General features: G+C 39.3%; 1 protein-coding gene across 2 annotated transcripts; it reads right to left on the bottom strand.

The window, feature by feature from the left end:
* Positions 1-16662: 16662 nt before the first annotated feature.
* NDFIP1 (Nedd4 family interacting protein 1) lies at positions 16663-70129 on the bottom strand. Of its 2 annotated transcripts, XM_004452614.4 has the most exons (8): positions 69807-70129; positions 48202-48307; positions 42183-42313; positions 38092-38179; positions 36614-36738; positions 34832-34898; positions 24667-24772; positions 16663-17718 (listed from the first exon to the last, which is right to left on the bottom strand). In XM_004452614.4, the coding sequence occupies exons 1-7, from the start codon at positions 69867-69869 to the stop codon at positions 24669-24671; spliced, it is 684 nt and encodes a 227-aa protein (XP_004452671.1). In that variant the 5' UTR covers positions 69870-70129; the 3' UTR covers positions 16663-17718; positions 24667-24668. The 2 variants fall into 2 exon arrangements, with proteins under 2 accessions (XP_004452671.1, XP_071066449.1); XM_071210348.1 differs by lacking the exons at positions 16663-17718; positions 24667-24772 and adding an exon at positions 33815-34158 and having other exon boundaries at positions 69807-70081.
* Between the last annotated feature and the right edge of the window lie 1960 nt (positions 70130-72089).

Raw genomic sequence — 72089 nt, 5'->3', positions numbered from 1 at the left:
GGGAGCATCCAGAAACCAGATCGGCTGTGGGCCGACAGCGGGTTCCTTTCTGCTGGGGCCGCCGCAGGAAGTTAGGGCACAGGGGGCCAGTCAGGGCAACCTGACCGCCAGCTGCTCCGAAACAGCCTTCCCCGAGCTCTCCCTGATCTCCTCACGCCAAGGAAAGCAGTCAGACCCCAGGAATCCACTTATCCTTTATCTAACTCACCTGTTGGAGGGATCACCAAATCACAAAGTGGCTAAAGGTCCACGGCTGGAAAGTTTAACATGTAAGCTGCAGTTTTCCTGGGGGAAAAATGAGGTGCTCAGTTACGGAGGGTATTGGTGAAATCGGGCATTTTTTTTCTTTAACTACTCACGTTAGAGGAACAGAAATGTAGGTCAAATGAACACGATTTCAGACAATATGACTGCACTTCCCTTTAACTTATGCCTCAGTGGGGATGGGATGCAGGGAGGAACATTCGGTTAGGATGGAAACAGAACAAATGTTGGCGTTTAGAGGCCCCTTTCTTTTGAGGCTGGGACCCTTTACCCCCCAAATCCTGCCCCGGGCAGGGCTATTTCGTCTATCATTTCCCAATGTCCCAGCCATGTCCCTTCTCAAGGGTACACAGCTATCTTCAGATTCTTGCCCCAGTTCCTGGAATCTTTCAAGCCCCTCAAGGCAGGCCAAGTAATTGTCTTTTCCTTAGCCCTGCAGCCTCATTAGAGCAACTAAAACAGGCCCAGGAGGTCAGGGCCCAGGGAGAGGCCGAGGCACGGTCAGCTCGCTCACCCCTGGAGGCGCTCAGCCCACGCTCTGCGGAGCCGCCTGCGCCTGCGCCGGTGCCCGCGAAGGCTGCCGGGGCTGGTGGGGGGAGGGCATTTCAGTTCAACCACAATTCTGCTGTTACGTAGGTGATATGGCACAGAATTATATAGAGCGAAATTCATGAAGCTGCTTCTTAGATGGCAAAAGTTTGGGAAACAGAGTCATCGGTCCCATTCCGAGCCAGTTAGGCAAATTAACCAATATATATGAAAAGCTCTGGCAAGTATATTAAAACAATAGAGCCAGCCTCCCACAGTGCTACGAGCTATGGAATCAGAGAGCCCATGCTCAGATTCTAGTTCCATCATTTACTCAGCTCTGTGACTGTCAGCAAATCACTACTCCTTAAGCCTCAGGTTCTTCATCTGTAATATAGAAATAAAAATCCCTGTAGAGGTTACTAGAATAAAAAAAATTTTTCTTAAATCCATGGACCTGCACAACATGAAGAGTGAATCCTAAGTTAAACCATGTACTATAGTTAGTACAATTATAAAAAATGTGCTTTCATCAATTGTAACTATTGCACCACACCAGTCCAAGGTGGTATTTGGGAATCCTCTATTTCAGGCATGATTTTTCTGTAAATCCACAACTTTTCTTATAAAAAATAAATCCTATCATATAAGATTGTTCTGAGAATTAAATGAGATCATTCTTATAAAGTGCTTAGCATAGTACCTGGTATATAGCAAGTGTTCAGTGAGTAGGAGTGATGGTTACAAATGCAAAGAACTCATTTTTACCACATCTAAAGCAGGCTACCAGTCTACCTGCCCTGAAGATTTCCCTCCAAAAAGAGGCAAACCAAATTTTACAACATTTAGTCCTTTGGGTCATGGATCTGCTACCAGAGAAGTAAGCGGTACATACACACCTGCAAATGCCACAACTGTGCCCCCTCGTCTAACCACATCCCGAGCTGACTACTGACCGGGCAAACTAAGATGGGGAAGCATGGAAACTTGTGTCTCTACCCGCTTCTGCCCAGCGATGGCCTGGACTCTCCCAGGCTCCTGGGTGCATTCCTCAGCACCTCGGCTCTCTGGTTGCCTCGTAATACGCAGCCGGGCCAGCTTTCTCTTCTCTGTGGGCAGAATGCAAATGAGCTCTCGAGAACCCACACACATCCCTACAACTCAGTACTGGCTTGATCTCCCTGCCCTACCTCAGCTCAGCACGGCACAGCCTGGCCCTGCATGTGCAATTTTTAACTCGGTGCGGATGGAGCAGGGTAAACGCAAGTGACTAGCAAATGTACATGGAAAACCGTGGGCCCCGATAAGCTGCTGATACGGTGTGCCTATGCTTCCGCCAGTTCTATTTAAACACTGATAGACCCTTGGGCAAACAAGAAACCCTTTGTGCTCTGAGCATCCACAACTGCCATCTGGAGCCCATTCTGGACATGGCGAGGCTCAGAGTGGGTGGAAGTGGGGGTGGCAGAGGCAAACTTGCTGTGCTTTATCAGATAAATGCATATGGGCAGGGCCAAGCTGATCTTCAGTCCTGGGCCTCCAACTCCTTCTTGCCCCACACCCTGACCCCACAGTGATCTTGGGAGTGAGGTTTAGAAAAAATAAGTTTCACTACAGATCATCCAAGCAAGACATGTGGGCTAGTCCAAGCCATCCCTTCCCCCCACACACACACATCACCCTGGTAAGAGATAAATGGCCCCGTTCACAAACAAGCAAGGAGGGGAGCAGGTGAGTTTATCCTCATCCACTAATGTAACCAACATATCCATGATTATCTTCATGTACTAATGTAACTGCTCATGTAACTGCTACAGAGCCTGAGCACAGGGGTTGATAATTCATAATGGTTTGAGTTTTGGATTATTCGGTGAATAGCTTTTGTAAATCAATAGTTTTGAATTCAAATTTTCTTCCTGAATATTAATAAGGATTACAACCTAGCCATTCAAAGTACAGGTCTCTCATACCAACAGTTTGGGTGTCACATGACAGTTTTAATTCTTGTTAAAAATGCAGAATCTGGAGCCCCAGTCCCGGCCTACTAAACCAGAATCTGCATTTTAACAAGATCCCCCGACGATTTGTACGCATGCTATAGTTTGAGAAGTACTGGATTTGAGTATAGATATGAAAAAGGATAATAAAAGACTATGGATTGTCTCCTCCACAAGTTTGCAACAGATCTTATTCTAAATATAGAGCATAAAAAAATAAAGCTGGATTTAAAAGGATGAGACCAATAACAGTAGGTCTGCTGATATAGGAAATTTTGTTCTCACTGATCAGGAGTTTTCAAATCTACATGAACTATTTCCAATGAATAACTCATTATCTTTTCTATCAACTGGGCAGCTCCAAATACTCTTCTCTGACATACATACAGACAGGATAATTCTTAGCAGTCCAAAGACTGCATGCTCTTTTCCTGAAGATTCACATGTGTACACATTAGAATTTGGTGGCATTTTAAAGGGTTAAAAATAAAATACTCCCAATATAGCATTATTGACAGAAGGAAGATTTTTTTAAAAATCAGAGCTGAAATGTTTCCACAATGAATATGGGCTACCTTTGTGAAAATGAGGAAAAAAGTAACCATTAGTGGTTACTTTTGCCTGGGCTTGGATCTTTGTTCTGTCAGCTGTGTGACCTTACCTAAGTTGCTGGACCTCTCTGGGCCAGCTCCCTCAATGTAAAATGCTGATAATAGCACTATTGTTGTTGAATGATTATTGAGGATTAAAAGAGATTATACATGAAATGGACTATAGCAGCATTTGAACACAGTAAGTGCCAAATAAATATACGCTACTAATAAGAATTTAATATTGAGATTCTTTCTCAAAGTATCATTCCACTTAAGAAAGAGGAGGAGAGAGAGTGAAGTGAGGAGAGAGAGGGGGAAAGGTAAACAGGGAAAGAGGGAAGAAAGGAGTGAGAAAGAGAATATGTATTGGTCGGTGTAGTCCAACGACTGTCACAAACAGAGTGAGGGATGGTCAACTCTCATTTACCCGATCATCCAGGTCCCAGGCCCCCTCTTTATGGATCTGCCATCCCAGGGCCTAACAGTCCTCCACTGACCTCTGCATCTGGCCAGCAGGAGGAGGACTGAACGTGGAGGTTGGCCCAGAAGGTTTATGGGGCCAAGCACAGAAATGACGCACATCACTTCTATTAGGTTGGGCAAAAGTAATTGCAGTTTTGCATTGCTGAAATTTGCCGTTTGATATTGGCATATATTCTTTTTGGAAAAAAAAGATAGATTGATTGCTATCCTCCTTCCCCCTCCCCTCTCCTTCTCCCCACCCTGCTGTTTTTGCTGTCTGTGTCCATTTGCTGTGTGATCTTCTGTATCTATTTCTCTTTCTGGTCTTCTCCTCTTAGTTTTTCTCCTCTATGATTCACGGAGACTCAATCCTGGGGACCTCTGATGAGGAGAGAGGTTCCCTGTCAATTGTGCCACCTCAGTTCCTGGTTTCTGCTGTGCTTCACCGTGACTTTCCCCTTTGTCTCTCTTTTGTTGGGTCATTATCTTGCCACGTGACTTACTTGCGCAGGCACAGGCTCACCGCGCGGGCACTGGCTTGCCACACAGGCACGCTTGCTCTTCTTTTTCACCAGGAGGCCCCAGGGATCAAACCCAGGTCCTCCCATATGGTAGGCGGAGGCCCTATCACTTGAGCAACATCCACTTCCCTGCCAGACTCTTAAATAAATGTGGTTGTGTTATACATCATTTTAATGTGCATTTCTTGCCGTATGTTTTTTTGCTAGTGACATTCCTTGTTGTTTACTTTATATTTATTTTAGACTATAGAAACGATGTTAGACAAAAAGCAAATTCGATTTTCTTATTTGAGTTCAAAATGGGTCATAAAGCAGTGGAGACAACTTGCAACATCCACAATACATTTGACTCAGGAACTGCTAATGAACACACAGTGCAGTGGTGGTTCAAGAAATTTTGCAAAGGAGATGAGAGCCTTGAAGATGAGCAGCATAGTGGCCAGCCATCAGAAGTTGACAACGACCAGTTGAGAGCAATCATTAAAACTGATCCTCTTACAACTACAGGAGAAGTTACTGAAGAACTCAACGTCGACCATTCTACAGTCATTCAGCATTTGAATCAAATTGGAAAGATGAAAAAGCTTGATAAGTGGGTGCCTCATGAGCTGACAAAAAATTTTAAAAATTGTCATTTTGAAGAGTCATCTTCTCTTATTTACGCAATAATAATGAACCATTTCTCGATTGGATTGTGACGTGCGACAAAAAGTGGATTTTATATGACAACTGGCAACAATCAGCTCAGAGGCTGGACCAAGAAGAAGCTCCAAAGTACTTCCCAGAGTCAAACTTGCACCAAAAAAAGGTCATGGTCACTGTTTGGCGGTCCACTGCCTGTCTGATCCACTACAGCTTTCTGAATCCTGGTGGAACCATTACATCTGAGAAGTATGCTCAGTAAATCGATGAGATGCACCAAAAACTGCAACACCTGCAGCCGGCATGTGTCAACAGAAGGTCCCAATTCTCCACAACGCCTGACCACATGTTGTGCAACCAAAACTTCAAAAGTTGAACAAATTGGGCTATGAAGTTTTGAAGTTTTGCCTCCTCCGCCATGTTCACCTGACTTCTTGCCAACTGACTACCACTTGTTCAAGCATCTTGGCAACTTTTTGCAGGGAAAATGCTTCCATAACCAGCAGGATGCAGAAAATGCTTTCCAAGAGTTCATTGGATTCTGAAGCACAGATTTTTATGCTACAAGAATAAGTGAACTATTTCTCATTGGCAACAATGCATGGATTATAGTGGTTCCTATTTTGATTAATAAAGATGTGTTTCAGCCTAGTTATATAGATTTAAAATTCACAATCCAAAACCGCAATTCCTTTTGTGCCAAACTAACCTTCATTTGATTGGTCAGAACTCAGGCACATGGTTGCATAAAGCTGCAAAGCATGCTGGGAAATATGGTCAGCTTCAGAGGGAATCAATGTGGTGAACAAGCAGCCAATCTCTTCTACAGAGAGCAAGGCCCATTTGATTCCAAACTTTTTTCTGCTGAGGAACTCTCTTAGCACCCGAGCACTTGATTACCTGACTGTCAAATACCCCTGCATTCCTTATTCTACCTCACGTTCAGACTTTCTTCATCTTCACAAGAACTTAGACCTCCTCTCCCCACTAGAAATCACAGATGGCTTGTTTCAAAACTCTAAACCTTACCATCCCTAACTTCCTGACTCTTCCAGATCTGACGCACTGGTAACTTGGGTTGATTGTGAATTTGCCTTAGAGATACCTATGGTGACAGTCTCACTGTGTGTTTTCTGACCCCAGAAGGTAGTCTGCGGCACTTCACCATTCAAAACCCTACCGGTAGCTCATGACAGCAGGCCATTAAGCAATATTATAATAGATTATGCCTTTTTGAAAACTAGATTACAAAAATGGCTTCAATTTTGACTAAATAAGATAAAAACAAAATTATTCATCCAAACACAATGAAGTGTTTTGATTCTGCTTATATTAGCATACCTTTATAGAAGGAATTCAGGTCTTGGTGTCAGCAGGCCTGAGTTCAAATCCCTTTTCCAACATGTCTTAGCTATGGTGGAAAACTACATAATCCACCTGTGTCTACTTCCTCATTTGTAAAACAGGGTACCATACCTTCCTTTCAGGGTGGCCATGCAGATTAAATGGTATGCTGAAAATAAAGTCACCTAGTTCAGAAGGCTCATCCATAACTGGGAGCTAATGGTAAATTTCAATTAAATGTGGAGTAAAGATACCCAGGTCTTTTCCTATCTCTACCTAGAGCTAGCTCTAAGAGCCTGCAGAAATAACCTTCATTTGCACCTTAGCTAAAATTGGACTCATATCATCAGCTGTGCCTTCCTCAGGCTTAGAGGGAGGATGAAAAAATCCCGTGGGCCATGCTGGAGAGGCTGAAGCCCAGCGACAAGACAGGAGGGAGGGGCACAGTGATGAAAGAACTGAAAAGACCAGAGAACCTCTCAGGTTGCTGGCAAGGGTGGATAACTGTAGTCCAGAATCCCCCCATTCCCAGCTTGATAAAGGGAAGTTGGCAGGCTGGGAACTCTGGAGTAAGAGACAGAATAAAAGTGTTAAAGAGTGGGAGATTAGGATGGGGGGTGGCAGAAGAAGGTGGGCTCATAGGTGAGACAGGCAGGTGTCTCACCATGCTCTGACAACACAAACCAAATTAAGTCTCAGCATTTACACTTAAGAGCTGTAAGGGGCAAGTCAATTAACCTCTCTGAGCCACCTTTATTTTTTTTAGAATAAAATAGGGATAATATGCACAATCTCTAAAGGCTGACGTAATAAATGAGGTGATGCGTGTGAAGAACCAAGCACAGCATGTGGTAAGTGCTCCATACGCAGCACTCAGTGCTCCAGTTTGACCATCTGCAATGCTATGCATAGGCTGAATCCCTGTGGTCAAGGAACTTGATGTGAATTTCAGACCAGTAGAGACACTGGATCTCTTTTGGACACCCTATAGATGAAAGAGAATCAAGATTATGGTAAATTGATAGCATAATTGTTGCAAAAGTCTAGTCATGTTCCTTAGCAATGAAACAGAGGAAAGAAGAGGTTTTCAAAGTTGGCTTAAAAGGCACCAACATTTAGGATTCATCAAAACTAGCTGAAAAGCAGGAAAAGACAAGATAATCTCCAGGGCAGCAAAAAGATTTTTTTAAAAATTTAAACAAGCTGGATCTCATCTCATTGGACTATACCAGTATGGTAGTACTATTAAAAAATGATAAATTCACAAAAACAAGGCCAACAAAGAACACATGGTTGATTTTGGGAGTAGTGGGATTAGAGATGATTTCTTTAGATTTTTTTTTCTTGCAAAAACAGACTATTTTTTGGAAACCCATGTAATACCTAGGGATAAAAACAAATGACAAGTGATGAATGCACAGCACTGTGATTATATTGAAACCTACTGATTGTACACTTTGGATGGACTCTGTGGTATGTGAATATATCTCAATAAAATTGCTTTTTAAAAAATGATGGTCTAACAGTTTCAGACAGTGACAGAGGAGTTTGGATGTTCACGTAGGGCAGTGGTTTTCAAGCAAAATTACCTTTGCACTGAGGAATCCATTGTGTAAACAAAATCTTAGAGACCCCAAACTATAAAGCAGATAAAATACTGCTTTTATTAAATAAATGTGTATGTTTAATTTTAATACTTGGAAATGAGAACACAAATAATGACACCTGTTCAATACATATTTGCATATAGACATTTTATTATATTTTAAAATGGTTAAAGATATTTTTAGAAGATAAAATTCCAATTAAAAGCTTACAGAGTCATAAACTTTTGTATAAATAGTTCTGAGACCTTGAGGGGATTATGAAAGTGAGGAATAACCAACTACCAGGTGCTTTTCCATATAAACCCAAGGCTTACCATAGCTTCCTGCAGAAGTCATTTGAGTTCACGTATGATGAAGAAAAATGAGAATAGTGACCAAACCAAACTAACATGGCAGGGGCACAAGGGGAGTGGAGGGCGCAAACACTGTATGATAAAGACCAGGTCCACAAAAAGCTTCCCAGACCCCCCAAAAGGGGCCAACAGGTAGGCCACAGCTGGGCAGGCTTGGATGAATGGAGGAGGGGGTGTGGGGCACAGACAGCCAGGCTGGGAACATTTGCCCAGGGACATCAAGGAAAGCTCCCTGGAGTCATAGGAGGGCTTAGGAAGAAAAGGAAAGCATGTGATTTTCTGGTGGGGTGTGGTGAGGTTGTGTAGGATGAAGAAGGAAAATAGGGCAAGAAATGCAGAAAGGAAGGGGCAAGTGACCAGAGAGAAAATGGCCCTAATCTAAAGTTGTGGAAGAGGTATAAGGATTTAGAATGCGAAAAGGCAAAGAGGAGTCGGGTGATCTGGGTGATCTAAGAAGCACTGAAAATACTGCGGGGTGGAGGTGGGGGATTGGTGGAGGCAGAAGGGGTATGTGAAGAGCAAGGAATTTAAGGCAAGTGCAGAAAAGAAACACGACAAAGGATAAGAAGTTCAAAGGACGCTTTGAAGACCTAAATCCACACAAAGATAATGTACGACAAATCTTGTAATATAATACAAATGGCCTCAGAAAAAAGGAGGCCAGAGTTTCAGCCTATAGAACTCAAGAAAGGAAATGAGAATCAGTGTTTATTGGATTTATACAGTGTTTTGATGTGACTGAGTGTTGAAAAATTATTTGCCAGGGGGAGGGAGGCTTTGGTTGCTTGGTGGTAAACGCATAATAATCCCTTTTATAGTAAGCTGTGAGGATCAAATGAACATGTATATAAAGTTCTACATAAACACATGATGGTGTTACCAGAAGAGAAAGAGGAAGTCATATTCTTACCTGGACTGCAGGAATTTAGGAGGAAAAGAAGGAGCAGTCTAATATCAGGGATGGTCTAAATAGTCTTTTGGAAAGAAGGAAAAGCAGAGTTTATGAAATCTACCTGGTCTTGAGAAGGAAATGAATGCCCTTGTTTTAAATTACAGGCTTGGGCACCCACTGTTCTACCCTGGATCCAATGCTATAGCTGCTTGAAGAGCTGCAAAGAGCTGTCTTGTACGTGTGCCAGCCACTTTACCTACATTATTTAGAACTAAAAATGGCCCTGTGAGAAAAATATTCTGATATACAGGTTAGGAAACCAAAGCTTGCTTAGGGCAAGCCCTCGCCTTGATTTGACTGACTCATGCATGCACCTACCCTCTGCAGCTGGTGTTCCAGGTTCCAGGCTTGTGGCACCAGGAGGTAACCCACCCCTCTGTCCTAGGCCCTTTGCAGATGGTTTCCCCAGGTGGCAGTAATCTCTCCCTCCTTTGAATTCTTAAAATATTTTGTTTTATGAAGATCTTCTGGTCCAAAATGAATGAGTGGCAGAAAATCATAACTTGAAAAGTATTGCTTCTTCCCTCACTGTGCAAATAAGCAGAGGAGAAACAGCATAACGTGTTACGATTTCTTGGATAGGAAAGCACTGTCTTATGTCCCACTCCACTCCCTCCTCCAGATTAGAACCTCCTCCTGGCCAGAGACGGTCGTGTACAAATCCTCATACTCCCATAGTCAGCACACACTTCACAGTCAGCTAATGAATATTCATATTTATCACACGAAGGCCTAAAACAACCCTATTCAAGAAACCAGAGCACTCTTATTTATAAAACACAGAGACTGTATTTTCCAAAAGTAGAACTTTATTACTTCTAACACAGGTGACTATGCAAATTTCATCTGTAATTCTTTCCAAGGGGAATAAAACACGAGATGGAGGGTAAGCCGAGGCTAATAGGAATTTGAGGATGGAGGGAACGTTTCCTGGCTTCTCTTCAGCTGCCTGATACCACCAAAGCAGTGCTCTCGAGTCAGCATGGATAAACTTATGGCCTCTGTCTGGCCCTCTGTTCCTAAAAATTTTATGGGATGGTCACTAGTAAACTAGGTGTGTAAATGCTCCACCATCTAGTTAAAAAATAACTGCTACTGGAGCTGATTACATATTTTCTGCAAAACATTTATTTATCTTTCCTTCTAGTAAAATACACTGGGCAATAAATAAAGGGCAGTAAAAGTATTCACGACTTGCTATTAAAGCTTGATATTTTCAATGATAATTTTTAGTATACTGCTTTTTAGATGGATCAGGTACTATTTGAAATAAGCACCCAATGAGGACATGACTGAGATTGGCACTAGGGTACAAAACACAAAACCTGTCCTAAGTACAGTGTCTGTACTCATAGAATTTAAATGTCTTCCCCTCAAAGATCAGATTGCACTTTAAAATGGTTAATATACTTCTAGCAATGAGTCACTTGTGTTAAAACGTCACCATAAAACACATTAGTCTTTTTTTTTCTTCTTGGTTTAAACTACAGTTTAGCGAATTTAGTTCATCATACTTTTATATAAGCGCTGCAATGAAAGGGAAAAACAGTCTTTGGAATTTGAGGGATTATTTTTCTTTCTTTTTTTGTAAAGAAAACTTTTGATCGAGTATCCAATCTCTTCTTGGAGACATAATCAAATGTAAAGAAGTGACCCAAATACAGGAAGAATTTTTAAAAAATCCATAGTTACTCAAATTTATTCTTCAACATAGGCCAATCCTCTTTCATTGGGGGCTCCCAGCAATTAGCTGGCAATCTTGTCCTGTGAGTCTGAAGGATTAAAGCAGGAGCAAAGAACAAAAGGAACCGATTTGCCACACTCCTTCCTCAGTCTTCATTTCTTAACAAATCAGACTTCATTTCCTCCAGTTGCCTCCTTACCCGCCTAATCTTCTTTCTTTCCTCCACCCACAGTCCCCTAGGGGAAGGATTCTTAAAGGTAACTTTAGGGAATGCCACCCCAACAGAATTCCTCCAGAATCTGCAAAGGTTTGAAAGTGGTTTCAGAAACTAGAAGATTTCTTTTTTTTTCTCTCTCATTATTGGAATTCTGAGCAAAGTGCAACTTCTTTTGATCATTGGATTTTAGGGGGAAAATGTAGTAGTAGGTAATAAACCACCCAAATCAGGTTTACCGCAAGTTTAGATAGAGTCCTTTCCCTCCAGCAGACTATTTAGGACAATGCTCCCAGAAGGTCACCACATTAAAAGAAGCAAAGCCTGGGAACGGCAGGCGTGACATCTGTTGAACTTACTGTTCCATCTGTCACTGACATGGGCCACATACAAATCTCTAGAGCTCTTGGGGACTTTATGGGGCCTGCTATCCATTCCTTTTCCTTTACCCTTAAACCATTCCAAACAGGAGCATCTACCCTGTTTTTAAAGACCTCCAAGGAAGACTCCATAATCACTTTTAGCCAACTATTTAGAAATTAATTTCCCTATGGCCTGTTCCAATTGGTCTAGATAGACACATTTCTTCTCATAGTCCTGCCATAAAGAAGTGGAAAATACTGTGGAAAAATTGCCATGAGCTATGAGAAGAAGTACATAAAGACCAAATGATTAATTTTACTCAGCCATCGATACCATGAAAATATTGTAAGGAAAAATGAACACATGATTTATAAAGTATATGTTCTGTAAGTTTATCCCATTCAACCTTCTATAGAAAGTGACAATTCAAAACAAGTGCTTACCTACTATCCTTATTTGGAAGCTCTGTGAAACTGCTACAGAAATTAAGTCTGACAATTTATAAATTCTCAGCATGGATGTTGGGGGAAAAAAAATTTACTTTAAAAATTTACTTTAATACCTCAAATCTAGTCAATTACCAAACCACAGAAGAGCTTAAGGCAAAGAAAGTTGGAGACCTATGTACAGATTAAACCCCATTTCATGGGTATAGTCTCAGGGTCAATAAATGTAACTACCAAAAAACACCCTTTGTCATGGATCCACAGACCCAGCACTTGACAGTCACTGAGTCAGATCTAGAAAAAAAATGGGTTGCTAATTCTGTTTCTTTAGGCCAGCAGTTCCCATGGTTTTTAATATAGTACCAAATCATGCTAGTAATAAAATGAAAGGCTAGTGAAAATGTTGATCCACCCAGTGGCTCGCTCACTAATTTGTCCGCAATTTCAAAACTGGAAATAAATCACGGTTGTAAAATCCTCATTGCTGATAATCAGAGAGGGAAAAAAACAACATACTAAAATGACCACGATAACATCTAACCAGGAAACTGCCAAATATGGCCTGTGAAATGTTCTGTCAAAATAAAGATGTGGAATCAGGAAGCAGATGGCAAAAGTCTTGCTAAAACCTTACTTAAGGGAACACTTTGGCATTTCTGGACTGTCTGCAGATGGAAAGAGGGCTGTTTGATCAAGTACAAATCTAGCTGAGTTACTGATAATAGGCTGCTTCAATCCTTTCCACTTGGCTCAGGAAGTAGCTGCTATATATGGGGGAAAGCAGCTCTCAGTGGGGGGCACAAATGCAAACCCTAACTATGTATGGTGAAACTCATTACAGATTGGCCTATGGGCTGCATTCTGGAAGATTTACAGAAAAGGGACAGGCGGGGATTCATGATCAGAAGGCAGTTTTCTATAGTTTTCTGATAGCGCTTTGGTAGGAAACCACCTTCTCTGAGAGATTTCATTTAGGTTTTTGACCCAGTCTTGTCTCACAGGCCGTGTATACCACTTATGGTGAAACTTCCTGACAAGTGAAGAATAACAATGAATACTGCCTTCTTCTCAGAGCTCCAGCACTAATCTTTGTATGACTTAAATAAAATCACTTTTGTCAGTTTTGGTGGCTATAAACCTGCAATGAAATATGGATGGGGAAAAGTTTATGAAACATTTCATTTCCCACATAAATGATAAAAATTAATCGTTCTTAGAGCAGGATGAACAACATATAAAGTAGGGTTGGAAGATGTCGATTTCACCAACTACTTCTCATTTTCTACCCTAGGTGAAATTCTACATTAATGCAAGAAAATTCTGTGTATTTCATATATTCTGTATTCAGATTTAAGAGATTTGCATTTAATTTACATCTTATTAAGTTTTCAACTGATGAGTTTAAGAATTAAAACATCTCAAAATCAGAAGACAGTGCTTTTTTGTAAAGGAAAATGCAACACCAAAAACAAAAACAAAAACACATGCTTTTAAACAAAAACCTGTATCAAATTAACTCTTGGAGTAATATACTTATTCTCCAAGTAGCAAATTCTGAGAATAACTGGAGGGCTAATGGAATCAAAACGCCCAACAATAGATCGACTACTTCAGATGTTTTAGAAAGGAAAACTGTCTTTAGAAGGATTGCTCTCCACTGATAAATTTTCCATAGCAGTTCTTTTGATAGGCCATAAAGTTGTAGGTAAGAAATGATGAGCTAGGTTATAAAATAGCCTCTTTTTAGAATAGGGATGATATAAAATCAATTTCTGGAAACTTCTTTTACTCTCAACCTAAACTTACTCTCCTCCCTTAGGGAATTCCTGGTGTATTTCTTTAGGATGTGCTCCAGTTTAGCAGGAGAGCTTATAAAGAACCAGTATTCAGAGGCCACCTGTTGAAGAGCACTTTTTTGGTGGGTGGTCTACATGAACATAACTGTACACATTTGCAAAAGTCCATCTGCACGTGGAAAAAATTAAACCAAGAGTATCTCAATATTGGCTTAGCAAGTATGCTCACTCACTTCTCCTTATCAACCTTACAGACTATAATACTATATATGCTTAAAATACGTAAAACACAATTTAAAAAAAATACACAAACCATCTACAGAAACATATTTTGTCATGCCCCTCATCATTGCTTAAATCATGTTCAATAAGTCTGAGAGTGAATGTTAAACATTTCTAAAGAGCTGAAAAACAAGGACTAATTAAACACCAGCACAACCTGAATGTTATTCATCTACATCTTGCATGTGATTTACCTGGATTCACCAGAGAGGTTTCAACAAGACCCAGATAGGAATTAGGAGCAATATCTTCACACATTACAAACACAGTTCTGCATCTATTATTGGCATGTTTGAAGTTAAAACTTGATTACTACTATTTGCAAGAATCAGGGCCAAGTGATTTTTCAATTTATATCTCCATCTACTACATCAAAACTCAAGAAAGGTCAGGACAGTGGGAGGAGGGGTAGGATTGGAGTCAAAGTTGAGGCCAGGGCTCCATTTGTGGGGTACACGTCTGTTGAGTTTCATCCCAGAACCTCACCATTTAAGCTATCACTTTAATACTATTACTATTGGTCCTGATACTCTCTTTCAATAATCATTTCTTGGCTTATTTCTTCTTTTAAATATAGATGATTTGTAAGAACTATATTCCAGTATAAGAATATAGAGAAAGACAAAAGAAATTTCATCTGTGTTACTTGTAGTGACCAACACTTCAACTCAAATGCTTAAATTTAACAAAAAAGCAAAAAAATTAAGAGTATCATCACCTACCCACCAAAAACTCTCAAAAAATTGATCTCATTAGCAAAGATAGTCATTCTTCCTATTTTTAACATGCAAAAATGACCCTACAGAACCCTTAAACACAAGTTTGCGTAATTCCAAATGGCACCAACAGGTCAGAAACTTGCAGGACCTCTGTGGGTGAATCCTACTTGTCCTTAGCTCTGGGTCAAAACCATTTTATTCCATAATCTTCTGCAAACAACAGTAATTTCTCTCTATCCTTTCAAAATAAAGAGCCACCCTTATCTGAAAGGGTTGTTCTTATGTGTGTTATTTTGAACCTTATTTAAAGATCAGGAGAACCCAAGGAAACGTATGACCTGGGGTGGAGGGAGGGACATTCTATGGCACAAATGGGAAGAAAGAGAATCAGAGAACACCCAGATAGAAGAGGAGGAAGCCAGGTGAGGTGTACTAAGTACGTGAATACCTCAGGGAAGGGCGGGCGCTCCAGGTCCACGAGCATCCCTGCAACCATAGGCCACTGGCTTCTGAAAGGGTTATTCTTAATAATGAACCTACCAAAGGGAGAAATAAGAGAGAGAGAAAAATGAAAAAGAACAGTTGTGCACAAACTTTTCTATCTTGAAAAGGACTCTAGGTGACAAATGGTACCAACTTTATTCACCTGAAAAAGACTTTAATTTTCGGGGAATGACAAAACATTTCAAAGAAAAAAAAGAGAAATCATCCTCTCTAGACTAAGTATTTTTAAAGCATACTGAACTGTGGGTTTCCATTTGACAATATCTTATGGACTACCAAATATACAGAAATAGGAATTCCAAATATTTCAGTGCTCTGAATATACAAAACCAAATAAGGCACAAGGACCTAAAGAATAAACATGAACCTACTCTACAATGTTTGAGTTAATGTGATTTAGGGCCCTTCTATTTTGTTCTGCAAGGTTTAAATAGTTCTCTCTCCTGCACGTCCACATTAATGCAGATAGATGTATTCATTTTGGAACTTTGAACATTATAGGCCATAAACTCTAATGTTAGTATAATATAGTACAAAATGGGAAAGGAAAAAAAACAAAACTTGAGATTTTCATAAAACTCTCTGCTTCTCTATTTTAAAATATAACTTTTAAACAGGAAAGTACTATTATTTATATAATCAATAAACTGGTGAGAATGATCACTGAAATGTTGAAATGCCAATCCAAGAGGCTTCAACTTTTCTATTTGGCTTTCAAACAACCTACACTTCTGTGTTTTACATACACCCCTAAACGGCCTTCCTATGCTGACTCCAGACACAGTTCACACGCAGCAAATGAACATTTGCAGCTATCAATACTATGTAGTCATTTTGTGTAGTCATTTGGCCATCATACTGCATTTTTTCTTCGTTTTTCATCTGAGTAAGGGGGCAATGGAAAAATCAAATGGCTGATACTGAAAGAACCCCTGGTCTCTAAATTTAATACAACTGAGGTAGAAATGGAAATCATGAGAACTGGGTGCTCTAAGGACTTAAACAATTTGGCTATGCAACCGAGAAAATGAAAAAGTGGGAAACATGCAGAAACCATTGGAAATAAATTGTCTAAGACCATGTCTAAAAAATGAAGCATAATTGGGAATTCCAGAATGGTTAAGATCTCTACAGCGCCTCCCTGTAAGATATTTTAGTCCGTTACCTTCCATAGAACCTATTTTCACATACATTCAGTAATGTATTGAGAATAATATGAAAGAACAGGACTTCCTCTGTTGGTAACAGGAGTAAAACCTGGTCTCAGACCAAATTTTTTTTTTAATTTACTGAAGATTGTGTAAGATTTTCAAATAAAATTGCCTTAGCAATCAACAAATGCAAACCAAGGAAGTTTATGTTTAAATTAAACACTAGTCTACAGCAAAAGGTGCTACACAAGAGACATTTATTAATGTTCTGTTGTATTTACAGTTTTAACATAGCAAACCAAGGTGAATTACCACTAGGCAGAAAGCACATCATACTACACTTAATATCATCAGTTTCTGCTAACACATTGTAAAAGTGAGTAGTACAGTATGTTAGGGATCATCTGAAAAATCCAAAAGCCAATTCTTTCTTTGCTCCTAGTGCCTAACTCCCTCCTTACCACCAACCCCTGGCCAATACTCAGGAGACAAAAGAAAAAGGGAAAAAAAAGGAAGGGGGGGGGACATAAGGACTCTTATTCATAAAAAAACTTCAAAAATTGCATTTTAGTAATGAAGTCACAATTGTCCTTGTCCTTTCTGTTTATATGGTGACAACACCTTTAGAATCTCTAGGTATGCACCACAGAAGAATTACTGAAAATTCAGAATACAGATGATAAAAAAATTAATGCTTATTATTTACCAATTAAGAACATATTTTTGACCACAACTTAAATGTATTTTGCACTGATTTTGCTTCAAGGTGTTCACACAATACAACAGAAGAAATTTCTAGATTAATTTTAACAGCAAATATGTATTATGTGCAGAAATGCAGTCATAACAAAAATTTAACTTTTGAGAAAACTCATTTAAGATGGCCAGCATTATACATATCTTACACTAAAATATTTAATTCCAAATTTATTTTGAAATGGAGAATGAGTAAAGCAAGATTGCCCCCTACTGACTATAGGGACATGGCTCATGCTATTTAAAATGACTACAAACAATATATAAGGCATTATTAATACATCACAGACTTGATTGCGAGAGCTTTTTCAAACATTAACCACAAATGATTCAATGATTACAGAATTCTGCATTAACTATTAAAATTTTACACCTAGGAACAAATAGAGAGAAATGATCTTCTTCAACAGTACTTTTATTTATTTATTTTAAAGCAGATGATTATTCCTGTGTTCTGCATCTTGATTCACTTCCTGCAGGTGTTCTCTTGCTTCTTGAGAGAGAATTCATAAACGCAGGAAGGCCTTTGCCAGAAAACATCTGCAGAGAAGGATAGTGAATATTGAAACTCTGGTTAGCTTGTTATTTTGGCTGAGAAGGATGTAGTCACAAAAGAAAAGCAGGATGTTTGGAGACAAGTACATTTTAACATAGTTTTCAGATTCCAATACACTGATATCGCTGTATTGAATAAACATTAAAATTTCAGTTAAGGTTCTAAAAGCTTCCAGAACTAGAAAGAATATGAATCCTTTCTCTGAAAACCCATTAGAGTCTGAAAACCCATGAGGATCTCTTTCCAAATCTCCAAGCTAAAGAACAGAATGGAAGCAGCACTTCTTTATTCCACGCCCTCACAGCAATGACTGAAAGAAGGTACAGAGACTGTAGAATCCATGTGCACAAGTCGTTTTTCCAACTACCTGAAGCTATTGTTTATCCTGCTGATTCTGCCAGATCTTACACAAGGAAAATTTCCAACAAGAATGCCAATGATGACACTCTGTACTTGTGTATAGCAAAATGAAAAAAACCCAAATATCTCTAAAATATATAATATATATATATCTCCAAACTAATTTTAAAAAAAGGAAATATAAATGACTGAAATCAAGGTTCTCAAAATAATGTCCACAGATTTTGTTAAATGCAATTTTCATCCAATATTTTGAGGTATTTCTGTACTGGCATAGCAAATTGTTTTAGCTCTCACGGAAATAACCTGGGGAAAACAACAACTCCCTATATTAATGCTAAAAGAAGGAACACCAAAAAGATACATTAACTGCTTAACAAATATTTATTGAGAAACTAATCTGTATTGCCTGGCACCAAGTAAAGGCTGGATGGGCTCATATAAACCATGGCTAATTTTCCTCTCTCCAAATCACTGTAAAAGTCACAAGAAACTCTTCTATATTTTTTCTTACTAGAACACTGTATAAATCTTTAAAAAGCTACTGAAATGCTGAGAAGCCACAACATTGGAAGAAATTAACTTATTCTTTCTCAGCTGTCATCATTTTTTCAAACTCCAAATTCAGTTGTTTTGCTTTAAATTGAAAGACATAAGAGACTGAAAGACCTCCGAATGTGCAGGGACATCAAAGACACACAAAAATAAAGAACTCTAAAAGCCAAACAGAAGCAGAAAGAAAATTGGTAGATTGATGTCAAACAGACATTTTTGCAATGAGCAGACACATTCGAAACCTAGGTGACTTTAGTTGTCTTGGTTTCCATTAATAGATGAAAACTGATGAGATGACTATCTGGAGTTTGCAAGAATATATGATACAGTCCAGGTAACTACCTGGCCTGGAGAGCTTCACTTCCCTTAGTACATGCTACTTCAGGACAGGAAAATTAGCTTTAATAGATCGGATCCCTCAACAAACATCAAAAATCCATTAAGATGACCTAAATAGGTTACCAATGATCTCAATCACCAAACAAACTCCAAATGAAACAGACTTCTATAGAGGCACTGCTCACTGCCCAAGACCTGGAGCTCCTTCAGATCAACTTCATTCAAACGGTTACAGAAACAGTGGTGGCACACAAACTGGAGGACAAGCAGGTCTTAAGGACTGTGGCCATTCATTACTAAACTATAGATGAGAACACTTTGGAAACAAAAGGAATCAAATAGCCTACATATCTTTTCATTTTAAGCAGAAGATAACCCTTTGTTATTGGATGCTGTGTCAATTTTTCAGGAAAAATTCCACTGGTTTGGCCATAAGAAAGAATGAAGTTCTCACACATGCTGCAACATGGATGAACCCTGGAAACATTATAGTCAGTCAATTAATAAAGCAAAGTATATAAGGACAGATTTAGTATAATATCACTTACATTAGAGATGTCTAGAAATAGGAAATTTGCAGAGATAGAAAGTAGATTAGAGATTACCAGGGGATGAAGGAAGGGAGGGGAGGAGGAGTTTTTGCTTGATGGGTATAATGTGTTTGTACTTAAAAATTAAGAATTCGATAAGTAATCCCACTGGAAAACCTTTCTAATGTCTTGCTACTTTAATATAATACATTCTAATAAATCTAACTTTTAACTTGAGATTAATTTCCTTGTATAAAATAGAGATGTATTAGAGAAGAGAGGGAAGATGAACAAAAAGAAAGGGAAGTGTTTGTCATCATAAGGAGAAAGATAAAATATTTGATGCCTAATAGGTAGAGCTCACCAGGTCACAGCAATCAGCTGCTAATTTGAAGGGCCCTAGCTCATTAATGCTAGGTCTTAGAAACTTCTATTTCAGATGGGACTAAAAGAATAAATTTTGAAGTAATTTGTGCTTCATATGGACAAGCATTTTTGGACTAGGGTTAGATATAACCAGTTAACCATGTTACCACCTTATGGCGACTGTAGCTAGTCCTTCATTTACTTGGCAGCATAAAGGACAAGGTATTCCATAAAAACATGTTTACATTTTCAGCCATTTCAGATAAAGATACCCCTAAAAAGTACTGGTGCCTTTTTAAACAATGCACAAACAACATTTAGTTTTTTCTGCTACCTTTGTAGTCACACACTTTTTGTTGATGCACGGCGCCCACCTCTAGCTTCTGGCTGTTGGCTGTGGGTTGGGAAACTGGCTGAGCTTATATAATAACAAAGGATCTTTAAAAATGTGTAAACGGACTCTGAAAGAGAACCTGAGAACTGCCCCTGTGATTGTAGTACATGAGATTTTTAAAAAAGATTTTTAAAATTTTTCCCAACCCCCTTGTTTGCACTTGCTGTGTCTGTTCACCTTCCTTGTTTCTTTAGGAGGCACTGGGAACCAAACCTGGTACACCTCCGATGTAGGAGGGAAACATCTAATCCCTTGAGTCACCTCCATTCCCCGCTTTGCTGTGTTTTTGCTCTTGTGTCTCTTTATGTGTCAGCCTGCCATGTCTGCCTATTGTGTCAGCTCACTGTTTTGCTAGTCCTCTTTAGGTGGCACCGGGAACCTCTACTCCCTGCTTTGTTGAGTCTGCTGTTATGTTTCTCTTCTTCTATGTCTTATAGCATCACCTTGCTGCACATGCCCATCATGCCAGCTCGCTGTCTTCTTTGGGAGGCATTGAGAACTGGACAAGGGACTTCCCATATGGTAGGCGGGAGCTCAATCATTTGAGCCACATCCGCATCCCAGTACATGCACTTTAGTGTTCAGCTTTTGTAGCACTTACTTAGACTGATTAGAAAAAGGCCTTTTGGGGTTATTTCTGGGCTTGTCAGTCTTTACTATATTTTGGGTAGCTGGAATGGAAAAATCACTATTTTATATACCTTTTTCTAGTAAAATGTCAAATCTCAATAGTACATGGAAATTATTTTTGAGTTAAAGCAAAGTTATTTTTTAAATTCTCTGTCTTTTTTGCAAAAAGTAAGCTTTTACCTAGTGACATTTCCATCAAGAAAGAAGCTGATAAATGAAAGGGAAAAAACAAAAAACACCTTCATATTTTACATGATGGTTTTCCAGCACATCTTTATACTAAATTAAACTAAATTTGCTCTTAACTAGAGAAAATAAGCATTCTGTATTTAGATCTGGACGGATGGTTCTCATGCATTTCAATGGACAAAAGAAACTCAGTCCCATGGGAGAATATAGCTTTTCAGTTTCCCTCTAGGAATACCTTGCAAATCAGTAAGGAAGTCATTATAATTCTAAATTCCCAAAGCCTTAATTTGAAGCTCTGAATCTTCTGGGCATATCAGGAATGATTTCGAATCAACCAGGGTTATCAAGGTAGGGCCGAAAAGCAAACAAACTCTACTATGCCCTCTAATGAGGGGCACTCATACCTCTAAGTAGATTTCTGACAATTCTTTAGGCATACTCAGCTCTACCTGGCCTCCTGTCTCCAAAATAGAGAGAGAAACAGGTTTACTATCTTCAGTTTCAAGAGCACTATTACTAGGACTTCCCTCTTCAAATCATAACCCTAGAAATACTCTTTTATATTTAGACTAAAAAAAAAAAAAGAGCATTTCAGAAAGTATATAGAAGATAAAAAGACAAAACACAACAACACCACCAAATTCCCCCTCATGAAAATCTGTAACAATATAGAAAAACTGAGAAGTTCAGGCCTTCCCTCACCCTGACTGCTATTTTTTCTACATTACAAGCAAGATGAGGAAAGTGTACAATCACCTAAAACAGAATCAGTTATTTTAAAAAAGAGAGAAACATGACCCTTGAGGATATTTGGGGCACCAATGAATTAGGGGAAACTTGTAGGTGATTTCAGGCTTCCCACATGAGGTTCTGGGTTCAATCCCCAGCCCTGATACCTAAAAAAAAAAAAGTATATAATACCCTTGAAGAAAACTGACTTTAACCAACATAAGCCTAGCCTCTTTGCCTGTTTTAACTTTTATACAAAACACCTGATGAATATACTCTACCATGCATGTATCTGAGTCTATCACTATAAATGCCCTTCTGTTAGGCTTAGATAAGTTCATTTAATTATACATGTAGTACTTTATACAATATTTCATACATGGAATGCTAGTAAATTATATTATGCATATTACATTTGAGAAGTTCTCATCTTATTATTCTATTGCTTAAAAACTTTCACTGCTGTTCTACCACCTGGCAAATTAAATATGATGGGTACTTTATTTTCTGGAAGCATATATCCTGAAACCACCACACATCTTTAAAACTGAGAACCATACCCTTAGCACATCATTACCTAGATAAAGAGTGATACCCAAAAGTGAATACATAACAGAGGGATGTTCACAAGGGGTTAGCCTTGCACTGAACCAACAGGTCACAGGGTTTAAAAGACAGTTCTGGGAACCGGATGTGGCTCAACCAAATGGGCTCCGGTCTACCATACAGGAGGCCCAGGGTTCAATGCCCAGGGTCTCCTGGTGATGGCAAGCTGGCCCACACGGAGTGCCGGCCCATGCGGGAATAAGGCCCCACGAAGGAGAGCCACCCTGCGTGGGAACGCCGCCTCGCACAGGAAAAGCTGTGTCATTCAGGAGTGCCGGCTGACATGGAGAGTTGGCACAGCAAGATGATGCAACAAGAGACACAGAGGAGAGAAAATAAGAAGACATAGCAGAACACGGGAGCTGAGGTGGTACAAGACAGTAACTGCCTCTTTCCTACTCCAGAAGGTCCCAGGATTGGTTCCTGGAGTCACCTAATGAAAATACAAGCAGACAAAAAGAAGAACATACAGTGGATGGCCACGAGAGCAGACGATGGGGGGAATGACGGGGGCAGGGGGAAGGGGAATGGGAGTGGGTGGGTGGGGGGAACAAATAAAATAAATCTTTAAAAAATGAAAAAGACAGTTCTATGAATTCTATGGTTCTACTGTAAATGGGATTAATACTCACGATTCTTGAGAAGGCTGTTTCAACCTGGCTTTCTAGCCTTAACCCTCACCATTCTAAACTAAAACCAAACTGCTGTCTTTAAACAAGCTCTGTCCTTCCTTGCCTCTATTTCTGCTTACCACTCTTCAGGTGATTCTGAAACTCTTCTCCACCCTATCCAGTTTCCACAAGATGAAATTCTACTTATCATTTAAGGTTTGTCCCAAATGCTCCATCCTTTAACAAAGCTTTGCCTGAGGTCCTCACCTGGACGGGCCTCTACGTAGAGCTCAAAGTTCCACTCTAGGACCCATTCCGTCCCCAATTAAATCCCAAGGAATGAAGAGCAAAGTCCAAAAAAGCCTACTAGATACAGTTATCGGAGAAAGCCTCTCTCTGGTACACTTTTTCTCAAGATTCCTTCTCTCTTTTCTCTTTGAAGTTACTGACATTAAATGGAGTCAACTTCTGGGGGAACCCATGTGTGCTGTGGCAGAATTTAGGCCTCTAAGAAGGGCAAAAGACCCCTTTCTCAGTTACTTTCTTTGGGTTTGATCCTCTTCCCTATCAAAGTGGCAACATCGTCATTCGAATCTGAAGGTACCAGGAAAGGCTCCCTGCCTGTTTTTAAGAGCTAGACATCTCAGTTTTATTGCAGACAAAAGTAGGGTACCCTACTCCCTAGCTCTGGGGTTTAGAGGCCCTACATAATTAGCCCAGAAGGGTTGCTTCTGAATTTTGACCTCTGGAACTAGTCCAACAATGAGCAGAGGCTTTGGGATTCAAGATTCAAAGATCTCAGTACACCAAGTCCCAAGAGCTAGAACTCTGAGTCTCACTCAAATATTCTACTTCCCTAACGACTACTAAGAGCCCTGCCTCTTCTGCATTATCAGAATATGAGATTTTTTTCTCTCCTATGGCAGTTTTCCTAATTGGCCTTTATCAACTTGGTTTTTTGTTCTGTTTTGTTTTTAGAAATACCTCTTACTAAAGTAGAAACTACTTAAAGGCAGGGCCAGTGACTAACTTAACTCTATATCCCCTACCACGGATCCTTGCTCTTAGTGGATGCCCAGTAATCATTTGACTGGAGTAAATGCTAGTTTGAGAAAACTCAGTATAAAGCCCTGTCCAGGATGCAGGGAAGAGGATATGCTCCTCAGAGTAGTTTTCTTTGTTATTGTTGTTTTTTTAAGGAGGTACTGGGGTATATACCCAGGACCTAGTATACGGGAAGCAGGTGCTCAATCACAGAGCTACATCGCTCCCCAGTGAGAGCTGGTTTTTTCATTTGTTTGCTTTTTAGGAGGAAATGGGGAACGAACCTGGGACCTTATATATGGGAAACAGACAACCACTTGAGCTACTGTCGATCCTGTTTTGTTTTTTAAAGAACTTCACTCTTGGGTGACAACATCAAACTGCATGCTGCCCTTGCAAAGTCTTAAAATTTAAAAACATACTTTATGAGATCCAAGAAACTAAAATTATTTTAAGCAACTTGCCTACATTAAAATAAAACAGTAAGAAAGTTTAAAAAAAAAAATGGATGGAAATCTAAAGTACACCACGTGATTGATTACACTGGGACTAGAATAAAGTGTTTCCCCCCTTTCATACCTTTAATAAATAAAGAGAACTCTGGTCCTGGGTAGATTTGAGAACGTTTCTGGCATCTTCCGGACTTTTGCATAATTGATAAATCCTCTGAGAAACAGGAGAAAGCCTAATTTAAAAAAGAAAACGTCAAGAATGAATTTATAATTTCTGTATTAAGGCCCCTTCCCAGAAATATCTCTCTTGAATAGCAATATACTTGGTCATTTTCCACTGCTAAAAGCAATCAAAACATAAGCAGTTTCCCTCAGAATTTCCAAAGGATATTCTATACACATTTTCCATTCCTCAATGAGAAGACATATTCAAAACCTATTGGTCTAAAAACTGAATAAAAAGATGGGGCCAACAATTTTAAAAACATTGACAAAGCTACAGTAATCAGAAGAGCATGGTGGGGAGAGGATGTAGCTCAAGTTATGTGTCTGACTCCCAAGTATGAGGTCCCACACATCCTAAAAAAAAAAAACATGGTACTGGCACAAGGACAGACAGAGACCAATGGGATCAAATTGAGAGTTCAGAAATAATCCCTCCCCGCCATGGCCAATTCAATTTTTTTTTTTTTACAAAGGTGCCAAGTCCACTTAATAGGGAAAGAATAGTCTCTTCAAAGACTTAAATATAAGAATCAAAACAATAAAACTACCAGAAGAATACATAGAGAAGCACATTAAAAAACTTACATTATGCAATGGTTTCTTAGCCTTTACACTATAAGCCTGAGCAACAACAACAAAAATAGATAAATGTGGGGACGATCAGCAAGATGGCGGCAGAGTAAGGAGCTCTCAGAGTCAGCTTGTGCTACAGGGCAGTCACTAGTTACCCAGAGCTATCTAAAGCACCTGGTTTGGGGGCTCCAGGAGACCAGAAGAGCAACCTGTACCATCCTTGAAAGAATGGAAGGAAGAGACTGCCCATCTGCGGAGAAGATTTAAAAGTAGATTTAAAAGTAGAGCACTCCACACCCCCAGAGGCCAGTGCCCATCCTCCACTGGTGGCACAAGCCGCCTCGGGAGCAATTCTGCGGCCAGAATTGGAAACTCCACTTCCCAAAAATGGGGGAGGAAGAGACAGTTGGGCACCAACTTCAGCTACTCATTAGTAAACTCAGCGGGGTAAAGCATAATCCTAAGAACAGCTAAAGTGTGAACCTGTCCAAGTCAGAAAGAGGCGAGGAGCTGCCATTTTAACTCCACCCCTGGCACGAGGGGAAGCAGGGCAAACTGAAAATCACAGTACTGGGAGGGACCAGCTTCTTTCTCTCCAGATCAGGCTGCAGCTCTAGCATGAGCCCCAGCACAACCTCTGGCAGGGAAGAAACTGGGGGACCCATGCCAGCACCTCTGGGAAAATACACGCACCACAGAGGCTGGTGCTCATCCTACTATGGCGGCACAAGCCACCTCAGGAGCTATTCTGTGGCTTGAAGTGAAAGCTCCACTTTCCAAAAACAAGGGAGGAAGAGACAGTTGGCCACCAATTTCAGCTACTGATTAATAAATTCGGCTGGTTAAAGTATAACCCTAAGAATAACTGAGGTTTGAGCTTGTCCAAGACGGATAGAGGCCGGTAGCCGCCATTTTAATTCCACCCCCGGCAAGCTGGTCTGACTGAAAATCACAGTGATAATAGAGACCAGTTTCTTTCACCCAGATCCGCATGCAGCCCTAGCCTATGTTTCAGGCCCACCTCTAATAGGGAGGAAGCTGGCAGGCCCTGCACCAACCTCTCTGGGTAATTCAGGTACATTCAGCTGACACAGACTGAATAGATGCAAGTCTACTGGGGCAACTGTGGTCATTTTGGACCTGCACAGCGTAGACTGCTGCTGACACCTGCAGATCCATCCCCAACCCAGGCAGGAGAGAAAGGAGCATGATGCTTCATTAGTCTCTCTGGGCAACTAGAGTCTAGACCTGTATGACTTGGAATATTACACATGGCTATGGCTCTGTCCCTACCCCTGAAAAAGGAGAAAATTGGGAAAAGCTTCCTTGGTCCCTGGGGCAATGAGGGCAGACTGGGCCTCCACAGCTTAGTACCAACTACATCCTCGGCTCCTACTATACAACCAGAAGGGAGAAAGCACAAGAAAGTCATAAACTAAAGAGAGAAACTCCACCCAGAATAAATATATCTAGTAAGCCAGATGCCAAGACACCAACAAAAAATTACAATCCATAAACAGGAAGATACGGCCCAGTTAAAGGAATAAGGTAAGCCTCTAGCTGACATAAAGGAATTGAGACAACTAATCATTGACGATCAAACAAATCTCCTTAATAAATTCAATGAGATAGCTAAAGAGATTACAGATATTAAGACGACACTGGATGAGCACAAAGAAGAATCTTAAAGCATACATAGAAAATTAGCAGATCTTAAGGGAATGAAATGTGCAATAAATGAAATTAAAAATACACTGGGGCGGCGGACTTGGCCCAGTGGTTAGGGCGTCCGTCTACCACATGGGAGGTCCGCGGTTCAAACCCGGGCCTCCTTGACCCGTGTGGGGCTGGCTCATGCGCAGTGCTGATGCACACAAGGAATGCTGTGCCACGCAGGGGTGCCCCCGTGTAGGGGAGCCACATGCACAAGGAGTGCGCCCCATAAGGAGAGCTGCCCAGGGCGAAAGAAAGTGTACCCTGCCCAGGAATGGTGCCACACACACGGAGAGCTGACACAACAAGATAACGCAACAAAAAGAAACACAGATTCCTGTGCCGCTGACAACAACAGAAGTGGACAAAGAAAAAGATGCAGCAAATAGACACAGAGAATAGACAACCAGGGTGGGGGGGGGAAGGGGAGAGAAATAAATAAATAAATCTTAAAAAAAAATACATTGGTATCATATAATAGCAGATTTGAGGAGGCAGAAGAAAGGATTGGTAAAGTTGAAGAAATTTTTTCTGAAAGCAAACATAACAAAAGAACAGATGAAAAATGGAAAAAATTGAACAAGGTCTCAGAGAACTAAACAGCAAGAGATGTGCAAACATACGTGTCATGGGTGTCCCAGAAGGAGCCGAAAAGGGGAAAGAGGCAGAAGGAATATCTGAAGAAATAATGGTAGAAAATTTCCCAACCTTATTGAAGGACATAGATATCCATGTTCAAGAAGCACAATGTACTTCCATCAGAATAAATCCAAATAGATCAACTTCAAGACACATACTAATCAGAGTGTTAAATGCCAAAGACAAAAGAGAATTCTGAGAGCAGCAAAAGAAAAGCATAACATATAAGGGTTTCCCAGCAAGTTTAAGTGCTGGGAAGTGGACTCGGCCCAGTGGTTAGGGCGTCCATCTACCACATGGGAGGTCCGTGGTTCAAACCCCAGGCCTCCTTGACCCATGTGGAGCAGGCCCATGCTCAGTGCTGATGTGTGCAAGGAGTGCCCTGCCACGCAGGGGTGTCCCCCGCGTAGGGGAGCCCCACACACAAGGAGTGCACCCTGTAAGGAAAGTCGCCCAGTGCAAAAAAAGTGCAGCCTGCCCAAGAATGGCGCCGCACACACGGAGAGCTGACACAACCAGATGACACAACAAAAAGAAACACAGATTCCTGGTGCCGCTGATAAGGATGGAAGCGGTCACAGAGAAACATGCAGCAAATGGACACAGAGAGCAGACAACAGGGGGGGAGGGGGGAGAAGGAGAGAGAAATAAATTAAAAAAATAAATCTTTAAAAAAAAAAAGTGCTGATTTCTCAACAGAAACCATGGAGGCAAGAAGACAATGGTATGAAATATTTAAGATACTGCAAGAGAAAAACTTCTAGCCAAGAATCTTATATCAGCAAGATTGTCTTTCAAAAATGAGGGTGAGTTCAGAATATTCACAAATAAATACTGAGAGAGTTTGTAATCAAGAGACTGGCTTTGCAGGAGATACTAAAGGGTGTGCTACTGCCTAAAAAGCAGACAGGAGAGAGAGGCCTAGAAGAGAATCTAGAAATCAATAAAAATAACTAACAGTGTCAAAAGAGTGGTGAAAATAAAATATGACACATAAAACCCAAATATTTTAAGAATAAACTTAACCAATGATATAAAGTACTTATATTCAGAAAACGACAGCTCATTGTTAAAAGAAATTTAAAAAGACCTAAATAATTAGAAGAACATTCCATGCTCATGGACTGGAAGACAAAAAATCATTAAGGATGTCAACTGTACTCAAATTGATATACAGATTTAATGCAATCCTAATAAAAATTCTATCAACATTTTAAAAATAAATGCAAAACACAAATATCAAATTTATTTGGAAGAGTAAGGAGTACTAAATAGCCAGAAACATATTAAAAAGGAAAAGCAAAGTTAGAGGACTCTCACTTCTAGACTTTAAATCATATTATCTAGCTACAGTGGTAGAAACAGCACAGTACTGGCAAAAACACAGATACATAGACCAATGGAACCAAACTGACAGTTCAGAAACAGACACTTGCATCTATGGTCAAGAGATATTTGACTAGTCTGTCAAACCCACCCAGCTTAGGCAGAACAGTCCGTTCAACAAATGCTGCTAAGAGAACCGGATATTCATAGCCAAAAGAAGGAAAGAGGACCCCTATCTCACATCTCATACAAAAATTAACTCAAAATAGATCAAAAACCTAAATATAAAAGCAAGAACCATAAAGCTTCTAGAAGAAAATGTAGGAAAATATCATCAAGACCTGGTAGTAGGTGGTGTATTCTTAAAGGAGATAAGAGGAGGACTGAGATAGACTACTGATATGTTTAATGTATGTAGCAGTTCTAATTAACTTTATTGTGAAAGTGTAGAAATGTATAGAGTTGATGATAACAAATTATATTGAGTAACAGATGGGAATGTAGCTGAAAAGAGTAGTCTAGGGATGTAAATGGCAACTGACAGAAAGCCAGAGATTAATCTTTGGACTGAATAACACAGTAAACCCAGAGGTGGATGGGAATTGTGTTTGATGGTACAGATCCAAAGTGTCCTTTGTGAGCTAGAGCAGACATACATCACTACTGCAGGGAGGTGGGAATGTGGAGACATAGGAAAAATACAACTGGAATGACCTATGGACTGTGGTTAACAGTAATAACGTAATATTCATGCATCTATGTCAAAGATGTACTGAGTTGATAATGGGCGAGTATGGGAAAAGTGTGACAAATGTACACAATGGACCACGGTTGCTGGTAATGGTCTGATCATATATTATAATCTGTAACAAATGTTCCATCATGGTGTAGTATACTGATAGAGGGGTGTTGTACGGGAATTCTGTACATGTGCATGATTGTTTTCTAAGTTTACGACTTCTGTCATAAAAAAGTATTTAAAAAATAGTAATAGGATGGGTTGGGGGAAAAAACACCAAATGTAAGATAAGGACTATAGTTAGTAGTGAGATTTTGACAATATTCTCTGTAATTTGTAACAAACGTCTCACAACAAGGTGTTGGTGGTGGGTTGATGTGTGGAACCCCTGTATGATGTTATACATGTTTGCTTTCTAAATTCACAACTTTTACTATACACTTATTGTTTATGTATGTTCATGTATAAATGATATAAAAAATAATAACAATAGGGTGTGTTGGGGGAAAATACTTTGGTTAGTTGTAGTATTTTGAGGATACTCTTTAATCATTAGTTAAAAATGTTTCACAATAATGCAAGGTATTGGTGGTAGGGTGAGGATTAAGAGCTCTGTATGATGTTATATATGTTTGTTTTGTAAGTTCACAACCATTACTATATACTTATTGCATATGTATGCTTATATATTAGTGACATATTTAAATAAATTTTTAAAAATGCAAAAAAAATTAGATAAATGGGACTTCATCATGAAAATTTTAAAAAAATAATCTACAGAATGGAAGAAAATATTTCAGAACTACATATCTGATAAGGGTTTAAATAGCCAGAAGATATATAAAGAAATCCTACAACTCAACAATAAAGACAAACAACCCAATTAAAGAATGGACAAAAGATTTGAATAGACATTTCTGTAAAGACAGACAAATGGCCAATGAACACATGAAAAGATGCTCAACATCATTTATTAGTCATTAGGGAAATGCAAATCAAAACCACAATGAAATACCATTTCACACTCATTAGAATGGTTACTATTTTTAAAAAAAAAAACAGAAAATGGCAAGTATTGGAGAGGATATGGAGAAATAGGAACAATTGGTCATTGTTGGTGGGGATATAAAATGATAGAGCTGCTGTGGAAAACAGTTTGACAGTTTCTCAGAAAGTTAAGTATAGAATTACCATTTGACCTGGCAATCTCATATCTATGTACTCAAAAGAATTGAAAGCAGGGACTTGAACAGACATTTGTACAGTGATGTTCACAGTGGCATTATTCACAATGGTGAAAAGGTGGAAGTAACCTGTGTTCACCAACAGATGAATAGATAAACAAAATGTGGTACATATATACACAATGAAATATTATTCAGCTATAAAAAGGGATTAAATTCTGATACATGCAACAACGTGGATGAACCTTAAACACATTATGTTGAGTGAAATAAAGCCAGACATAAAAGGACAAATATTTTATGATCTCACTTATATGAAATAACTGGAATAAGCAAATTTATAGAATCAGAAACTAGGATACAGGTTTTAAGGGGTTGGAGTGAGAGTAGGAAAAGAGGAGTTAATGTTCAATTGGTACAGAGTTTCTGTTTGGGATGATGGAAAAATTTTGGTAATGATAATGGATGGTGGTGATGGTAGCACAACATTGTGAATGTAATTAACAGCAGTGAATCATATATTTAATTATGGTTAAAAGGAGAAATTTTGGATTACATATATTACTAGAATAAAATTTAAAGGAAAAAAAAACCCATAATGTAAACTATGGTTAATAGTATAATTTTAGTAGTATTGTTTCATCAGTAGTATCAAAGGTACCACATTAATGAACAGTGTTAATAGGAAAAACTGTGTGTGCGTGTAGGGTATATGGGAACTCTATTTTCCACATGATTATTCTGTAAACCTATCATTTCTCTTAAAAAAAAATAAGATGGGGACAAACATTTACATTTGAAGCTCATTGAGAAGAATATCAAAATTTACCTTCTAAATTCCAGAAAAAGTATTCCAACATAATTAACTCCTAAAAAGCAGGGGTGGGGGTGATTATAATTGTGTATTTCTCAAGTAAAAAATAATAATTACCCTTATGGTCTTTTAAAAATTCTACGAACTGCCTACAGTACATAATGTTGTCCACTAGATGTCAGGACTCCCTTACCAACTACAGCAACTGTCGGTCTCAATTTAAACTCCATTTTTCTTTTTTTTTTTTTAACATACACAAATAGAGTGCTTTGCTGTTTATTCACCAGGTAGTAAAGCAATAAGGATAATTTTATATGACTACATGAGAATCTATGCATTCACAGAAGTTTGCATCTCTTAGAAACAGAGAGAGAGGCAACGTGCCTGTCCCCTATGAGGTAGCTCAGATACTCTGGGCCCCCCTCCTCCATAGATGCTCCCTGAGTCTAAGACACATAACAGCTTTATTGATAAAAGTTACATGTTATAAAGTCACCTGTTTAGTGTGTACAATTCACTGCATTTTAGTATACTTCTAAATTGTACCATAATCTAATAACATTTTTATTATTCGAAAAAGAAACCTGTACCCATTAGCAGTCATTCTCCATTCCCCTTCTTTCCACTTCCCTGTTCTAGGTAACCACTAATCTATTTTCAGTTGCACACATTTTAAAATATATTCAAAAGTGAAAAGGTCTTTGTACTCAAGAGAGACTGATATTTGGCAATAATCAGGGGTTGTCAAAGCTGAGCTTGGTGAACACTGTTCTGTTTAGCACCAACAACAACAAGTGACCATAGTGCAAGAGTTGCCCCCTCAAAACCTGGGTGGTGAATCCTAATGCAATGGAGGGCAGAGGGCACATGATCTGTGTGGAAGAGCAGCAACGACTCAGCTCTAATCAAAGAGGACCACGTGGTAATTAGCCACCCCCCCCCCCTTTGAAAGAAAAGTAAAAATCCAGAAGTTTTATGTGAAAACTCTTGATTTCTAAATGTTGGTAGCAACCGATTAAAAATATTTGACCTGGAAGGAAAAACTAAAAAACTGGTTCTCTTTGAAAGAGAAATTCCCCAAATGACCCAAACACTGGGTTCAAATGCACAGTAAGTGCATTCAAAGTCTCGCCCTCTTTGCCTGTAAGTAAGTAAGAAATAATAAGAATCATCACTAATTATTTTAAATTCATCTCCCATGAAACCTTAATATAGAAATCAAATCACTGAATTTCTTTTAAACTACTTAACTGTAACCAATCAACCAGAAAATATACTTAATGGTTTGTCTTCAGGCCATTCGGGGTTAGATTTAATTTTAGGAATGGACAGAGAAGATGGTCAGCCTTTCTCTTAAAGGTACAGTTTAGAGAATAAGAAGCAAAGAAACTATTCTTAAGTTAACTCCTGTAGGTCACTTTTATTATTAAACTTCTCAATAATCAAGGGAGAAAAAAATCACTATTTCTCTTCTTTTGGAATTCCAATGACAAATAATACAGTAGATGTTGCAATTGGGAAGTGGGAAGGAGATAGCATGATGGATGCTTTGTATTTTCTAAGTAAATACATAGCTGTCCAGCCTAGGCAAAGCAGGTCCTGAATCTATTAAACATCTGCTGGGCATGGGTGCTAGCCAGATCCTTTAGCAGCACTGGAGCCAAGGATCTTAAGGAGATAGGTAACAAGAAGGCCCAAAGCAGAGATATGAGAAAGTGATGTCACAGAAGCAGGGAGGGGCAATCACACCCCTTTAACTGCTATAAGATAACCCTGCTAAAGTTTTGTAGAAATGACAGCAGTGGTGGTGGTCCCTCCACATCTTCTTTAAAGAATGAAGATGTCAAAATTAAAATAATTAACTTACAAAGTTCATTTCTTTATTTTAGTGTCTTGAAAGAAAGACTAAAATATATATAATTATATATATATAATTTCATGACTGACAACCTGAAATATCTGATAGGTATTAAAAGCAAAAACAAAAACCTGTTCCCCATCACAAAATAATTCTTATCTCACCAATAATAAATGAACTGTGGGGAAGGAGATTTGGCCCAATGGATAGGGCATTCACCTACCAAATGGGAGGTCCAAGGTTCAAACCCAGGGCCTCCTGATCCGTGTGATGAGCTGGCCCACGCGCAGTGCTGATGTGCACAAGGAGTGTCGCGCCATGCAGGGTGTCCCCTGTGTAGGGGAGGCCCACGCTCAAGGAAATGCACCCCATATGGAGAGCCGCCCAGCACGTAAAAAGTACAGCCTGCCCAGGAATGGCGCCGTACACACGGAGAGCTGATGCAGCAGGACAACGCAACAAAAAGAGACACGGATTCTGGGTGCTGCTGACAAGAATACAGGCGGACACAGAAGAACACGCAGAGAATGGACACAGAGAGCAGAAAACTGGGGGGGTGGGGGAGAAGATAAGAGAAATAAATAAAAAATAAATCTTAAGGAAAAAAAAATGAACTGTGGAATTCTGGACATCCAATAATGGTTCTTCCAGATGTCTAGCAGGGCTATACATTTTCTGTTTTCTCCTAATAGATCTAACCAAAAATGGGCCACATACCCTTACGGGTTAGGTCAATGAGCTATAGCATGCCTGTAATCAATTTAGGGTTAAGTTTGTGAAGTCTTTACAGCAGTAACTCACAAAATCCACAGACTATATATAGAGTCATCTTATCATTACACCCCACGCATAGGGGACCCAAGAAGTGTATATGAGTGGTTAGGAAAACCTACAATCACTAAGAGATTTTTAATAATGTACATGATACACTCAGGATAACAACAGTCTAATCATTAAGATCTTTTTTTTTTTTAGTTTGCACATTGTTTTTTTTTTTTTGTCTTTTTTTTTTTAATGTTACATTCAAAAAATATGAGGTCCCCATATACCCCCCACCCCCCTAAGATCTTAAGTATTCAAAGAGAGAAACATTTTTAAAATTATACTTACTGCTAATTTGGTATATTACTGTACATTAAGCAAAATGAGGGCTTACTAAAAGTAATTTTACTTCTAGAATTTAACAACATTTTCTCCCCTTTCAATGTTAAAAGCACTTACCTAATACCAGGAACACCCACCAGAGCCAGTACTGACCATCAAAGTATCCAGGGAAATAGGTGGAAAACTGAAAAATAAAGCAAAGCATTTTATAGCAGCTTAACAGACACAATTTAACTTAAGGACAAAGAAAATACAAGACTTTACTGAAATATCATAGCTTTCAGATGCATGGACTCCTTGTTTATGAAAGCATACAAAATTTGTTTGTATGACAGGTTTGAAAGAAAAATAAAATAAATAAAAACAAAAAATTTGGTTTCTTCAATGTCCTTTTTTTTTGTCTACATAGTATTAAACTTTCTGGAAATCTGTTTTGATAACAGTTTTACTTTGCTTACCCAGTGCCAAAAGTGAATGCCCACTATTATTGCCTACTTTCTAATGTGCCCTGTTTTGGTTCCCATACCTCCTGCCTTGCCATGACCTTGGAAGTTTTGCCATGTACACCTTGATAATCCCATTCCATTGCCAGTGACTGATTTAGGAATTGGCATAAAATGTTATTTTGGTCATTGGGAATTAAGGGCTTCTGAGAAGGTCTCCTTGCTTTTAAAGAAAAATGGAAGAAAAGGAATCATTCCCATTCTTCTATTCAGCACTGTGCAGTTTCCATATGATGCCTGAAGCTGCCATAGCCACCTTCTGACCCTGGGAGGAGAGGGACCTAAACCAACAGACTGATGATGGGAAAGCAGGAATGTCAGATGACCCTGAAGACAATACTGAACCGCCTATTTAATTAATGCCAATGCCGTACAACCCTCCACACCAGTTTGTTAAAATACAAATTTTCCTCATGGTTTTCTAAGTCATTTTGAGTAAGTATTTCTTTTACTTGGATTCTTAACCTAAGATTCATGTTATAGATGTGTATATAGGTTCTTTTGTCTAAGGAAATAGCTCTCCCAATAATGTCATCAGATTCTCAAAGCAGTCCGAAACCTTAAAAATGTAAATAATTACAATAGAATAAACGAAATGGAACTATTTTGAAAACACCAAAGGTCTATCAACATTCACTAATGAGTTAATACCAAGTGATGATAAATAAATTAGCATTGTCTACAAAGATAACAATAGCAATAAACATCCAAAATCAGCACTTTAGGAGACTATATCTTTACAACTTTAAATTCTTTCATCTAACTTTGACTAAGTGATAACTTCCAAATCACTGCAGACATCTCTCTAACTTACTTCACTGGTAAGGCCCCTAATGAAGTACTAGGGGTTAAATAGTCTTACCTCCCCAAACAGTTTGGCATAACCACAGATGCTACTGATAACTAATCCAGGGTGAAGAAAGGAAAAGATCAAGGAAGAGAGGGAGAACAGGGAAGAAGAGAGGGAAGGAAGAGAGGAAGATTATCTAGACTAAAACTTAAGTAGGATTAATGAAAGGAATATCTGCTTCTGATGAGACACAAAAGAGGCGATAGCCTTCTTTTTATTACAAAAACAACTAATTTCAGAACAAACATATATTATCATATAATAAGCATTAAAAACAGAGAGGGTAAAAACCTGTAGGGAAGATGTTCTAGAACCATCAATATTCCCCAGATTTGACTACAAAATTCGTGTGCATGAATCAGATAACTCAACTGCAACTGATTCTGGTGTAACTTCATCATGACCAAAGACAAACCAAATAGTATATTTAAAATGTTCATATAACTTTAAAAATGCAAAAATGCAAAAATGCAAATGAAAAATGAGTCAAAATCATTCTAATGATTATCTCTCTGCAGAATCTATCTTTTCTGTTGTACCACTTACCCTGACAATCAGGATCCACTTAATTAGAGAGAGACCAAATCCTGAAATGGCCCCATACCTTCCTGCAGCTGAGGTGGTCAGGCAAAAAGACAGGAAAAATCCAATCCAGTTAAAGAGGAATGCCACTGCAAGAGAAGAGAGGGAAAACAAAAACAAAAAAATCAAACATGTCCTGTTACCCAGGAGCAAGAATACTCTTTCCACTCTCCACTACTTAAATGGTTTTCCCATGGATAAAAACACTACCCACCCTCCACAACCTGCAAACCACCTCACTTGAGATATCCACATTCTCCTGCGCCCTCCCCCAAACAAGCAAGAAAATATCCTCTCTGAATATCAGGATCACACTATTAAGTCTACTCCTATTCACTCTTTCAAAAATGCCTTAATATTCATTAAACTGTATACTTATGACATTTGCTCTTTACTGTGTTACATGTCACCAATAAAACAAATGCCTTGATCATTAACTTAGTGCCCCTAAATAATCTGATATTCAAAGTCATTCATCCTCCTGCTCCTACAAATTTTGATAGTGCCATAGCTTCACTATAACTTCTTAATATAGCAAATAAAAGAAATGGTTGCTCAATTCTAAGTAAGACATATGGAAAGACAAAGGCAAAATAACAATAAGGGAGAAAATATCAGATTGACATTGACCTGCTGGAAAACAGAAGCTTGCAGAACAAAATTTAGACAAAGCTATTTAATTCCTTTTCTACTGGCTAGGTATGGCTAGAAGTAATAAAAAGAAGCCTTGTAGGGAAGTGGATTTGGCTCAACGGATAGAGTGTCCGCTTACCACATGGGAGTTCCTGGGTTCAAACCCAGGGCCTCCTGACCCATGTGATGAGCTGGCCCATGAGCAGTGCTGATGTGTGCACGGAGTGCCATGCCATGCAGGGGTGTCCCCCACATAGGGGAGACCCACACGCAAGGAGTGCACCCCATAAAGAGAGCCACCCAGCGTGAAAAAAGGGCAGCCTGCCCAGGAGTGGTGCTGTACACACGGAGAGCTGATGCAGCAAAATTACACAACAAAAAGAGACAAAGATTCCAGTGCCACTGACAAGAATATAAGTGGACCAAGAAGAACACATGGCGAATGGACACAAAGAACAGACAACTTGGGGGGGGGGGCGGGGAAGGGGAGAGAAATAAAAAATAATAAAATCTTGAAAAAGAAAAAAACAGTCTTGTAGACTTGGAAGATGAGACTTAACTCACATAAAAAAGCAGCAACCCCTATAGGTGCTTTAATTTTATCTTCTATAGATAGTCACAGAAATAGAAGATGAAGAGAGAAGATAGTAAGATAAATATGTGCTAAACTACCCCAGAAAAAGGCAACAAATAAATACAATACACTAACATATCAGCTCAACTACTTATTTTAATTTAGTCAAATTTACCCATAATTCACAGCTCTCTAGTCTGTGGGAAGTAGGTCTCTGTTATGTGTACATACTTACTGAAAAAAGTTAACATGAAAATCCCATCATTTCCTATCCTCAGCTGGTCAGCATCGTCAAAATCATCCCGGCCCACAAAATCCTCATCCTAAATGAAGAGAAAAAGATTAAGTAAATTCATAACTATTTATTTCTAGAAAAATAAAGAAGGCAAAAATGAGTGTCACTGCAACTCAACAACAACAAAGACGAACAACCCAATTAAACAGACCTTTCTCCAAGGCTGATAGACAAATGGCCAATAAGCATATGAAAACATGTTCAACATCATTAGCCATTAGGGAAATGCAAACCAAAGCCATAGTGAGATGCCACCTTATACCCACTAGAATGGCTAATACTTAAAAAACAAAACAAATAAGTGCTGGCAAAGATGCAGAGATACAGGAACTCTCATATACTGGCAGTGGGACTATAAAGTGGTGAAGCCCTTGTGGAAAACAGTCTGGCAGTCCCTCAGAGTTAAATTTAAAATTACCACATGTCCCAGCAAAACCACTTCTAGGTATATACCCATTGAAAGCAGGTGGTATATACCCACTGAAAGCAGGTACTCAAACAGATGTTTGTACATCAATATAGCATCAATATAGCAGCATTATTCACAAAAGCCAAAAGGTGGAAGCAACCCAAGTGTGCATCAATAGATTAATGGAAAACAAAACATGATCTATACATACAATTTATTATTCAGCTTAAAAAGAAAAAAAGTTCTGATATATACTAGAAGTCAGATGAACATTGAACCCATCATGTTAAGTGAAGTAAAGCACACATGAAAGGACAGATACTGTATGATTCCACTTATATGAAACAACTAGAAGTTGCAAATTTATGGAGACAGAAAGTAGATTACAGGTTACAAGAGAAGGGTGGTTGTGGTGAATGGGGAATTAATGTCAAAAGGGTACAGAGTTTCTGTTTGGGGTGATGAAAAAGTTCTGGTAATGGATGGTGGTGATGGTAGTACAATATTGTGAATGTAATTAATGGCACTGAATTACATATGCTTGAAGCTTGTTTAAATGGGAAATAATATGTTGTATATATGTTATCACACACACATACACAGTTTCCATAGCATATGATTCCATTTTTATAACATTCTAAAGAAGACAGAATTGTAGAGATGGAAAACAGATTAGTGGTTGTCAGAGCTTTAGGGATGGTAGGGAGAGTAGAAGCATGACAGTGTGCCTTGGTGGTGGATGGAACAGTTCTCTATCTTATGTGGTGGTTACAGAAACACACACGTGAAAAGAATACACACAGACACATGAATACATGTAAAAATTGGATGATACATGAGTGTTTAAAGTAAAAAGTGAATGTCAATGAGAAAAGTTATGTTGGCTCAATTCAAACATATGAGCATGAAGGCTCAGTATGTGCTAAAAATTTCATTTGGTCCTGTAAGCAAAAGATATAATTAGAGAAGAAACAAATCTTTCTTCTATCTCCATATTTTTCTATATGAAAGGGATTTTCAGTTTATTACCCCCAATTTTTTTTAACAGACTTCAAAAATGAAAAAGTGGGAAGTGGTTGTGGCTCGACTGACAGAGCGTCCGCCTACCATATGGAGGGTCCAGGGTTCAATAACCAGGGCCTCCTGACCCGTGTGGTGAGCTGGCCCATGCACAGTGCTGCTGTGTACAAGGAGTGCCGTGCCACGTAGGTGTGCCCCCGTGGAGGGGAGTCCCACGTGCAAGGAGTGCACCCTGCAAGGAGAGCAGCTCCGTGTGAAGAAAGCACAGCCTGTGGGAGTAGCGCCGCACACGTACAGCTGAGGCAGCAAGATGACGCAACAACAAAAAAAAGCGACACAGTTTCCCAGTGCCACATGACAAGAATACAAGAGGACATAGAAGAACACACAGCGAATGGACAGAGAGTAGACAATGAAGGGGAAGGGGAAATAAATTAATTAAATAAATCTTAAGAAAAAAAAGAAAAAGTTTATGAAGAGCTATTCACTCTTCCTTTTTTTTAATCTCTAAAGAAAAGAAAAAAAGAAAATTTTTAGAATGTTATTTGGCTTAAACTCTAGAATACTAGCGATTCTGGACTTGTATGAAGGAGATAAAATTAACTAATTCAAGAAAATAATGAGGCTGACACAGGGAGAAAAGGACAGCACGAGCATACATGAAGAGTCTACAGGGCTGCTCAACACTCAACTCCATATCTATCTATTTGCATCTGCATACAGGACCGAAATAATTTCATCCCCAATCTTACTGGTAGATAGGATAGCTTCCATTCTAGCTTGAAAACATAATATTACAAGTCTGGGAGGAATACGATCCTGAACAACGTTGACACCAACATACACAGAATACTTTTTCAATTGATATTATAAAAACTGAGATCTTGAAAAATAACTTTATATACACTCAAAAATAAAAGTAACAGATTTGTACATTATCTTATGAGTGTTTCTCAGATGAAAACTATTATTTTACAGACTATCAAAAACCACTTCAAGTCACATTTTCTCCATGATGACCCAGTAAAAAAGTCACAGCTCTTAAGGCCCACTTTTCTTTTACTGCTCATATATGGGCATTTGTGGGCCTCTTACCCATAGACAGATTTTAAGCTCTCACATGGCAGGAAGACTGCCTTAGAAAAAGCCTTCTATGATTCCACTCAAAATATACAGCACCTTATATTAAAAGGTGCTCTATACATGTCTGTTGAATAATAGAGCCCTATAAGAACTCTTAAATATGTACCTGCCAATTGAAAATATTCTGAAGAGTTCTGCTATTAATCAGAGATCATCTCCATAATGATCTTCAGGGCAGAGTGAAACACATAAGGACATGGAGTCTCTGAGATCTGGATTTGACACTCACTTCTGCTACTTATTAGCTATGTGACTTAGGGAAAATTAAGTAATCTCTCTAAACCTCAATGTTTGCATCTGTAAAATGGGGATAATCTCTACTTTTAGAGATTATTATGAGGATTAGAAACAATATATAAGAACACTGAGCACAGTATAAAACATGTCTCGTCTGCTTTCCAAACACGGTAGCTATACTATGGCTGTTTTGCTCTTAGACAATAAACTCCATGAGCTTTCTTAGTCCCTCGCTGGCATCCACAAGAACTAAATGCACATCACCCTACAGGATTAGCCTCAAATGGCTCATAAACCAGTATATCTGCCAGGCAGTGGTTTTAGGAGCTCCACCCCTATTAAGATGTGTACTATTAACAGTCCACTACTCTTAATCAGGGGAACCTCAGAGGCCTATGCCATCATATTGCCCAGGCTACCTAATTGGGCTCTGATCTTAGTTATTATCTTCCATGTTAGCTTCTTGCTGGGACTAGAAACTGGAGCTCTCTTCTCACATTCCTGGGGACTGGCTCCTGCTCCCCATTCTCCCAATATCTGGTTTAAGGCCCTACCTGCATCAACTTCAAATCTGGATGAGTATTTACAAAACTACATCTGCATCACAGGTTAAGTCTGACATCAAAAACCAAGTGTGTCCAAAACATCCAGCTGTCTCATGTCACACCCAATCCGCATCCCTATGAATCAACATTAGGCCAGATGGGACCTGAATTCACTACACCCCCACAGATGGTGTAATCTGGATCGCTGTTTAGCAAGGGGTTCCTCTTGAGGATTTTAAAGGTCCCTTTTATGAACTTTTAATTCTATGGAGTTGCATTTACTTATTCTTCTCTGCATAGATCTCTCTAGCAGTTATCCACCTAACTAAAATATTAAGTGTGCAAACTCCAGGTAAAGGCAGTATATTTCCTAAATCAGTTCCTACTCAAAGACATTTTAGCCATTTCAGGAGGCTTGAGAAAACGGTGGTAGTAGGAGAGTTACAGAGAAAATAAGCCATCTTTCCTGTGATGTTCTCAATGTCTGTACTTCTTTACCTCATAATTTTCAGGAAGACCTAGGAGTTTATAATTCCAAAAGAAAACGTACTCACTTTTTAAAATTAGCTGTATTTTCATTAACTGATGCAATCATAAGCAATTAATCAAAACTGGGTAATGGAAATAACTTAATTCCTATAAATCAGCCATCAACTAACATGACATACTATACTTACTCTTCCAGGAACCAAAGGAATAGTAGCTTCAGCCTTGGTTCTCTCAGCTTCATCGTAACTGGGCAGTGTTGTAGCCACATTGTAAGATGGGGGCTTTGGAAACCCAGACTCATCTTTGTAGTCAAAATATGCTGCAGAATAAAAATAAGTCACAATTACCTGATGATCAGCTGAACTGAGGAATAAAAGGATTTCCATTAATTCTGGTGAACAAAAACCAACCATTTTCCTAAAAGTACATACAGAATGAATCAAAACATGGTCATAGGTGAATTTGAGAGACTGGGAATTATTTTTAAATGTATTCACTTTTCAATTATTTAAATTCCACACTCACTTTGCATCCTTCCCTTCCAACTGCTCTTGAGACATTTTTTTTTCAATGATCATGTATTATGTTCTCAAAGGTATTTACTATTAATAGCATTATAAGGAAACCATTTAAGAAGTTAAAAAGCCTTTGTGTGTTCCTGTAAATGTGTAGCATAATTATTTCCTTCCATTTTTAGAAATTAAAACTGACTGAAAAAAAGTTAAAACTCATTTCTCACCATTTTCTTAGTACTTTGGTTCCTCCACATTATTTCACCATGTATTATTTTTTCTGATATGCCTAAGGTAACTGATTCAGTTACAGAACCATTACTTATCCATATAAAATATTTCAGTTCCTCTGTAACACTGCATCTTTTTTTTTTTTTTTTTTAAAGATTTATTTTTATTTATTTAATTCCCCTCCCCTCCCCCGGTTGTCTGTTCTCTGTGTCTTTTTGCTGCGTCTTGTTTCTTTGTCCGCTTCTGTTGTCGTCAGCGGCACGGGAAGTGTGGGCGGCGCCATTCCTGGGCAGGCTGTACTTTCTTTCGCACTGGGCGGCTCTCCTTATGGGGTGCACTCCTTGCGCGTGGGGCTCCCCTACGCAGGGGACACCCCTGTGTGGCACGGCACTCCTTGTGCGCATCAGCACTGCGCATGGGCCAGCTCCACACGGGTCAAGGAGGCCCGGGGCTTGAACCACGGGCCTCCCATGTGGTAGACGGACGCCCTAACCACTGGGCCAAAGTCCGTTTCCCCAACACTGCATCTTTATTTTCACTGGTACCTTTTCAAAAGTATTCAATATTTAATTATTAGAAAAGATCTATTGGGAAGCGGACTTGGCCCAATGGATAGGGCATCTGCCTACCACTTGGGAGGTCCCCGGTTCAAACCCCGGGCCTCCTTGACCGTGTGGAGCTGGCCCACGCACAGTACTGATATGCACAAGGGGTGATGTACCATGCAGGGGTGTCCCCTGCATAGGGGAGCCCCATGCGCAAGGAGTGCGCCCCGTAAGAAGAGCCACCCAGTATGAAAGTGCAGCCTGCCCAGGAATGGCACCACACACACGGAGAGCTGACACAACAAGATGACGCAACAAAAAGAAACACAGATTCCCTGTGCCACTGATAAGGATAGAAGCAGTCACAGAAGAATACACAGCAAATGGACACAGAGAGCAGACAACTGGGGGAGGGGAAGGGAAAGAAAAAAAAAGATCTATTTACAAATGTATTAATATTCTATACAATTAAAAAAAGGAATTATGAAAAATTCTTACAGCTTGAAAGATTAACATTTTTCTTTCTTTTTTCCCTCTGGTTAATTATGGTAAAATTCCAAAATTTTTACTGTTAATAGAAATTATCAACCAACATAATTTACCTCATAAACAGAAAAAGGGATAAAATTTTATCATTTTGACATAGGAAAAGCATTTGATAAAACTCAACACCCACTAAAAATAAAAACACTTAGCAAATTAGGAATAAAAAAACCCTTCCTTAATCTGATAATGAATCTCTCTGAAAACCTGACAGTAAACAAAAAAATTTTCTCTCCTGAGATTAGAGAATGAGCTAAAGATGTTCATTATCACCACTTATCAAAATTATCTCTGAGACTCTAGTTGGTGAAACATGGAAAGAAAAAGACATAAAAGGCATTAGGGGGAAACGGACTTTGGCCCAGTGGTTAGGGCGTCCGTCTACCACATGGGAGGTCCGCGGTTCAAGCCCCGGGCCTCCTTGACCCGTGTGGAGCTAGCCCATGCGCAGTGCTGATGCGCGCAAGGAGTGCTGTGCCACACAGGGGTGTCCCCCGCGTAGGGGAGCCCCACGCACAAGGAGTGCACCCATAAGGAGAGCCGCCCAGCGCGAAGGAGGGAGCAGCCTGCCGAGGAATGGCGCTGCCCACACTTCCTGTGCCGCTGACGACAACAGAAGCGGACAAAGAAACAAGACGCAGCAAATAGACACAGAGAGCAGACAACCGGGGGACGGGAGGAGAAATAAATAAATAAAAATAAATCTTAAAAAAAATAAAAATAAAAATAAATAAATAAATAAAAGGCATTAGGATTAAAAAGGAAAAAAATGAAACTTTCATAAGTCACAGATGACATGATTGTGTATGTAGAATACCCAAGAGAATCTACAGACAAGCTATTAGAATAATACATGAATTTAGCAGCTTCTGGATACAGTTAATATAAACCATCAATTGTATTTCCACATACTAGTAACAAATAGAAAATGAAATTATACAGAAACCATCTACAATACCAAAAATTTATACCTAAGAATAAATCCAATAAAAGATATACACGACTTCTAGATTGAAAACTACGAAATACTGAAAAACTTAGGGCCTCAATAAATGGAAGGTATATCATACTTATAGATTAGAAATTTTCATATTAGAAAGCCACTAATTCTCTGCAAACTGATTCATAGATTCAGTTCAATGTCACACAAAATTTCAGTAAGGTGTTTTTTCTTTTGTTTTGATGGTGAAAACTGACAAGCTGAATCTAAAATTTATATGGAAATGGACAACCAAGAAGAGCCAACGCAATTTTACAGAATGAAACAGCTGGAGGACTTATACTACCCAGAGAATGATTATACAAAATAATGATTTGTGCTTTTCCCTCTAACAATGTTTGTGCCATTCTAATAATTTTTCTCATAAATGGACTAACAGATAAACAGACATTTATCGAACAAGATAAGCAACAAAGGGAGGAAAGATGATTTTAGAAGTTTCCTTAAAAAAGGAAGAAAATTTTAAAAAGGAAAATCCCAATTCATAAAGATTCAAAGATTAACATTCTTGGGGAGTGGATGTAGCTCAAGTGGTTGAGCGCCTGCTTCCCATGTACGTGGTTGAGGTCCTGGGTTAAGTTCCCAGTACCTCCTGAAAGAAAAAAACAACTTTATGTTTTTGAGTAACCTACAAACTCTAAAAACATATTTCCCTGACACTTCACTTTGTTGGGACGCAACCAAGGAGAGACCCAGAAAATTTTCTCGTTTTTCCCTAAGGTCTCTGAGTAGTTAGAAGAAATGCCTCAAAAACCCCAAGACTTTTTTCAAGAAAGAGGTCTTTAATCCCCAACTCCAGAAATGATTTACTTTATACTTTATACCTATCTTAAGAAGCTTTATTACTTGCTGTTCAAGCCTATAGCAGATTAACAGAAACAAGTAAGAAGGAAGTAAAGCTACCTTATGGTGACAGTAAAGAAGGAATATGTAGGACCTACTCTTTAATCAAAAAGTTCTACAAATCTCAATGAATAAGGCCATCACTGTATTACAGATCAGTGAATGTTTCTGACTATAATCCCTGAGTCATAAAACAAAAAAATTAAATAATATGAGACATTAGTGACCAAGGCAGAGATGTATTTGAGATGTGCTTCAGAAAGATTTCTATCTAAAAATGATTAAAAGTTTTTACAATTAAAGAAGGGAGAAACTCATATATTCAGGAAAAAATTACCTTTGAATGATTTTGGGTAAATAATGTAATGGACTTTTTTTTTTTTTAAAGATTTATTTATTTATTTCTCTCCCCTTCCCCCCCCCCCCACCCCGGTTGTCTGTTCTCTGTGTCTGTTTGCTGCATTTTCTTTGTCCACTTCTGTTGTTGTCAGTGGCATGGGAATCTGTGTCTCTTTTTGTTGCGTCATCTTGTGTCAGCTCTCCGTGTGTGTGGTGCCATACCTGGGCCGGCTGCACTTTCTTTTGCACTGGGCGGCTCTCCTTATGGGGGGCACCCCTGCGTGGCATGGCACTCTCTGTGCCCATCAGGACTGCGCATGGGCCAGCCCCACACGGGTCAAGGAGGCCCCGGGTTTGGACCTCCCATGTGGAAGACGGACGCCCTAACTACTGGGCCAAGTCCTCCACCTGTAATGGACTTTAATCATTAATAAAACAGGAATCCAATTTCTTATTAATCACTTGGGGTTTTCACTGGAGATATCTGATGGAAGATCAGTACTTACAGACTGAGCAGAAAGGAGTTAAGAGGGCATGGCATTCTGTAATCTCTTCTAAATCTTGGTATTCTACTCTTTATTTGATTCTATGAGATACCCTAGAATTCCTCCAAAACTTTAAGTAAGCAGAGTTAGTTTCAGCTGCTTACAAATAAAAGAATCTCAATAATACAGAGAGGGCAGGATTCGAACACAGAAGTAAAGGTTCAGAAATTGAGGTAGAGCGGGGAAGCTGACCAGTGTTCCTCCTCATTATAATGGCAGCTTCAGGATCATAGAGATTATCAATAGACTTAATCTCACATCAACTGAAAATAGCTGCCCCAAGTGCTGTGTTGAAAAGGATTCTGAAGGCAGGAAGAGATGAGAGGTGGAGGCGTCTTCGGGACATGGAGCTGCCCTGGATGGTGCTTCAGAGGTAATCACCGGACATTGTAAATCCTCACAGGGCCTACATGATGGAATAGAGGAGAGTATGGGCCATGATGTGAACCAATGTATATGAGGTGCAGAGGTGCCCAAAGATGTACTTACCAAATCCAATGGATGTGTCATGATGATGGGAACGAGTGTTGTTGGGGGGGGGGAGAGGGGGGGTGGGGGGGTGGGGTTGAATGGGACCTCACATATATATTTTTAATGTAATATTATTACAAAGTCAATAAAAAATTTAAAAATTAAAAAAAAAAAAAAAAAAAAAAAAAGAAAAGGATTCTGAAACTGTGATTGGGCTTAATAGGGATGCATTCTGTCTCCAAATTGTATAATTATCTACCTTGGGAGTAAACTAGGTTCAATGGCAGCTCATTGGGCCATGTATTGCACCTGGCCACACCCCCGTTTTAGAGAATATGGAGAATATTGGTCAACTTTCAGGAATTACAACAGAACTGATTATGACAAACTCCAGTTACCAAAAGTCCTTAACCAATGATATTTCTTTCTTTTCCCCATTCCTTCCACACATACACATGAAAACCAAAGAGATAATTATGAATAAGATAAGAAGACTGCAGGTTAAATAAGAGTCCAGGGTAATTTAAACTATGAGGAACAGGCTGAAAGAGTTGGGAGACAGTTTTTTCACTAAGAATTTACTAGTATAAAAGACATCCAACATACTACATTCCAGATTGTAAGTAGTAGAATTACGAAGAGCCTACAGCAAATGAGAAGACTACAAAAAGAATAAAAATCAGATGATACAGAGTCCTTGAATTGGTACTTCCTTTACATTAATTAAGAGTCCAGGGAGGGGAGTAGATGTGATTCAAGCAGTTGAGCACCTGCTTCTCACATGGGAGGTCCCAGGTTCGATCTCTGGTGCCTCCTAAAAACAAGGGCAAACAACAAGCAAACAAGCTAAAATGCCAACTCTGGGGAGCCGATGTGTCCCAGTGGTTGAGTGCCAGCTTCCCACATAAGAGCGCCTGGGTTCAATCCCCAGCCCTGGCATCTCAAAAAAAGTCCTTGGAAATAAAATTCAGCTCCAAAAAAAGCCACACTGAAATGAGGCTTTATCTGTTTTTTAGAACACCGTGAGTTTTTTTTTTAAACCAGGGCTATAAACAAACAACACTGAAGACATCTTAAGGATAACTAAAGCAAAGGTAGACGCCAATAGACATATGCTAGAAAAGTCTATGGATAAGTGCATTTAAGGAGTTCAGTAATCCGCTCTCTCCATGACTTACCTGCACTCTCAGCAGAGATGCTGCCCTCTGCAGAGATGCTGCTATAGGGTGGAGGAGCATCGCTGCCCGCCTGTTCAGGTTCTCCTGGCTCTTCCTCATTCTGCAACTAAATAAAAATGCCATATTTTAATGCAAATATAAAGCCAACTAAACAAATCAGAATCTGAAAAATGATACAGCCTTTCTAAAAAGCTATCTAGCAATGTGTTTCAAAAGCCTTAAAAAATGTGCAAATCCTTTAACAAAGTATTCTCATCCAAGGAATTTATTCTAAGGAAATAATCAGAGGCAAAAAAAAAAAAAGATATTAAAAAAGTAGATATTAATGCTACTGCAGCAAAAATTAGAAACAAGCTAAATTCCAATGATAGGGAACTTGTTAAATAAACAACAGTATATTTCACAAAAGACTACTAAGAAGCCATTTTTAAAAATGAAAAATATTTGATGACATGAAGATAAATCATTCATGGTGAACTGTTACATGAAAAAAGCTAGTTACCAAAGAGTACACATCATATAATTATATTTTTGTTTTGAAAAAGACACATATGATAGAAAAGTCTGTAACGACAGACATCTGGAATTTAACACTAACTAGGCAATAAGATTACAGGGGAATTTTTCCTTTTTATTCTTTATATGTATGTTCTCATGTTTTGTAATGAATTTTTATCACATAATTTTTTGAGTTAGAAATACATCTGTTAAGACAAAGACAAAATCACAGGCAAACCAAGGTTTACCATAACACTGCTTATACACAGAAATTAAATCTTAAATAACTGAGACATTTTTAAAAACTTAAAAATTTTTTACCTAAATCTAAATAAAACCCCTCTTTAAATGCGTCCCCTTCTTCCCTGTCTTGGCAACCTTTTCACTGACCGAATCTTCAGGTTTTTTTGTTTTGCTTTGTTTTGTTTTTTGCAGTACTAGGGCCGGGGATTGAACCCCAGACCTCATATGTGGGAAGCCAGCACTCAACCACTGAGTCACATCGGCTCCCCTGAGTTGGTTTTTTCATTTGTTTGCTTTTTTGTTTTTAGGAGGCACCAGAAACTAAACCCGGGACCTCCCACATGGGAAGCAGGGGCTCAACCCACTTGGGTCATATCCCCTCCCCCTTCAGTTACTTTACACTTGATCTTAGCCAAAAGTCCAAGAAGCAATGCTTCAGTTATTTTAAATAACTCACACTGAAAGTGTGTCTTCCTGCCATGTGTAGTCTGAATAGTCAATCCAAGTTACCCTTATAGAATAAAGACACTTGGTTTAATTTTTCCAGTGTGACAGTAGACTACATCCATTTACAGGATGAGTTGGCTGAGAGTGGGAGTCAGTCTGTTAAAGCAATAACAGACTATTTCTGGATGTAACTGATTTGGGGGATCAGCAGCATCATGACAGAGAGAGCCAACTGAACCACATGTAAAACACACACCTCTAAACCATACTGCTACAAAGAACTCCACCTTGAATCAAGACAGAAAAACCACACAGCAAGCCTAGGGGTCATAACATAGAGTCCCTAAACCTATTACATCTTAACTAACCATCTCAGTCTCCAATTTCTTTGTGCTTCAAAATCAGAGGCCAACAAAAATTTTCTGATTAATACTGAAAAGCTTTCAATTGCAAATTCATGAATTCTTGTGAAAAATTCTCATCAGTATCTACCACCTGGGCACATTTTTTAAAGAACCCCAATAATGTAATGTTAAACTTAAGGCATTCCCAAAATAATTGTATTGTAATCTAAGATGAAATTTTCTTTTACACAAGGGTGTACTGGTAAAATAGCTACAGTAAAGTCAAAATTTTCTGGAACACTGTGGCTATTTGGGCTTATTTTATGAATCCCAAAAAGAGAAATATTGTTTGTAAACTAATCTATTCCTCTGGGTGTGATAACCTTTAATCGCATTAAATTCCACTGAGGGGTCTGATTAGATTACCTGTTAAGATTGCCATGGGCTTTTTACTGCACTACATCAGTGAGGCGGGACACAGGTTGAGTCCCCACCCCCTTGCTGGTCTGATATAAAAGGACACTCAGACAGACATAAGAGAGAGCGCTATCATTTTTGATCCTGCCATGTGATAAGGCTGAGGCCCTAGGGAGAGAGATAAGCCATTTGAGCTTGGGAAGAGAGCAGAACAGCCAAGATTGACATAGGAGGCCCGGAAAGTGACAAGCCCTATGCCAGCTTGCAGCTGAAATTAGGAAGAAGGCAGAGCAGCTGAGCCTGAGAGAGGACGCCTGAAGAGAAAGAAGAGACCTGGCAGAGATCACCCACCATCCTGCTTCAACACATGGCGGCTGACTTTGGTGAGAAAGCACCTCTTATGGTGACCTGGGTTTGCTTTTCACGACCTTGGAACTATAAACATTTACCCCAAGTAAATACCCATTATAAGAGCCAAAAAACTTCTGGTACTTTGCATCAGCAGCCCTTTGGCAAACTAAAACAGAGCCAAATCAGTTGAATTATTTAAAGAGCGCTTCAGAGACAATGTGGTTCACCTGGATTACAGGTTTTAACATTATCTCAAACTCTAGACAGGGCGTTCTTAGCCTCCTTGCACCTAAGCACTCTTGTGCCTGGGAAGCTCACACAACGCAGCTAACAGTCAACAAGAAAAAGAAAGACAAATGTGAAATTTTCAAGAATGTTACCTTAATATATTGTAACCAGTAATGACCTTTACTTAAACCTAGCTTGATATTACTAACCGGTTTCATATTTCCTGAGCTTGGTCAAAGTAATCATGTTACCCCTGAATAATTTAGGTTTCAGAAAGGAAGTATGACAATTCTAAGAAATACAGAAGCCTACAGAATAAAGAGGTCTTACATTCTAGTATCTACAAGACACATTGCCTATCTCCTAGCAACCTGTAAATGTGAAATTTAATCATCCCACACAGTAACAACAGAGCAGAGAAATTCCAACCTTCTCAGAAACCCCATTTTTTTCTGTGGGGAGGAAAATGACAAATTTCTAGGTGAAGGTTTTTCCTCCATTAAAATTCACCACTTTAAAATCATGTACTAACATTATTTCCAACTAAAAAACAAATAACATCCATTATGACTGGGGGGGCTCCCATACTGGTATGATCCCAAAGACCTTAGGGTCATACCAAACAACTGTGACAAAGTCCACAGGTCTCACACTCTGGCTTGTTTCTATAATGCTGGTCATAAGACTAGGGTCCAAAAAGAAAGCTGTTTAAAATAAAACGCTACAAGGATGGAGTGGGTAGGGAGGGAAGGCCATCACCTTCATAGAGGTGTTTAGTAGTGCCCACCATCTGTGTGAATAATCACTTGCCAAGCAACGGAATCTCTAAAGATACATCTATATATGCTTTGTGGGCATCTACGGTCACTCATTTGGCTCTCACAGCCAAACAAGTCAGGTACTCCCAACAAGGCTGGAACACATGCACTAGAACTAGATTGGACCCATCTCTAAGGCATCAATTGATTACATCAAAAATGTATTTTTACTGTATGACTGCATTACTATGAACCAAATATACTGTGTATCACAGTGCATGATTTTAAAAAATTTTTATGTATCCAGTACATTTAATTGAAAAAATGTACGTTTTTATTCAACTGTGTTCTCGTTTTATTTTTTAAATTATTGTTTATATTTTCAATTACTGAATGTACAAAATAAAGTTTAAACTTTTTTAAAAAATGTATTAAGATTCCCCTTACTTTCCCTTGGGAATCTTTCCTGTGCAGCCCTCCCTACCACATCCCTGGGGCCCAGGGATCTTCAGGCTCTCTCAGAGAATAAATGCCACTGTCACTTTGGGGGCTAGAACTGGAAAGAAACCAAGTCTCTTCTACCAAATGGGTCAGTGAGAGTCAATTTACAGGTCACATCTGGTCATAAGGGCTACTCTGAAAGGCAGGTCTGAAAAGTGGTGGGACCTTCCACTCTCTCAGTGCACTGTGCTTTTCTGTATGTTGTGTATGTGAGTGCACACACGTGCATGACTGTGACAGAAAGAGTTGTTGGGACTGGATATTTTCTGTCATATAATTATTTTTAAAATATCAGATCAGTTTACCATCTCTATTTAAGATTTAAATGGCATTTTTTCCAAACAGAATTATACAATTACCTACATATGCCATTTAAAGTTCTGTATGGTTTTAGTCATACAGAACTACATACATCTCTATCACTGAGCTAGGAATAATCTAATCATCTGAAATTCAGATTGCCTTTCTCTTTTGCCATACCCCAGATTGTGCCCTCATTCTCACCTTCCTAATTACCCATACTTGTCTTTATACTCTGAGCAGACTCTGTCATGGCTCCCCAGAAGAACCCTAAAACTCTTGCATGTTTTCTCTCTTTAGATACATCACAACCTGCCATAGTGCCTTTTGGACTTTATCACCCTCAATTAAAAAAAAATATTTACCTCCAAATGCTGCTACTAATATTTTGTTTTCTAGATTTGGCCTATACAACATAGCAAATCTAAATAAACATTTTTTCCCCTTCATATCGCCTTCTTCCATATCTACAGTCTATTGCTATTAGAAAGATATGAGGGAAGAGGTGGTGGCTCAACTGATAAGAGAGTCAGCCTACCATTTGGAGGGTCCAGAGTTCAACCCCTAGGGCCTCCTGACCCGTGTGGTGAGCTGGCCCATGCACAGTGCTGCCGTGCAGAAGGAATGCCGTGCCATGCAGGGGCGTCCCCCGTGTAGGGGTGACCCACGCACAATGAGTGTGCCCCACGCACAATGAGTGTGCCCCGCAAGGAGAGCTGCCCCACGCAAAAAAAGCACAGCCTGCCCAGGAGTGATGTCACACACATGGAGAGCTGATGCAGCAAGATGACATAACAAAAAAAAGTGATACAGTTTGTAAGTGCCACATGACAAGAATGCCAGTAGAAACAGAACACACAGCAAATGGACACAGAGAGCAGACAACGGGGGGGGGGGGGGGGGGGGGGGAGAATAAATAAAATAAATCTTTTAAAAAAAAGATGACATCTTAATTAAGCAATATTTTGAAGTATCCCCAGTATAGAAATCATACATAATTCTAGTTCTAATAGAAACAAATTTTAACAAGTTTAAAGATACTTTTTCTGCCTATAGGCTTAAAATTGTTACTGTGTTTCCACAACAGGAGGAAGACTTCATCACTACTACCCTCCCCTAAGTAGTTCTAAAGATGGTCTCCAATTTAGAAATGGCTATTTTTGAGTAATAGCAGAGCCAGGGCTAGAATTAGGGTTAAGTGAGGGGCAACATTTGCAACTGTACTGGATGGCAATATCTAAAGTCACCTAAAAGGTATTTTTGGATTTTCTCTATTTACTAAGAGTGGGAGAAGAAACAAGTATTTTTTTTTAAGATTTATTTTTTATTTATTTCTCTCCCCTTCCCATCCCCCCATTCACTGTGTGTTCTTCTGTGACCGCTTCTATCCTTAGCAGCAGCACCAGGAATCTGTGTTTCTTTTTGTTGTGTCATCTTGTTGTGTCAGCTCTCCGTGTGTTCAGTGCCATTTTCTGGGCAAGCTGCACTTTCTTTCGTGCTGGGCGGTTCTCCTTACGGGGTGCACTCCTTGCATGTGGGGCTCCCTTATGCGAGGGACACCCTTGCGTGGCATAGCACTCCTTGTGTGTATCAGCACTGTGCATGGGCCAGCTCCACATGGGTCAAGGAGGCCCGGGGTTTGAACCAGGGACCTCCCATGTGGTAGGTGGACGCCCTATCCACTGGGCCAAGTCCACTTCCTAAAACAAGTATTTTTAAAAACAAACCAAAATAACCCCCACCAAACAACAAAAAGAGAGACAGAAAGAAAAAAAACAACAACCCATAAAACCTTGTATATGAGAGGCATCAACATATTTCATAATTTATACAAACACAAAAAACATATGAGAAATAATGCTTCATTGCTGAACTACCAAAACAATCATAAAGTTGCTAGCATAATCTGTACCACTGAAAAAATTTTTTTTCTTAGATGGGTCCTATTCAAACAGCCAAGGAAGTGCTTGAACATTTTAAGTTCCTTCTTTTAAATTTCTAACACTAAGTCTCAGAAAGTCCTGGATGAATGCCTAAACTCTAGCTTTAAATGGTACTTACCACTTCTAATTTTAGAGTTAATTTCTAAAACTTTCACCTTAAAATGCAATATTTAAACCTCTCATTACCATGAACCCAATATTTCTGCACATTCTTTACAACCTACCAAATTAGATAATATAATTACCGAATTACCAAAAAGTAAACAAGTACATTTCTTTAGGTAAACAACTGAGAATGCTTTTTACTCAGAAAGGTTGTGAGGGCTATGAAATTTAATTGTATATAATGTAACTGCATTATTCTAAAATCACCAAATTCTTTAGATTCAAGCACAGTTCTCTATTAAATTGATAACTAATTAGGGAATTATATTTACCATAAGATAAATAATTCTGCCAATTTTACCTTAAAAGTAAGAGAACCTCAACAACAAAAAGACAAATAGCTCAATTTAAAAGTGGACAAGGACTTAATAGATATTTTTCCAAAGAAAATACACAAATGGCCAATCAGCACATGAGCAGATGCTTAGCATCACTGGTCATTAGGGAAATGCTAATCAAAACTACTAGATCCACTTCACAACCACTAGAATGACTATAAAAAAATAAGGAGAATAAGTTTTGGCGAGGATATGGAAAAAGTAGAATCCTCATACATTGCTGGTGGGAATATAAAACAGTGCAGCTGTGGCTGAAGTTTGGTGGTTCCTAAGAGTTAAACACAGAATTACCTTATGATGCAGCACTTTTGCTCCTAGGTATATAGCCAACAGAACTGAAAACATACATTCATGCAAAAACTTGAACATGAATGTTCATCACAGAATTGTTCATAATAGCCAAAATGTCCAGCAACTGATGAATGAACAAAACATACAATGGAATATCAAGCCCTAAAAAGGAATGAGGTACTATATGCTGCAACACAGATGAAATTTGAGAACATTAAGCTAAGCAAAAGAAGCTAGTCACAAAAAACCATATATTCATATTTTATTATTCCACTGATATGAAATGTCCAGAATAAGCAAATCCTTAGAGACAGAAAATAATTAGCAGTTGCCACAGGCTGTGGAAAGGGGGAAATAGGGAGTGACTGCTAATAGGTAGGGCAACGAAAATGATATGATGGTATACAACATTGTGAATATACTAAACCATTGAACTGTATACTTTAAAAGAGTGGCTTTTATGGTGTGTGCAAAAGATGAGTATTTTCTAGTTTTAAAAAAGCAAACCTGGCAGATGGCTCTGGAGTTCTGTGCCTTGCCAGTGGGTTCTACATTGCAATTTGTGCTCCCGAGTATGATGGAGATGGACTCAGATGTGACTTCTCTACACATGCCTCTTCTGTCACTTTTACTGAACCTGTGGTTGGTGCTGGGGTTGGTGTGTGCCCAGGAGACATGAATCTCTGGACTGTCCATGTGCCAACTGGGCCCTGAGCCTCAGCAGAGTTGCAATACCTACTGTCCAATTTGTTAAGACTTACCCAGGTCAACTAACAAGGAGGTGAGGATGGTCAACCACACCAAGGAACTGAAAGCGTCTACAACTGCAAGCAGGAGAATCCCATCCATCATCATGTGGTATCTAAGCCCCCTCTCAATTTAGAGGTAGAGTGGGCATCGCCATCCAAGGGTCCTCAGGATGGAGGAATAAAATATGGATTAGAGGAAACTTACTGGTATTCTACTCTAGAATTATTGTGACTCTAGCAATGGAAGAAATTATAACACTGATGTGGAGAGAATTATAACATGATGTGCCATGGGAGTTGCGAAGGCAAGGAGAGGGAAAATGAGGTGTGATATGGGGCATTTTCAGGATTGGAGTTGCCCTGGATGATACTGCAGAGACAGATGCAGGACATTACATATCCTGCCATAACCCACTGAATGGACTGGGAGAGAGTATGAACTACAACGTAAACTATAATCCATGCTGTGTAGCAGTGTCATCAAATGCAATGAATCTACCACACTAATGAAAGAATTTGTTTATATGGGAGGAGTGGGGGGTATGGGCAGTGGGGTATATGGGAACCTGTTATATTTTGTAATGTAACATTTTCTGTGCTTTATGTATTGTCTAAAAATATAATAATTTAAAAAAAATTTTTTAAAAGCAAACCTCTAAAATGTAAATTTAATTTAAAGTAAAACCAAAAATGTATTACACCAAATCATTACTCTCTTGCTGAATCAATGTCAGTCCTCCAACATGGAGGGAATGGATTCTGATTGCATCAATATTTCCATATTTAACAGAGTGTAATTTGTGAATGGATGAAATGACAAAGAAAAATAACAGTGAACTGGAAACTAATCATAGTAAAAAATTCCTTAATATTCTCCTTTCCTGAAGAGAAAAAGACGAATGTTAGAAAGAAGAGATAAATGCAAGTTCTCTTAATTTCAAAATGAGGCAGTAGACTTGGCCCAGTGGTTAGGGTGTCCGTCTACCACATGGGAGGTCCGCGGTTCAAACTCCGGGCCTCCTTGACCCGTGTGGAGCTGGCCCATGTGCAGCGCTGATGCGTGCAAGGAGTGCCCTGCCACACAGAGGTGCCACGCAGCGGTGTCCCCCGCGTAGGGGAGCCCCACGTGCAAGGAGTGCTCCCCGTAAGGAGAGCCGCCCAGCGCGAAAGTGCAGCCTGCCCAGGAATGGTGCTGCACACACGGAGAGCTGACACAAGATGATGCAACAAAAAGAAACACAGATTCCCGAGCCGCTGACAACAACAGAAGCGGACAAAGAAGACACAGCAAACAGACAGAGAACAGACAACCGGGGTGGGAGTGGGGGTGGGGGGGAGGGGAGAGAAATTTAAATAAATAAATCTATCTTTAAAAAAAAGAAAAAAAATTCCAAAATGAAAATACAATAAAAAATCAAAATTCACCAAAGCAAAGTAATTACAACAATGCTTTAAAAAGTCAGTGCCTAACAGATTACTAGGAAGAAAATAATCATTAGAGTATTAGAGTATTCTGAAGTATTAACTCCAGAAAATGTCCCTAGAAAAACTGTCAGTCTGTAAAGCTTTCTATTTAAAGAATCTTGTGGTTATCACTGTTAACATGTATAAATACAACTTGGTTTGGATGAAGAGAAAACACTCAATATTTATGTTAGTCCTTAGAAATGAGAGCAAATACTAGGAAATTTCTTCACAAATTGATGAAGAATAGCTCCACCAAGACACCATCAAGCAAATGGTCTTGTGTGTTGTGGCACACAGTTTCAGCAAAACCTACCACTGAAAGCCTTCCAGGTTAAGGGTGAGTCCAGAAGCTTCATGAGTTAATATAGACTGGAGAAGTAAGGGATGACTATTGCTCAACATTTTCAAATGGTTAACAGTAAGTCTTACTGTCCCTGAATAGTATCTTCAAAAAGTAGCATCCCTCCCAAAAGCTTGGCAGCATCCATACTCTCAATTACACACGCTCTCAATTACCACTTCTTGTTCACTTCTGGTTCCCATAAGAAAACCCAAGCTTAGTTTGTAGCTTCAGGGCCTATTTGGAGAAGGAACTAAAAGTCTTAAGCAAAGACAAGTAAAATGGACACTGAGCAGCTGGCCTGTTCCCTTTGACTTTAACAGGATAGAAGCAACCATTCTTTTGTTTATAAAGTAAATAATAGAAAAATATTGGCTACACCAGACTCATTAAAATATAATTTATATTTAACCTATTTCATAATTTAAATGTGAAGATAGTAAATGCATTTTGTGTACGTACTTTCTTGTTTGAATCCTGTATATAGTTTTTTTAAACAATTCAAGTTTATTGCACCTATTAATAAAGCATACAATTCATCCAAACTGTACAACCAACGGTATTTGGTATAGCCACATAGTTGTTATTCATCATTTCAATCATTATTAGAGCATTTTCATTATTTCAATAATAATAATAATAGACAAACAAGAAAATTCTTCAAATCTCAATCTCTCTATGCTTCCCCTTCTGTACATTGTTGCTATTTCTGGTTATTCTTGCAATTATTTATTTACTTATTAAGCAGTTTTATTGAGGTATATTCATACACCATACAATCTATCCAAAGTGTATAATCAATGGCTTTTAGTATACTCACAATGTTGTGCATTCATTGCCACAAAAAATTTTAGAACAAAAAGAAAAACTCCACATCCTTTAGCAGTCCTTCCCCAGTCATATATAACCACTAATCTAACTTCATCTTTATAAATTGACTTTATTTACATTTTATATAAATGGAGTCATACAATATGTAGCACTTTGTGTCTGGTTTCTGAATCCTACATAGGTTTTTGTTGTTGTTGTTTTAGGAGGTACCAGGGATTAAACCCAGGACCTTGTACATGGGAAGCAGGTGCTCAACCACTGAGCTACATCTGCTCCTGAATAAGAATTGTCTTTTCTTCATTCTTTTGTTTGTTTTTAGGAGGTAACAGGGACTGAACCCAGAACCTTGTACATGGGAAGCAGGTGCCCAACCACTTAAGCCACATCCACTCTCCTGTATACAGTTTTAATCTAAAATATGCTAAAGCTTTAAAATATCAACATGGAAGTGGAAGTGAGCTGTTTAAAACGATATGTTGGGGGAAGTGGATGTGGCTTGAGTGACAGGGCTTCCACCTACCACATGGGAGGTCTGCAGTTCAGGGTGCCTACTAAAGAGCACAAGCTGGCACGACAGGCAACCGCGGCAAGCTGATGCAACAAGAAGACATAACAAGAGAAACAATAAGAAAAAACATAATAAGAGACACAACAAAGCAGGGAGCAGAGGTTTCCAGGGCTTCCTAAAAGAGGATGAGCAGGACAGCAAGCTGGCACAACGGGCAGGCATGGCTAGCTGATGCAACAAGATGATGCAACAAGAAACACAAGAGGAAAAACATAAAAGATACAACAAAGCAGGGAATGGAGGTGGCTTAAGCAATTAGGCACCTCCCTCCCACATCAGAGGTCCTGGGTTTGGTTTCTGGTGCCTCCTAAAGAAACAAAGAAGACACAGCAAATGCAAACAGTAAGGGGGTAGGGAGAAATAAATAAAATAAATCTTTGAAAAGAAAAAAAAAACAGTATGTTGGGGAGCAGAGGTAGCTCAATGGTTGAGTGCCTGCTTCCCATGTACAAGGTCCTGGGTTCAATCCCCAGTACTTCCTAAATAATTAAAAAATGGGAAGTGGACGTGGCTCAACTGATAGAGCATCCGTCTACCATATGGAGGGTCAGGGTTCGAACCCCAGGGTCTCCTGACTCATGTGGTAAGCTGGCCCACGCGCAGTGCTGCCGCGCACAAGGAATGCCATGCCATGCAAGGGCGCCCCCACATAGGGGTGTCCCACGCACAAGGAGTGCGCCCTGCAAGGATAGCCACCCCACATGAAAAAAGCGCAGCCCACCCAGGAGTGGCACCACACACACAAGGAGCTGAGGCAGCAAGATGATGCAACAAAAAAAAAAGAGACGCAGTTTCCCAGGGCGGCCAGATAATGCAAGCAGATGCAAGAAGAACACACAGTGAATGGACACAGAGAGCAGACAACAGGGTTGCCACAACAGAACATGGACTACAAGGGCACCTATTAAAAAATTATTTTAGATGTTGAAAAGGGTTTAAAACATATTTTTTTCTATGTATAAACTCTCAATAGAGCTGAAAGGACTCTGGACTTGGTAGAGAGAATATATGCGGCTCTATTAAGATTTCATATACATATATACACATAAATGTTGAGAAATAAAAGCTTAACCTTGCAGAAAAATATCTAACGGGCCATTCCTGCCCCCACTTTTGTAAATCAGCCTGTGAAAACATGGCCTTGCAGAAAAAAATCAAACAAAGAACTCCTGCCCCCTCTCCCCCACTTCTGTAATCTAACAAACCACTCTGGCTACCCCCCACCACCCACTTTTGTAAATCAGCCTGCAACCTTCCACCTGCATTCTGCTTCTATAATCCGGCTTGCAAAATTGTGCCTAGGAACATGTTAGCCAATAAGCAAAAGTCATACTGATCCCACATAAAATCCTACATAAACCTATGAAAACTGAAAAACAGGGCTCAGAATTTGGAAACTGACTCTCCTCTGAGCCCATGCATAATAAATCTGTTCCTCCACATCTCCGTGTCGTTTTGGGTTTCTCTGTCATTCAGAACTCCTGGCTTTGCTGCAACATAAACACGTACAAATATATATTAAGACCTCTATACATTATGATATATAAACACAGATATACATACATATCCTAAAATCCTAACTGTACAACAAATTACATACTGTAATATTAAAATTACAAAATGAGTTAAACCTTTTAAATCAGTTCAATGCAAAATTATTTTGTTAAACTACAAGCCCATCTAGTAATATATTAAATTAGACTGATATATACAAATTTTCTAAAATACACCCATACTGGGAAAAGAGTACTAAAACTGTAAATGCTATTAATGTAGATATGTAACTTACAGGAGGAGAAACAAATGTGAAATGTTATTGTTCAAGCTTTCCATTCTCTCCATTGCCTTTTCTTCTGCCAAAAGCATATGAAGACCTTCTTCTTCCATAGTCAGAAGTTTGAATATTTCATTCAATGCCAAATTTTATCAGGCACTAGTACATATCAGGATCATTAATTTTTTTTACTATTTTGCCTTTCTTCCTTCTCATGTTCCTAAAACACTTATAATTTTCATTAATGTACTAAAAAGTCTGGTTATTATTTTAAGCCATCACATACTATTTAGGCTGATAATTTTGGGAGTTAAAAGAGTTCCTCAAAAGATGCTGACTGTGTGAAGTAGAGATGGGAATTCTGTCTCTGAATGCAAAAATTACTTCTCCTTTTAAGGCTTTCAACTGATTGGATGAAACATCATTCATTGCTGAGTCAATCTGCTCAGTTGATTATAGATATAATGAGCCATAGATGGAACCAACTCACTGATGAGTAAAGGCCATGAAATGCCTTTGTATTACAATTAGCCTAGTACTTGCTTCATTAGCATAACCAATACACTGGTCTTCAAAACAGACCATCAATTTCTTCCTTTATGGTTTGCTTTTTTGTGTCCAAGGACATGAAGATGTTCACTCTTGTATGCTTCTCAAACTACAAACTGGTATTCATTCAAAATACACCACTGAGACTGATAAGATGACCCAAAGAATGGGAAAAAGAAACACTTTTTCAGACAAAGGACCCACATCCAGAAAAATGGGCAAAAGACTTAAATAGACATTTGACAAATGGCTAGTAAACTTGAAAAAGACACTCCACTTCATTAGTCATCAGGGAAATTTAAAGAAAACCACAGATGATAGTTAAAATGAAAAAGGAGAAAATATGAAATCCTACCAAGGAACAAGGAACTTCTTTTTTAATAGCACAACTGAGTTTGTTTGTTTATTTAAATTAATAGATCACAAGAAATGTTACATTAAAAAACATTCAAAAAACTTTAAGTTCCCATATAACCCACTCCCCACTTCCCACATCATTTTTGTAAATTGTACATTTTTAAAGATACATACATCACACAAAAAATGTTACACTAAAAAATATAAGAGGTTCCTATATACCCCCCACCCCCCACCCCACTCCTCCCACACCAACAACCTCCCTCCTCATCATTGTGGCACCCTCATCGTATTCAGTGAACACATTTTTGGGCACTGCTGAATTACACAGATAATAGTTTACCCTGTAGTTCACACTCTCCCCCAGTACATTCAATGGGTTATGGCAGGATATATAAAGGCCAGCATCTAACCCTGGAATATCATTAAGGCAACTCAAAATCCCAAAAATGCCCCGACATCACATCTCTTCTACCCTCTTCCTGCCCTCAGCACCTACTGTGGCCACTTTCTCCACCTTGATGCTAAAATTTCTTCTATTACTCGTCACAATAGTTCTATAGTAGAATATCAGTAAGTCTACTCTAGTCCATTTTTTATTCCTCCATTCTGTGGACTCTTAAACTCTGCTCATGGGAGTGTAAATTTTTATAACCAATTAGAAAACTGTGTGATTCTATCTACTAAGCTGAACATATACATATCCTATGACCCATGTGACACATGTGCACCAAAAGATGTACAAGGATGTTCAAAACACTATTTATAATAGCCCCAAACTGGATACTACCTGAATGCCCATCAACAGTAGAATGGATAACTAAATGATGATATACATACACAGTAGAATACTATATAGCCAGATGAACAAATAAACTATAATACACAACCTGTGTGAATCTCACAAACATAATGTTGAACAAAAGTCAGACACAAAAATACTTATTCTATGGATTACAATTATATAAAGATCAAAAACTGCCAAACCTAATATTTTACTGGAAGCCAGAAAGCGTAACCACTTACCCCGGGGTAGGAGGACTGGAAGGGCACTTGAAAGGAACTTTTGGAGTGCTGGCAATTCTCTATTTCTTTACCTGGGTACTAGCTTATAAATGTGCATGTTCAGTTTGTGGAAATCCATTGAGCTGTGCCTTTATGATGTGTGCATGTTTCTACATGTAAATCAGACTTCACAGCAAGTTCAGAAAGGTGAGAAAAGGAGACTGTCAGAGAATTGATTAGTAATCTAAACTGTGAAGCTCTCTGTGAACTGGCAACATGCATAGTTTACTGCCCATTCACCCTGGTACTCAACACAGTGAGTGCCACATCATGGAGTGATGCATGTAGACTAAAAAGCAGGCATGGAAGAATAGCTCTAACAAAAACCTACCTGAAGAAATGGCAGCTAATCTCAATGCCATCTCATTTCACAGTACACATTTACCTAAAGTATTCATGTTACTCCACATCATCGTATAAATTTACAGGCTGGTCATGTAGCCACACACAGATGGCTGTGGTGACTGCAAAAGGGACAGTGATGTTGGCTCCTTGAGTGATCAGCAGCAGGTGGCATCTCCATCACTATCTGGCATGAGAAGCCCACTAAACATAGACAGAACTAAGGAGAAACAGCTTTACAAAGCAACTGAGGCAAAAACAGCTAACTCTCTCTTACTGACTGGTCTAAAAGCAAAGATTGTATGAGAAACAGAAAAAGGATTTTCAAAATAGATTGATTTATTATCATGTGGCATGTTATACATTATATATTCTTTTTATATGTATCTTTCATAATAAAGATGAAAAGAAACTTATGGTTCTATACATACAAATTTTAAAAGGAAATTGTAGCTTAAACACTTCCTGCCTCAAAGTAGTGTTCCATAAATGTATGCTATTATACTAAACACAGAGTACTTTTTTATTACTAAAAAAATGTAGGAATCACAGAGGGAAACAGGTATCTCCAACCTTTAGGTCTTTAAAAATAAGAAAATTTTAACATTTACTTTTTGGCATACAACTCTGAGCATAGTGTATTGGGTACAAACAGGTGTCCAATAAATGTCTGTGATACATAGGAAGAAAAATTAGTATTTTGATCACAGTTACTTCTGGAGTATCTTATCTTCTAAAAACAACTGGCATATCTGGAAAATTGAATATTCTACATTAAAAAGACAGTAGAACTAATGTACAGACATTGAAAGACAGTCACACAGCCATGCCAGAACCCAGGGATGCACACTGACTGCAGGCTGCTCAGCCCTGTTAATCCTGTGTACTCTCTCCCTCAGGGTGAGATAGGACACAAAAGCTTATATGCTTGCTTGTTAGGCTTTGGGTAGAGTACACTCCTATATGGTAGACGGGAGCCCAACTGCTGGAGCCACACCCGCTTCCCAATGTGGAGATTCTTTTAAACACAACTACAGATTCTCACTTAAGTGTTTATCGGTGAAATCTGAAACCTAAAATGGCATTTGGATTACATTAATCCACTCTGAAACATAGAAAATAAAATAAAAGATATTTAACCGTCCAAACAAGAGTAGATAATATTATAATAAGCCAATGATTTCCTTCTATGACCATTTGTCTTTTTCTCCCCTCTGCCAGAAATTAAGGCAGTTCTTTAAAAAATAAAAATTTAAAAAACCCATAATGATGAAAGTATGTCAAGTGTTCACCAGGGTCAACTGAAAGTGCTCCTATGCAGAAAAATTGCAAATAATTTACTCAGATGTCCTTCCTCAACAAAACAGGGCACAACTCTCAACCCTTAAGTGTGGGCTGTGCATAGTATCTTCCTTCCAAATACTACAGAATGAAAAGAGGGAAAGAGGGAAAAGCAACTTTAAAGTGGAGAAACCTAACAATACTTGAGCCAGGTGATCAAGGTCAGGATTAACAATAAGTCATGCTGATACCATGTATACTTGGATAATGTTATGAAAATGGCACTTTATCTCTGTGGTTGTCCTACCAAAAACCTACAACCCCAGCCATCACAGTTTGGTAGTTTCTCACAGAGTTAAACAGAATTACCATATGACCTAGCCATCTCACTTCTAGGTATATACACAAAATAATTGGAAGTAGGAATTTGTACCCTGCTGTTTACAGCAACATAATTCACAATAACCCAGAATCAGAAACAAGCCAAATGGCCATCAACAGATGAATGGATAAACAAAATGTGCTGTGTGTACACATGTGTATGTTGATATATATACACAAGTACACACACACGATGGAATATTATTCAATTATTTAGCCATAAAAAGACATGAGGTTTTGATACATGCTACAACATATACGAACCTTGAAGACATCATGTTGAATAAAGTCAGTCAGACATAAAGGGATAGGTATTGTACAACTCCACTTTGACAAAATGCCTAGAACATACAAATTCACAGACCCAGGAAGAACATTATAGGCCAAGAGGGGGACGGTTAGGATGTTAATTTACAAGGTTGTTTGGGGTGATGGGAAAGATCTGGTAATGGGTTGTGGTGAGGGTAGCACAATACTGTGAATGGGATTATTCCCACTGAATTGTATGCTTGGAAGTAGGTGAGATGGGCAATTTTATGTTGTATATATATTTCCACAATTTTAAAAAGCTAGCATAGAGACAATGACAATTAAATGCAAAGCATGTTCCTGGACTGGATCTGGAAATGGAGGAGGAAATACATACCCAAAAGGACATTATTGGGACATATGAAAAAACTGCCCTATTGTATAGGGCATAACTATAATTTTAACTTTATCTCAATGTTAATATTTCTTGAACCACAACTGTACTCAAGGTAGTTACATAAGTGAATATTCTTGTGCTCTCATGATTTATTCCCCACGTGATATATCTGCTTAAAATATTATCTTTTAGAGGTACACACAGAAATAGTTACAGATGAAATGATATGATTTGCAGCAAAATGATGGCAGAGAACATAAATGAAAGAAGACTGGCCATTTGTTGATAAGTGCTAACGCTGGCTGATGTGTGTTTACTATTCTGTTCTATTTTTGTATGTGACTGAAATTCCCATAGCCAAAAGCTAAATATGTAAATAAGTGAAATATCATTAAGAAAAAAATACTACCCATCTTCTCAATATTTTTACAGATCACTGACAATATGGGCCACAAATACAGAAAAATAAGCTAAAAATCTTGACATTTTAAGGGGCATTCCATGATATAATTATGAATTCTCAAACTAAAAAACAAGAAATAAACAAAAATACCCATATGAGCACTTCCTCCATGATCATGGCTTCATCTGACACTTAAATATCATGAATGTTGTTTGGCCTGCCAGAAATGAAATTCTTTCCCTGATCAAAATGTTCTTCCACAATTCTGAGAAAACTTACCCAAGAAGGTATCTATCATTCCCAAGAGTTGCCCAACAATGTCAACAGGCTACAACACAAACCTACTGGTGACTCTCACAAAAGGATAACTTCTTTAGCAGGCAGAATGAAGTCAAAACTAAAAATTCTGCAGTCTTTTTTTTTTTTTTTAAGATTTTAAATTTATTTATCCTCCCCTCCCCCCACCCCAGTTGTCTGCTCTATGTGTCCATTCACTGTGTATTCTTCTGTGACTGTTTCTATCCTTATCAGCGGAATGGGGAATCTGTGTTTCTTTTTGTTGCATGATCTTGTGTCAGCTCTCCACGCATGCAGCGCCATTCCTGGGCAGGCTGCACTTTCCTTCGTGCTGGGCGGCTCTCCTTAAGGGGCGCACTCCTTGCACGTGGGGCTCCCCTACCAGGGGACACCCCTGTGTGGCAGGGCACTCCTTGCACGCATCAGCACTGCACATGGACCAGCTCCACACGGGTCAAGGAGGCACGGAGTTTGAACTGCAGACCTCCCATGTGGTAGGCAGATGCCCTATCCATTGGGCCAAGTCCGCTTCCCTCCACAGTCTATTTTTAATCCTACAAGGCAGTGTCATCATCCAGTTTTATTGGATTCAAATCCAAATATCTAGAAATGCTTCACAAAGTACTTGGCAACATTCATGTTATAGGCAAAGGTCCCATCCCAGTGAGGTAAAAAAAAGGGGCCTAGAATGAATGAACAGAAGTAAATGTCATCAGATTTCTCATCACTGAGCTATGGGCCTGCCTACACCTTTCTGAAACAGTGCTTCCTTAAGTTTGGACACACACTCTCAGTTTCAAAATGCAAAAAGGAAAAAAAATAGTACCTGGTAACCTCTGAGCCAAACCTTTCTGGGCAGTCTGTCACAATGCTAAATTCAAGTTGTGCACATATTGCCCTACCAATAAAAAAATCATAAAAACAAAACTGTGTTTGCATTTAAAATTGAATCATACAATCTTCCATCACATGTACTTGGCTTGGTTTGGTTAACTAGATTAAATATAAGCTAGAACAGCCTTTTGTGACAACCAAAGTATACCATGCTTCTATAGGTTTCCTGGACAATTTGCCAGCACTCTATAAATCAAAACCTTTAAAATACATATACTTTTTGATGAGGGAGGAGTGGGTTTGGGGGTGGGGGGTATATGGGGACCTCATTTTTTTAATGTAACATTTAAAATAAAAAGAAAATAAAATGCATATACTCTCTAACCAAGCATTTCCACATCTAGAATTATATACTAAAGAATTAGCTGAAGATGTATGTAAAAGAAACTTGAGTGAATAAAAAAATTAGGAACATCTTTAGTGAACAGTAGGCAATTGATTGCATGGTTTAGTCATATAATTAATGCTATGCAGACATTTAAAATATTGATTTAGAAAAATAGTAATAACATGTTTTGTGAAAATCATGAATACAAAATAGTATTAAAATATGAACTTACCTTTATTATGTGAGCTTTGTACATGCGTGTATGGATACACATATGTGCAAATCTGTAAATGCACATGTTTGAGAACATGATGCACATGGACATAGGTGAGTAACACAGATGTGCTCATGTGCAAAGGTATGAGAAAGTATGACAAGGGGCCCATGAAATTCAATGTGTACAAAGAGGGACCTGTATATGTATGCATGGGTGCAAAAAGAATACACACACACTTGTATATATGTTAATGCATTTGCCTATATTTGGACCATGAGCCTGTGTTTTAAGTAGATTAGTGTGTATCTTTGTAATCCACTACTTAGCAGCTTTGAGACCTTGAGCAAGTTACCTAGCCTCCAAGTCTTGATTCTGTCACCTGTACAATGAGAATAAATAGTTCCTGTCTCATAGAAGTTTTGTGAGGATTGAATGAGATGATGGATAGATGTCTCGTGCATAGTAAATGCTCTATCAATATTAGCTCTCCTTATCTGTATACATATATACTGATCTATACTTGTGCCTATTTACAGAGTTGTAAGTCCGCCAAGTATACACATCAAAAGATTAACTTTGGTTATCCACAGGAGACAGGTTTTTGTTTCGGGGCTCTGTTGTTGTTTTGTGGGGAGGGAGTTGGCTATATATTACAATTTTTCTAGGAGGATTTTTTTCATTGTTTTTGAAGATTTTTTTAAAATAATGATTTTAAAAAGAATACGATAAAGATGGTCTGACCCTGATACACCTGAAGTCTACAAGTTTAAAGCTATAAGTACTAGACAAAAGTATACATACTTGTGATACACAATTTTTAAAAAAATGCTATCAGTATGTCAGCATTACCTAATAGCTCAAGAAGATGGCAGTACAAAGAAAACCCACAGCTTTTGCTTGTTTGCCTTATTCAAGTCAGGATAAAAAGAAACAATCATCACACTATGGGATATGTGTTAGTTTGGTGACAAAGTGACAACTGTCTTTTTTTTTTTTTATTAATTAAGGCAAGGAGGAACCCGGAGCCCTGCCCAAGGTCATACAAAAAAGCACATGCCAGACCCCAGGCTGTGAAGAGATCTAAGGACTAGACTGCATTGCCACAATTTGGGCGTGTTTATGAAACCAACCAGTCATTTAGTGAGTCCGAGCCAATGGGAGGGGGAAATTACAAGACACAGCTGATGACAGCAAAACAAACCAGTAACTAGCCGCACCACGGTTAATCTACGTTTTAATCGTATTGGTCTCTCTTATTTCTAAAATATAATATTGTTGATGATCTAAGATAGGACCTTTGACTTCATATAAGTATGATTGATACTTGTAGGCAATTATAACGAAAGCATTTGAAACGTGAAAAAAAGCAACCCATTATTTGCGGTTCCAAATCAACATGTTATACCGGGCTCGACTCCCACAATGTCGCTGTGTTGGAATAAATACCTTTAAAAACCATGCAGCAATTCCCTCTAAATCTCGGGGGAAACCCGGCTACAGTCAGTAGTGAAGAAAAAAAAAAAACAAAAAACCCAAGCAGCTGTTTTCCCTAAGGCCTCAATTTATAAAGCATATCCGAAATAATAGGCCAATCATCCCCTCTGCATTTCCCCCAGCTATGCTACTGCATCTCTTAAAATGTCACTTTCAAGCATTTTAAACACACGTCCTGCAGCCTTCACCGTAGCTCGACATTTTGGGGCATCACCATAGCTAAACATCGGCTTTTCCAAATCAACTGCAAACTGCGAACTTTCTCGCTACGTTTTTGACTTTGTCTTAAATCCGAGGCGAGGGGGATGGGTTTCAACAAACCCAGACCAGGCTCTGAAGCCCTGAGTAATCGCATCTCTCTGCAGGGAGCCGTCGGTGGCAGCAACAGCGATTTTCATCTTTTCTCTCCACCCAGCTTCCTTTTCCATTTCATGGTTCCGTTTTTGCTTTTTTTTTTTTTCTTTCCAGTGACACCAAACCAAGGGAGGAAAAGGGAAAACGAGGTCGATGCCTCCTGAGGGTCGCAGTTCTCACTCACGAACCCGCCAGCTCTGGGCAATGTGGTCTCTGAGGCCCGGAGGAGGTTTTTCTACAGCACGGGTCCCGCCCCAGGTCCCCAAAGAACGGGCCTGGCCCGGGGCGGCCTCGGCTCTGAGCCCGGAGCCTGAAGACCAGCCCAGGCCCGGCGCGGCCTGCCAAGCCCCGGCGTCGCGTTCGCCACACACCGGGCCGGCGCGGCCCGAGGCGGCCGTCAGAGGATTGCGGCGGGGGCCGGGGCGGGTCCCGGGCGCTGCTCACCTGCTGGTACCGGCTGCCGCAGGCCGGCTCGACCGCCGCCAGCGCCGCCGCAGCCAACGCCATGGCGCAGCCGGACGCAGGGAAGGAGGGCGAGAGAGCAGGCAGAACGGACGCGGGCACTGCGGCCTGGGAGGTCGGGAGGCCGAGGGGGACGCGCCTAGGGTGGGTCTTGAAGGCCGCCGCCGCTCCGGGGCGAGACGCTCTCCTCCGGCTGCGAACGGTGCTGCCGCCGCCGCCGCCTAGGCTCAGACGCGGTCCCCGGGGAGGAGGCGGGGACGACGACGCCGCCGCTGCGCCCCGCCCCCGGCTCCAACCACCGCCGCCCTCCCGCCGCCAGGCCCGACCTCGCCCCGTGCCACCGCGCGGCGCCCCAGCCCGGGTTGGTGTGCGTCCCTCTATCTCACACCGCGGAGGGTGAGCTGTTGGATTAGATTCCACTAATAACTAATTACTAACAGGCCATCCCACAGAAAGGGCGGCACTGTGCTTCCTTTACGTTTACTTATCCAACCCTCATCACAACCCCTTGCCATAGAAGCTGCTATCCCATTTTGGAGGAGATCGTTGGAGCCCGGAGAGGTTGACAGTCTTGTACGGTAGAGATCTAATCCCTGGTATGTGGCCACAGAACCTTAGTTCTTATCATCGTGCTGATTTACCATCCTTACAGATCAGAGGCCAGCCATTGATGGCGCCGGGACCAAATCAGGTCCACTGTCGTGATCATGAAAACTACGTGAAATTCAAAATTTAGTGCCCCTAAATAAAGTTTTATTGGAACACAGCAGCTCTCGTGTGTTTAGTATGGCCCCCAAAGCCTAAAATACATATTATCTGGTCTGGCACAGAAAAAGGTTGACCTGGGGAACTCAGAAGACCCTGAGATTTCAAAGACTTACTTAGTTGGATGATAATAATAGCATCTTCATGTTTATATAGCCCAATAGTGTTTTTTAACAGTCTCATTGGTGGATACAGGGGCCATACTTTCTGAGCCAAAGCTCTCTGAGAAAGTGGCATGTAAGCCAGAACTTTCCAGGCAATGGAACATGGGCCTAACCCAGAACAGCTTGCCTTGTGGAAGACTGAAAGAAGCAAGCACAGCTAGCATAAAGGAGATGCAATTATGAACATTATGCAGATGAGGAAATTATGCTTGGAGAGATAAAATATCTCAATAGGTCACACTGCTAGTAAGCCATAATGCTGGAATACAAGTCCATTAAGCCAGGTTTTTTAAACCATTATCACAGGACTATGAACTTTATGAAGAAAATGGTATTTGTCTTTTAAACCTTTTGCTACCAGTCACAGCATCTACTACTACTTGTTCTATAGAAGGTGTTCTTTCCATCACACCTAGCCATCTGGAATTGTTTCTATCCACAAGTCCAATAAAGAAAATAACTTGATCTTTGAAGCTTGTTGCAAGTCCTATTTCTTCTTGATTGCCTTTGCAAGTTAGTAGTCTAGAGTTGGTATTGAAATTATTGTTTTAGCTTCTAATTTTTGAGTTTAGTTAACTACATATTTTAAAACATAGCTATGGTTTGAACTCACTCTGAGGTTTCTGAGTATAGGAACAAATGTAATCAACAAATATTCTAGTTATTCATCTTCCTTCCTTGAATTCTCTATCAGTATCCAAAGTTCTACATATCTGTCCCTATTTCTAAGTTGCTAACCTCACATATTTACGTGCTGGGAGAGTGAACAAATCCAGCACCATGGCAAGCTGAGAGGCCTCATAGTGGTATCCTCAAGACTCTTATTTTCCCCCTCCTTGCTTGGTCCCTTAGTTATTGTTTTTAATCCAGGAAAACGACCTTTAAATATAACAAGATCAAGTGAATCATTCCAAACATAACATTATGCTTTTAGTTTTATATAAGAAAAAAGTTCTAATCCGCAGTTAAAAAAAAAAAAATCAGTGGAAAGTAGAAACCCCAACTTCTTTGTCCAGATTGCCCAAACTTACACATAAAAAGGATAAAAAAGAATATGTCTGTCCTGCTATGTATGGCTATTGGAGCAACAACTGCCATCTTTATGCAGGAGAGTGGTGTGGTGGCTTTTTGTGAAAAAGAAGCTGTTACCTCTCCTGTCTACTTCTTTCCTAAGTTACTTTCCCTTGTGATACCTATACTCTCCCTGCATGTGAGCACAAACATTTATCATATATAATGGATTTTCTTACAGGAATAGTCTCTCTCAAAAGGGAAAAAAAAAGGATTGTTCTTCAACTTCCAGTCTTCCTTTCCTATTCCTTTTGTCATGCCATAA

Source organism: Dasypus novemcinctus, chromosome 2 (assembly GCF_030445035.2).
Source record: "Dasypus novemcinctus isolate mDasNov1 chromosome 2, mDasNov1.1.hap2, whole genome shotgun sequence".
Classification (NCBI taxonomy): domain Eukaryota; kingdom Metazoa; phylum Chordata; class Mammalia; order Cingulata; family Dasypodidae; genus Dasypus; species Dasypus novemcinctus.
This window is presented reverse-complemented; position numbering and strand designations above follow the sequence as displayed.

Coding starts and splice junctions, on each gene's coding strand:
- NDFIP1 (XM_071210348.1), bottom strand. CDS start 69,869: ATGGCGTTGGCTGCGGCGGCGCTGGCGGCGGTCGAGCCGGCCTGCGGC. Junction 42,314..48,201: donor CATCTCTGCTGAGAGTGCAG/GTAAGTCATGGA, acceptor TTTATTCTGCAG/CATATTTTGACTACAAAGAT. Junction 34,159..34,831: donor GTGGGTGTTCCTGGTATTAG/GTAAGTGCTTTT, acceptor CCACCCCCCCAG/TTTTCTGCTCTCTGTGTCCA.